Below are 72,089 nucleotides of genomic sequence, written 5' to 3' on the forward strand. Positions count from 1 at the left end.
TCTAATTTAATTAATTATCAAAATATTGAAATTATATATTATATATTATTCATTTATGTGTAAACATACTTATTACTGTATATAAAGTAAATTAGGTAAATATATTCTTCAAATATAAATTAAGTATCTATATATAATTTTTTGGTAAGCAAATGTAAAATTGTAACTCTAATTTTAATTGGTAATTGGTAATATAATAAAAACCATAAATGCTACCCTTAATCATATCTAAACACCTATATATACATCACATTCTCTTCAATACAAACAGTACCAAGTTACGAAGAACCTAAGGGAATATTCTCTGCAACTGCATAGCAATGGTGTAGAGAACAGGGACCTTCAAGAAGAGGAGGAACAAGACCCATATTCTCTGCGTATCCAGAAGAGCTGTTGCACTACACCTACACATTTGGTAAATCTCTGTATCCTTTTGCAACTCTTTTTTTTTTTTAATAAAGAATAAAAAATCATATATACCATTGGTGAAATTTAAAATCTATCTACATATATTATATAAACTATGATTATATTGATCATATATATCATCTTCTTCATCATTAATCTGGACGAGTTTGCTCAACCCATTAAAAGGTATTTCTCTAATACCTTATCTCAATCCATTAAAAGTTGTTTATTATTGGACTTTGGGCAAGATTAAATAATGCACTATTCATAGTGATAGAAAAAAAACTGACCATCTGATTATTAGTGGACTCTGAGCAACTAGATCTGCAGGTCATTTGCATGAGAGGGGACATCATTGAATGAGTTTGGACTATTAATATTTTTTTTCCTGATGTGACGGTCCTTCCAACACCAATAGGAGTAACACAAGGATTTGGAGCCATGGCAATGTGTTGAGTATCATGAGTAGTGCTCCTTGACAAAAGCCTAAAGCAACAGCATATGAATATGATAGAGATTTAATTATTTTAATTTTTATTGATAAAGATTATTCTCTAACCAAACAATTAGTAATATTTATGATTTATTGAACCAACCTTCATATTTTTGGTCAAATGAGTACACATGATGGAATATATGTTCATTGCACGGAATCTTAATATTCATTGAGTTTCCAAATCGTATATTGCATAAGAATTATTTTACCATAATATGAATTGTAACCAATTTAATAAATCTAAATATTAACAAGTATGTATGGTAATTTTATGTATGTTAATATTATTTCATATGGACGTAATACCATAATATGATTTATAACCAATTTAAAAAATCTATATTGATAACCAATTCAAGTATGTATGGTAATTGTATGCATGGTATTAAAAATAATAATTACATATGGTATTATGTATAGTAATATTAGGTATGATATTATGTAATAGGTAGTATTAATTAGGTTGTACATTTATTCTTTTCATATTCTCATATGGACGTAAATCTATAATATGGTATATAACAAATAACCAATATGGTATATATATATATATATATATATATATATATATAATTTTTCACTCCTTATTATAAAATAATAATTCAATAAAATTTTTATATAAGTAAATAATCTGTAATATTTATCTTAAGTATAATTTGTCAAATTAATCAATTTTAATTTGATAATGATTATTTTCTAACCAAACAATTGGTAATATTTACGATTTATTGAACCAATTCATATATGTTTTTTATCATCCAGACTTATTATTATGGTCAAATTAATAATAAATTTTATTAGTTATTAATTAGCATAATATTAATTTATTATGCATAATTACTGTATAAAAATAAATTACCGTTCAAATGAGTACACAAGATGATATACATGTTCATTGCACGAAATCTTAATATTAATTGAGTTGTCAAATCGTATATTGCATAAGAATTATTCTTACCTTACTATATAAAATTACAAATTTATTCCGAAATTCTGAAAATTAAATAAGTTAGAAATCTAATTTTAAGTATGTATTTCCTATGTTTTCATTTTTAATTTATACAACTAATTTATTAATTTATATACACAATTTTTTGCCGCTTTTAATAAAATAATTCACTACATCATTTTTTTCAGTAAGTAATTCCTCTTAAGCAAATAATCCGTAATATTCCCTGATATACTTTACACAATTTAATCATTTTTTTATTTTTATAATTTCTAATTTATTAAATAATATATATATATATATATATATATATATATATATATATATATATAATTTAATATAGATATAATTAGATAAAACTTATTTTGTGACCAAACAATTGGTAATATTTACGATTTATTGAACCAATTCGTAAATGAGTAAATCTATACTATAATTAAAAATAAAATCCTATTTACTTGATTTCCCACCCAAACAATAGTAAATAGTAAAGGTAAATTTAAAAAAAAAAAGAATGGAAAAAAGAACATAAATATTTCACAATAATATTCTACATCATCCGTTAAAAATGGAATGGAAATTAGGTAAACTGAAAAAATAACTGAATATTAATAATTGACTGAAAATTAAAAATGAAAAAAGGAACATAAATTAGGTTAATTGAAAAAGAAAATAAATATTTATAATTGACTAAAAATAAAAAATGATCCATAATTGACTAAAATGAAAAAGAGAAATGGTCAAATTATTACATTTTAATTTTTTACAATAATATTAAAATGAAAAAGAGAAATGGTCAACTAAAATGAAGGTGTTAGCTCTAGACGATGATGGACAAGATTGTGTTGCTACTACCAATGTAGTCTACAAAGAGGTTTCAACAATGTGTAAATAAAATCATTGATATTATATTTTTTAAATGACAAAATTGCTATATGTATAGACAAAAAAAAAATATCCTCCATACAAATGAATTAAGATAACAATTCATTCATATAACTGAGTTGCTAGAAAACGAATACATTTGTATAATTTATAAAAAAAAAAATACTAAACAATGATAAAAAAAATCTCCAAAGTTATAACACTACATGCATACATCTACACATTAGCTATTAATTTGAGCAATTATTTGCTTAAATTCATACAATGATAATATAAAAACACATAAATGATCCAACCCGTATATTCAATTGAACTATATAATATTTGATGTTCTAACTTAAATAATTATATATCGATCCAAATATTCTTAATATATTACAACAAATCTATTCCGTGCATCGCACGGGCGCAAATACTAGTACATAATAAACATAAACTTTTAACATAATACACATCAACTCTTAACATAATACACACAAATTTTCTGATTCGGATGTACATAATTGTATAAAAGGAATGTACATAATTGTATAAAAAATACACATAACTGTATGAACCAATACACATAACGTTGTGAACAAATACACATAACCTCAGCAACTTCCTACCGCGCCTCCCAACACTACCCCAAAACGACGTCGTTTTGAGAGGCGCGCGGCGCACAGTGCTATGTGCGCCGTGGTGTAGGATATAACGATTGTCGAGTCCCCCACTTTCTTGAGATTTCGTGAAGTCGATGTCTCAGGAAAGTATCTCAAACTATTTTATTGTCTAATAATAATAATAATAATAATAATAATAATAATAATAATAATGCTTTAGCTTTTTTTTTTTCTTCTTTTTTTTTTTTTTCTGCCGATCTTTCTTCTTCTTTTTCTTTCCTTTCTTCCTTTACTTTATTTCCTTCTCTGATCTCTTTCAGCTGCTTTCCGTTTTCCTTTTCTTCTCTCTCTCTCTCTCATTTTTTTTTCTTCTTTTTCATCACCCTTTTTTAGTTTGTTGCAGTGATCAGAAGGCAAAACCATGGACTGAAGATTGGAGGAGACGTTGTTGGCTTGTCGCTCTCGTCGTCAATGTTGCTCGCTGCCAATTTCTTGCTCGTAGTTGCAACCCGCCGCCGCTGCTTCTCGTAGCCCCTGCTCACCGCCGATGCTTCTTGTAGCCACAGCTCACCGCCGGTGTGTATATTATATATATATATATATATATATATATATATATATATATATATGGATGAATGACTGAAATGTGCAGTCAACAGCCCCTATTTCCATAAATGTGTGCTGTTTTTTTTTTGACATCAATGTGCAAAACTCACTTGGGACTTGCGTTTTTGCTTGTGTTTCAATTTTTTTTTTTCGTATTTACGTAAAACGCAAGTACCAGTTGCGTTTACGGAATCGTATACGTAGAACGCATTACAATAACGCGTTTTTGAAGGAGATAGGGTATCCTGCAAAACGCAAGTTAATTTTGTATTTTACGTATTATACGTAAAACACAAAAGTGAGTTGCATTTACTGGTTTTGTAGGTTTTGTACGCCGGAGACGGCGACTTGCGTTTACGTAAAATGCTTGCATTTTATATTTTTCTCTGTAGAAATGCAACTAACACTTGCCAGTAGTAACTATAAAGCCAAGTCTCAGCCAACTTTTCACTTCAACTCAAAAGTACTACAAGATGATGACTAAAATCTGCCTCCTTCTTGCTCTCTGCTCTCTTTCTATTTTCTCGTCACCCTCCCATGGCTCCCGCTCCGCCGCCTGGGATCCCCCTGCCGCCGACCTACAAGACCATAGCACCGCCGTAGTTTCCACTGAAAGTAACTCCAGCAACCCTCCTTGGGTTCCACCGGAATGGTTTTACAGCTCGTTTCCTCCTCAGACGGCCAAGAAGATCAGAGAACAAGTGCGTATCATCACAGATTGGATGAAGCACTTTCAGCCTCCCAACGGCGGCGGCGGCAATTATCAGAGAAAGAAAGAAAGATAAAAGAAAATAAAAGTTGCATAAATGGAAAGATTTTCAATACTAAACGAATTGGTACGTTACGAACTTTACATGGTGAATTCCGAGGGACATTAACAGAATTGGATGAAGCACTTTCAGTAATGGTACGTTACGAATTGGTACAGAATGCACATTTCACGTCACGAGGCTGGGTGAATGACTGAAATGGATGAATTCCGGAATGGTTTTACAGCTTGTTTCCTCCTCAGACGGCCAAGAAGATCAGAGGACAATGCAAGTGCGTATCATTACAGATTGGATGAAGCACTTTCAGCCTCCCAACGGCGGTAAATAAACCGCATTTGGGAGATGACGTATTTTAAAGTATTATACGTAAAATGCATCTCACAAATGGTTTTAACGTACTCGATACATATCATGAAAATGCATTTGCCAAATGCGTTTTACGTATGCAATACGAAAAACGCAACTCCTACTTGCGTTTTAAGTAAATAAGGAAAAAAAAATACATTCGGGCCACATGCAAAAACGCAACTCGAAAGTGTGTTTTACACATTTCTGTCAAAAAAAAAGTCAGCACACATTTACGGAAATTCACCTTAGTCCCTGCACATTTCAGTCTTTTATCCTATATATATATATATATATATATATATAAAATAGGTGTGCCCTCATGTGAGTTCAAGGAAAATCAAAAGAAGCAAAGGAGGGTCAAGCCTTGTATGAATCCATTTTCTCCGTAGTCAAGGCTTGCTTTGTCAATGTTGGAACTTACAAAATCAGAGTGGTGAGAGAAACAAATGCAAAGCAACAAAGTCAATAAAAGCTTGTCAGACCAAAAAGTCTCAAATACCATAAGTAAAAGTGTAAAACACAGCGCATGCAAAGTGTCCAGTATGTTAGACTAAAATATCACATGCATCATAGAATATGTGATCATAGGATTGATTAACCTCCAGCCATAGTTTCTGTTACGGTTGAGCGATCCGGACTGCTGCAGAGATAACGAGTATTTTGTCTCTCACTTTACTCAGCTCTCTCTAGATGGTGTATGAGGTATGTAATGTGAGCAGTGAGAGGACTAGTGACCTTATATAACCACTGGCCATCATTGTGGTTGATTGTCTTTAGGTCTCCTAAACCCTAACTAGACTCCTAATCATAATGGTAGTCTAGCTATTAGGTTATTAGTGTTGCACCACATATCAAATACTGAATATTATCATAACTTATCCTAATGTTATAATAATAGTAACGGATAAACGTTACATTCTCCCACTTGGTGCAAGCACTACCACTCAATAACAGAAAAACACCAACCATAATGATATGTTCTCATTAGCACGAGTAGTATCCATTATGATCAAATGCAAACTGCCATTGAGCACTTAATTAGGAAACAAAACCCAACGAAATAAACCTTATGTTTATTCCAAGTCCCTGAAGTACATTTTCTCATCAATATGAAGCAAATGAAGGTGTACACACTTAATTGAGAAAATGTCTGAATGCCAAAGAATTTTAAACTGAATGTATATACAAATTCCATAGTGGGAAAAAGTCCCATTTTCTGAACCAGATCCTTGAATTTAACTGAAGGCATGCATTTAGTCAAGGGATCTGCTGACACCAACTCAGTATGAATGTGTTCAAAGAATACAACTTTATTTTTGACACGATTCCTAATTGCTAAGAACTTGATGTCGATGTACTTAATTCGACTCCCACTTTTGTGGTATTAGCTAGGAAGACTGCAGCTGAGTTGTCACAGTAGACTTTCAATGGCTTAGATATAGAATCCATAATTCTAAGCCCAGAGATAAAATTCTTTAGCCAAACACCCTATGAAGTTGCCTCGAAACTGGAAACGAACTCGGCTTCCATGGTAGAAGTAGCTATTAAGGACTGTTTCACACTTCTCCATGAGATAGCCCCACTGGCCATAATAAAGACGCACCCTGATGTTGATTTCCGAGAATCAACACAGCCAGCAAAGTCCGCGTCTGAATGACCGACAACATCTAAATTGTCCGTCTGCCTAAACCCAAGCTTGTAACCTTTGGTTCATCTTAGATACCTTAGAACCCTCTTTACAGCTCTCCAAAAGTCTAACTCTTAGCTATGGGAGCAACATTAGATGAACAATTTTGCACATGAAATCTCTCTAAAACTTTGTTTATATAGGTTTCTTGAGATAAACCCAGTATACCCCGGGACCTATCTCTACGAATTTTAATGCCGATAACGTAAGAGGCATCACCCATATCCTTCATATCAAAGTTCTTAGAAAGAAATTGTTTCACGAAGTATCCCCTTATCATTGGTGGCAAGTAAGATGTCATCCACATATAAAACAAGGAAACAAATTTTACTCACACTCACCTTCTGGTATATACAGTCATCTGAGGGATTTTCAACAAAACCAAATGAAGAAATTACCCCATCGAACTTGATGTACCATTGACGGGAGGCTTGTTTTAAACCGCATATGGATTTCTTAAGCTTACATACTAAATGCTCACCACCCCTAGAAGAGAAACCTTCAGGTTGTTTCATAAAAACCTCCTCTTCTAGATCACCATTTAGGAAAGCGGTTTTCACATCCATTTGTTGCAACTCAAGATTAAAATGTGCAACTAATGCCAGAATGATCCGAAGTGAATCTTTCTTTGATACAGGAGAAAAGGTCTCCTTGTAATCGATTCCTTCTTTTTGAGTAAATCCCTTAGCAACAAGCTGGGCCTTGTATCTCTCAATGTTGCCTAATGAGTTTCTTTTAGCCTTAAAGACCCATTTACAACCAACGGCCTTGGCCCCATTAGGCAACTCAACAAGATCCCAAACTCCATTGTCCTTCATGGAATTTATTTCATCCTTCATGGCTTCTAACCATAAGTCAGACTGTGCACAATTTGTGGCTCGAGAGAATGTTTCAGGATCATTTTCTGCCCCTATGTCAGATTCTTGTAGATACGAAACATAATAACTAGGAACTGTTGATCGCCTTATCCGAGTAGACCGTCTTAAGGTTGGACCCTCATCACCTTGTACAGGTTGCGGGGCAACTACCTCTTCAGGAACTGGTGGCAGTTCTTGAATCGGTTCAGTCTGCATCAGCTCAGAATCTTGCTGTATATCCTGAGTTGGTTCAACCATTGGTTCGAAATCTAGTTCAGACGGTTGCTGTAAGTCCTGAACTGGTTCTTCCAAAGGTTGATCCTCAACAGTTTGTGGAACCTCAACGGTAGGCGCTATATCTACAGGCAGAACTAAAGGAGCACTACGGATAAGTACCACCAGATGACGTAGAAGGGTGAGAGTCAATATGATCAAAGGAAGGAACTAAGTCCTTAAACCGATCACTCCCACTAATCAAGTCACCTTCAAGAAATTCAGCATTCCTTGATTCCACTATCCTAGTAGTATGAGATGGACAATAGAACCTATAACCCTTAGAAGATTGTGCATATCCAATAAAGAAAGCACAAATCGTCCTTGGGTCAAGTTTCTTCTCGTGTGGGTTATATATCCTCACCTCAGACGGACATCCCTAAACACGCATATGTTGCAAACTCGGTTTCCAATCTTTGAATAACTCAAACGGTGTCTTAGGGACAACCTTGGTTAGAACACGGTTTAATATATACGTTGCCGTCTTAAGCGCTTCATCCCACAACGACTTAGGAAGCTTAGAGTTGCTAAGCATACTCCGCACCATATCCAGAAGGGTCCGATTTCTTCTTTCAGCTACACCATTTTGGTCCGGAGAACCAGACATGGTGTATTGGGCAACAATCCCATGCTCTTGAAGAAACTTAGCAAATAGACCAGATGCTTGCCCATTCTCATTGTATCTACCATAGTATTCACCACCCCTATCAGACCTAACTATGTGTATTTTCATGTTACATTGGTTTTCAACTTCAGCTTTAAATGATTTAAAGGCATCCAATGCTTCATGTTTATGATGAAGTAAATACACATAGGAAAATCTTGAGAAGTCATCAATAAAGGTGATGAAATATTTCTGACCAGGTATTGTCATATCAGGACAACATATGTCAGTATGAATAATTTCCAACAACGTTGAACTCCATTGGCACCTTTCCTTTGACTTGTTTGTCTGCTTACCCTTAATGCAGTCAACGCAAGTCTCAAAGTCAGTATAGTCTAGAGTAGAAAGTACTCCATCATTTACCAACCTTTTAATACGCTCAAGGGAGATATGACCTAATCTCCGATGCCACAACATTGAGGAATTGTCGTTAATACTACACCGTTTGGTGTCGTTTTGAACATGTAAAGAATTGTAAACTGAATCATTCTTTAATTTAAGACGGAAAAGACCATTAGACAATGTACCAGTACCAACACAAGTAGAATAACGAAATAACTTGATATTATTGGTATTAAGTTCAAAAGAATAACCGAAGGGTACAAGTCTAGATACTGAAATTAAGTTCCTAGAAAACTAGGAACATAAAATGTCTTTTCTAACGTCATTATAAAACCATTGTCCAAAACTAAATTGCAAACTTCGACAGCTTCGACTGGTGATGCAATCTTGTTTCCAGAGAAGATGCTACACTCAGTTCCCGTTGGCTGTCTCAGTTTTGTCATATCCTGCAAAGAGTTTGCAATGTGGATTGTTGAACCAGAGTCAACCCACCAGGAATTAGTATTAACTTCTGACATGTTAGATTCGAAACAAACGAAAGAAGATGAAATGTTACCTTTTTGGGACATCCATTTTTGAAACTTGATACAATCTTTCTTCATGTGTCCCTTCTTTTTGCAAAAGAAACACTTTTGTATCTTCTTAATGTCTGCTTTCGGGGTTAGTTTCTCCTTAGCAGCTATGGTAAGTCCCTTAGGCTTTCCAGATTTTCTTTTAGGCCTTGTTGTGGCCATAAAAGCACTTTCCCCAAGCTCAGTTACAAGTCGCGTTTCCTCTTGAGTACACATGGTAATCAATTGATTGATAGACCATTCATCCTTATGTGTATTATAGGCAATTTTAAACGCGCTATATTCCTGAGATAGGGTATTTAGTGCAAAGTGCACCACAAAGGCATCTGGAAGAATAATTTTCAACTTCTTCAATTGTGCCGCAATGTCCCTGAGTTCCATGATGTGTTTTCGCGTTCCCTTGACAGTGGAAAGACGCATATTGATAAACTTCATTATCAGGGTACTTGCCAAAGATTTATTCGCGTCAACAAATTGATCATCGATGGCCTTGAGTAATAACTTAATTTCCTCAACTTCATCGACGGGACCACGAATTTCTCTGGCAATTTTGGACTTAATGAGGAATACGCCCAAACGATTAGCTGTTGCCCATCGCTCGTATAACGTTTTTTGTTCCTCAGTGCTTTGCGCAGTAAGCTCAGCAGGCTTCTCATTGCGAAGAGCATAATCAAACCCCAATATTCCTAAATTCAATAAAACAGCGTCTTTCCACTCTTTGTGATTGTCATAATTAAGGATAGGAATATCAATTGTTATTGATTGAGTGATTGGAAGAGTGACTGTAAAAGAAATGAAAGCTTGGTTAGAATATTTTCGAGGCACAAAATTAGAGAGAGATACTGAAGTACATAATATTACCAATGTAAAATTATGCAAAAGATAAATTCGGATGCCATAAAAATTGCCTGTGGGCTAAATTTTTATGCATAATGAATTTACCAAAACCGAATGGTGGAAACGGAATGGGTGCGATTTCAATTTTTCCACCCTTAATGACAAAACTACCAAAACTATATGCCGATACATAATCCCTGTGGGCAAATTATGATCATAGCATGGTATTTCATCCTAATTAACCCTACAAATATAACAAAATTGCCTGTGGGCTAAATTTTGCCATATCACGCAGAGTGAATTACAATATTCTTGCATTAACTTTATGTGAGTAAAACTTAATATGTAATTTTGGAAAAATTAAAGATGCTGTGGCTACTCTTTAATTAACCAAAGAACATAATCACATTAGCAAGAAAACCTAATAAACAAACAGATTAAACCAAAATATGATAGACAATCCTTAGGTATACTCCCAGGAAAGTTGGTCGAGACGAAGCTCGGTTAAATACCAACTCCTTAGACAGAGTAGCGTCGCAAGGGGACTAGTAGCAACAAGGCTTTTAAGCCAAGGCCATAGAACTAGTATTCCTTCCCAAGAAACTTCCCTAATTCATGTGTTCTCATTTTTGAAGTAAAATCGTTTGAGAGATCTAAAGAGTAGTTTCACCTATGGATAAGGCTTTAAATAGGGTAAAACTACGAATTGTTTATGTACTTTATGTGCTTTAGGAACTTTATAAAACACGAATGGAGTAATAACTGAATATTGAGTAATAATATGCATAATCTAACCTGAAAGTCGCTAATTCACCTAAAAGGCACTAAACCATGCATAGCATATAATTCAGACCTCAAAGGCTCTAAATTTTTCTTAATGAACATGCTTTTTTAGGCATATAATTATAACAGTCAAATAATTATTGCAATAAAGAGATACATAGCATGCTCAGATTATGCATATTACTCACAAAATACTCCATAATTAAATTGCAACACTTAATACAATTTAATCTGAAACATTATTAAATTAAAATTCAACTGAAAAATTAAAACTGAATAATTATTCAAAGTTGAATAATAATTTAATAATAGACTTAATAAAAAAATTTCAATTGGATAATTTAATTAGAAGAAGTCCAAATATGATGAAGATGTTAATCTGAATGAATTGATGTAATCCAAATATCAATTCAGGTTTGATCCAAAACCATAACAGGCCCAGATTAAAAAAAAAATTATAATTTTCTTTTTTTTTTTCTTAATGAGCCCAGGTCTAGCCCAAATTGGGCCAGACCTGGCCCATTAACATAACATCATCATCTTCTTCAATTTTCTACCGTAAGCAGCTCCAACAGAAAAAATGGATGTCGGCATGAGAAAAAATGGCGAAGCAGTAGGCCAAAATAATTATCCAATAATAATTTTTTTTAATTAATTCTTAATGCGGAAAATTATTTTCAGCAGTCCAGAAAATTTAATTGCATACTCAAGAATATTTACACATGTATCTCAATTATATAACAAAATATATAAATGTGCAAATATTTAAGCAATTAAACAAACTAGGCAGAGATTATACAGGCAACTGATACCAACTGTTAGACTAAAATATCACATGCATCATAGAATATGTGATCATAGGATCGACTAACCTCCAGCCATAGTTTCTGTTACGGTTGAGCGATCCGGACTGCTGCAGAGATAACGAGTATTTTGTCTCTCACTTTACTCAGCTCTCTCTAGATGGTGTATGAGGTATGTAATGTGAGCAGTGAGAGGACTAGTGACCTTATATAACCACTGGCCATCATTGTGGTTGATTGTCTTTAGGTCTCCTAAACCCTAACTAGACTCCTAATCATAATGGTAGTCTAGCTATTAGGTTATTAGTGTTGCACCACATATCAAATACTGAATATTATCATAACTTATCCTAATGTTATAATAATAGTAACGGATAAACGTTACACAGTAGACACTATATATACTTTGGTTCTTCTTGGTGCCTGACGGATGAGGTACCCAGAACTGCGAATGCCAAAACTTACATAAGACTGCAAGAAGCCTTAAGTGTGTACTTAGCACCTGCGAAATAACCAGTGGTCCACGCATGTGTACCTTGTATATATAGACACCCCTCCCTGCGAAGCAATTCGAATATATAGGCGTTGGGACGATTAAATACGTATGTATATGTATTACATATGTGCTCATGTCGGCAGCGGCGGAAGGGAAGTAGGCCAGCTATGATTATATGTATTTTTTTTTTGAGAAGGGAATAGATGCAGGCAAAAACGATAATGGGGCTCCTTAGTTTCCCAGCGTAGATAACTCACCACCGCACTCCTCTTCACGGCAAACTACCTAGTTTTAACGGACGCCATAAACGATGCTGAGGGTAAGCCATCATTTTGTTTGTTGTTTCTCTTTTCTTTCTCTTTTTTTTTCTTATTTTTTTTCTCTCTCTCCCGGGAAGCTGGCAGATTTTGTGATTTTGTCTACTGATTCACGAGATTCTTTTGTGAGTGATGGATCTATCCGGATCGGTTCAAACAACATATATTGGCGTAATCCAGAATCATCCCAAGAAGATCAAGGCTGAGTATGAGATGGGACTTGAGAGTTGAAATACATTGTAATGGGTATACTTTTTTTTTTTTTTAGGTAGTTCTAGTGTGGAGTCTGGTCCAGAGGCTGAGGCTCTTCATGCTTCGCCTACTCGTCGTCCAACTATAGTGATAGCTTCTCGCATGCAGCTTCTTTGTGAGCTATTTTGTCGCTAGGCTCGGTCACAGGCTGCTCAGCCCCCAGTTCCCTAGTGTTCTTCGGCAGCGATTCCACAGGATAAAGGTAAGAAACCCGTGGGGGTCCTTCGATTTACTTTCTCTTCCCTGGGCCAATGGTGTTATTTCCTCATCCCTGGGCCAATGGTGTTATTTTTTTCCCTTGATCAGCAGGCCCTGAAAGCGATCTTCATATGCAGATGACCGCTCAGCTTTATCGGGTGAGTTAACATCTGGCATAACTTTTCTCTGGTCGAAAAGTTTTCTTCAATTTTGTTATTCTTTGTGATTCGCTGGGTGTTTTTTCCGTGATTAGGCCGTTTCAGTTGGCGTGGAGACCTTTGGGCCTTATCGAGCGTGCTCTTCGGAGGCGGGTGATCTTCGCATCCGTGTGAATGAGGCTGAGCAAGGGGATGCTTCTAGCCATGATTCTTCTTTCTAGATGATATGTAGCAATTTTTCTTCTTCTTTTTCTTCTTCTTCGTCTTTTTTTTTTTTTTTTTTTTGAATTGGACCACTTGGGTGTTGTAATGATGATTTCTAATCTACTTATTCCATCAATCCAATACATCCATCTGCCAATGGATTTTGAGAACGTCGTCCGTTCTTTGCCAGTATACCCATCCGCCAATGGCTTTTGAGAACGTCGCCTATTCTCTGCCAGTATACCCATCCAACAATGGCTTTTGAGAATGTCACCCGTTTTTGGCCAGTATTCCCAACCACCGAATAATTTTTTGAGAACGTTGTCCGTTCTATGTCAATATGCTCATCCGCCAAATATTTCTGTGAACATCACCCATTCTCAGCCAGTAGGCCCATTCGCCAAATATTTTTAAGTACGTCTCCCGTTCTCAGCCAGTATGCACATCCGCCAAATATTTCTAAGAACATCTCCCGTTCTTAGCAGTATGCTCGTCCGCCAAATATTTCTGAGAACATCTCCCGTTCTCAGCCAGTATGTCCATCCGCCAAATATTTCTAAGAACGCCTCCCGTTCAAAGTCAATATGCTCGTCCGCCAAATATTTTTGAGAATGTCTCCCGTTCTCAGCCAGTATGCCCAACCGCTGAATACTTTTTGAGAACGTCGCCCGTTCTCTGTCTATATGTCACTCCGCCAATGGCTTTTGAGAACGTCGCCCGTTCTATGTCAATATACTCATCCGCCAAGTATTTCTGAGAACGTCTCCCGTTCTTAGCCAGTATGTCCACCCGCCAAATATTTCTGAGAACGTCTCCCGTTCTCAGCCAGAATGCCCATCCACCAAATATTCTTGAGAATGTTTGTAACACCCCGTGTTACGACCCCTAAAACCGATTAATCATTTAACCAATTGCCCAGAAGGAAGAATTAAATTACAATAATTAATTAAGAAAAGGCCCACCATAGTCCATGGGCCCTTATCCCTAAACTCAATCCTTAGTCCTAAAAGGAATAGAGTTAGCAAACCTATAGTAATTAGGCCCTAAGTAAGACTCTTAGATATATAAATAGGGAACATAAGGAGGCACCTAGAACTCCCACCACAATAATCCCTCCCCACACAAGAAGTTCCAAGAATTCCCCTAGGAGAAATCAAGAAAGAAGAAAGCTTCAAGAAAGACCCTTCATAGCCAAGGAATTAATTAAGGCTAAAAGGTAACCCATGTCTCAACAAAACCTATTTTCATAGCTATGATTCCCCTCTTAGGATTTCCCCATATTATTGTGCATTGATGATTTGTGATATTATTATTGATGATGGGTGGGATGATTCCATGGGTGATCTTGATAATGAAAGGTTCTTGATAATTATGGTGTTCTTGGTGATTATATGACGTTCTTGATGATCATATGGTGTTCTTGATGTTCTTAATGATTATGTGAGGTTCTTGATATTTATATGATATTCCTACCGAATCTTGATTTTGGAAGATGAATTGTGTTCTTGTTGATTTAAAAATAATTAGAACCCTAAGTTATATCGTGGAATTCGTATGGTATTATTCTTGGTATATTGGGTGGGAATTCGCATGGTGTTGATTATGTTTAGAAAAGAATGATAGGTTATGTGCCGTATGTTTCTTGATTTTGATCCGTTAATTGTCTACGTGCGTTATCAATTGCGTTTGAAAGTGTCTAAGCATGGTTTCGGGTTCCACAAAGGTTCCCGGGGCGTTTTTTGTGAAAAAGAGTCAGTGGGGGGTAGGTGGAGGTAGGGGACCCGCCACCTACCCGCGGCCTATTTGGGAAACGCCGGCAGCGGGCAGCTGCCCGTCGGCCACCCGCTGACCGGAACAGTGCCGCCAGCGGGTGACCCCTCACCCACCGGCTACCCGCTGGTTTGTACCCCACCTTGGGATTTTGGCTTCCCCGTTTGATGTTCCCCCGACCCCCGTGGTGTCCCAACGGACTCCGTCTATCGTGCCTATGTCTAGTTTGATATTTCGGGTACCGTTCGTAGGTTGTATGAGTCTTATATATTGCATGCTAGTTGAATTGGTATCCCGTTGACCTAGGTGAAAGAAGTATGAACCCCTTAGGATTATTCTTAGTATGTGAAGGATCACGCATAGGTTTTGTTATACGTTTTCTCCCCCTTTCCCAATGTGTTAATGTGGGTTGCATGTGCTTGCTATGTGTTATGTGTGCATGATACCCCAATTCGGTTGCGATCGGATTGGTTATTCCTGAGCTGCGGTTCAGAAGCTGGTTGCGGTCAGATTTACACTCTTGGGTTGCGGTCCACTGTTTGGTTGCGATCAAACGTTTCTACATGAGCTGCGGTTCATATTTCCTGGCTGCGGTCAGATGACATACTCTTGGGCTGCGGTCCACTGTTTGGTTGCGATCAAACTATGATGAGCTGCGGTTCATCGGTCGGTTGCGATCGACCCCTCCGTGTTGCGATACGGGGCAGGGTGCTGCGGGGCCGTGTCAGAGCTATATGCGCTGACCCTCATGTATGTGCATGCGATTGGTCCTGTGGCGCCAACAAAGTGTGCTTGTGTGATGAGATATGGGCGAGTTATTGTTATGAGTGTCTTGGGGATGTGACTATGGGATTTATACTAGGAATTGTATATGTTGGGTTATGATTGTTAATTGTGCTTATCTCTACCTGTCTTGCCTGTTGTAAACTGTATATGCTTGGTATGACTGTTATCTGTGCTTAGCTCTACCTGTCGAGTCTATCCCTGTTTTAAAAGCTAGAGTCTCGTAGCATATATCTTCATGCTTCAAAATGGTTTTCGTATATCTATATATATATGTCTATATGTATTGTATTTCAACGCGTTGGAGTGGGTTACCAGCATCTCTCGCTGAACAGATATATTTGGCTTTCAGGCACAGACGAGTAGATCACTGGAGCGCGCTAGAAGCTTGGGGCGTAGCTTAGATAGTTTTCCCTTTCGGCATGCGTGCCATGATTTAGTATTGATACTGATTAAGGTCTTAGAATTTAGCCTGTGCACCCGAGTTCTCTAGCTCGGGTGTGGCATAGCACCCCGTACTCATTGTATCGTATTTTGGGATTTAATGAGATTCTATCTTTATTATATAAGTTTTAAAAGTCTTGAAAATCTGGGGTGTTACAGTTGGTATCAGAGCCTAAGTTTGACCCTAGGATAAGACTATTAAGACAGACCTTAGGACATAGACTTGAACTTTAGGGACATAGGATTCGGGAATCCTAGGACGCGCAGTGAGATTGTGAAACCTACACATAACCTCCCCTCACTTTATCCCTCCCCTATCTAAAGAGAACTTTTTCCCCCGCTTATCGCATCGAAAGAAGAGCACCAAGCTCTAACTTTACATTCCTATAAACATTGACCCAGAAATACGACAGCATGGCGCCAAACAGAAGACAATCAAGGACTCCAGAACCCGCCACTCACGACCCTTAGGATTATTCTTAGTATGTGAAGGATCACGCATAAGTTTTGTTATACGTTTTCTCCCCCTTTCCCAATGTGTTAATGTGGGTTGCATGTGCTTGCTATGTGTTATGTGTGCATGATACCCCAATTCGGTTGCGATCGGATTGGTTATTCCTGAGCTGCGGTTCAGAAGCTGGCTGCGGTCAGATTTACACTCTTGGGCTGCGGTCCACCGTTTGGTTGCGATCAAAAGTTTCTACATGAGCTGTGGTTCATATTTCCTGGCTGCGGTCAGATGACATACTCTTGGGCTGCGGTCCACTGTTTGGTTGCGATCAAACTATGATGAGCTGCGGTTCATCGGTCGGTCGCGATCGACTCCTCCGTGTTGCGATACGGGGCAGGGTGCTGCGGGGCCGTGTCAGAGCTATATGCGCTGACCCTCATGTATGGGCATGCGATTGGTCCTGTGGCGCCAACAAAGTGTGCTTGTGTGATGAGATATGGGCGAGTTATTGTTATGAGTGTCTTGGGGATGTGACTATGGGATTTATACTAGGAATTGTATATGTTGGGTTATGATTGTTAATTGTGCTTATCTCTACCTGTCTTGCCTGTTGTAAACTGTATATGCTTGGTATGACTGTTGTCTGTGCTTAGCTCTACCTGTCGAGTCTATCCCTGTTTTAAAAGCTAGAGTCTCGTAGGATATATCTTCATGCTTCAAAATGGTTTTCGTATATCTATATATATGTCTATATGTATTGTATTTCAACGCGTTGGAGTGGGTTACCAGCATCTCTCGCTGAACAGATATATTTGACTTTCAGGCACAGACGAGTAGATCACTGGAGCGCGCTAGAAGCTTGGGGCGTAGCTTAGATAGTTTTCCCTTTCGGCCTGCGTGCCATGATTTAGTATTGATACTGATTAAGGTCTTAGAATTTAGCCTGTGCACCCGAGTTCTCTAGCTCGGGTGTGGCATAGCACCCCGTACTCATTGTATCGTATTTTGGGATTTAATGAGATTCTATCTTTATTATATAAGTTTTAAAAGTCTTGAAAATCTGGGGTGTTACAGTTGGTATCAGAGCCTAAGTTTGACCCTAGGATAAGACTATTAAGACAGACCTTAGGACATAGACTTGAACTTTAGGGACATAGGATTCGGGAATCCTAGGACGCGCGGTGAGATTGTGAAACCTACACATAACCTCCCCTCACTTTATCCCTCCCCTATCTAAAGAGAACTTTTTCCCCCGCTTATCGCATCGAAAGAAGAGCACCAAGCTCTAACTTTACATTCCTATAAACATTGACCCAGAAATACGACAGCATGGCGCCAAACAGAAGATAATCAAGGACTCCAGAACCCGCCACTCACGACCCCCTGACCCAAACGCTACAACAACTAAAGCAAGTCGCCCAGGCACTAAGCGACGTAGCTCTTCGCAACAACAGGCCCCCGCCTCCTCCATCAAACACGAACTCAGACGTCGCCCGACAAGTTTCAAATCATCGACCGCCCACGTTCTCAGGAGAAGAGGACCCCGTGATCCTGGAGGAATGGATCCGGACCCTCGACAAAATTCTCGGGTTAGTAGAATGCCCAGAAGAACGTCGCGTGGAGATAGCCTCGTTCTACCTCGGACACGAGGCCGATCTTTGGTGGATCCACGAGGGTCCCGCTTACCAACAAGAACCAGGGTTCAATTGGGAAAACCTCAAAACACGACAACGAGAACGATTCTACCCAACACACGTAAAAGCATCCATGTACGAAGAGTTCCTCCATCTAAAACAAGGGACAGCCACCGTCATGGAATACCACAAGCGATTTCTTGAACTAGCGCGCTTCGCACCAGAGCTAGTCCCCACCGAAGTAACCAAAATAGAAAGATTCGTCTCGGGCCTCAACTTCGAAGCCTGAAAAGCACTAGTGGTAAGCAGACCTCGGACACTCAACGAGGCTTACTCTAGTGCCGCCGATCTCTATCGAATCCAACTACTCCAGCGCGGGGTTCAGGAACAGATACGAAAAAGGAACACCGGAGGGGGAGCACCATTGGTAAAAAGAACAAGGAACGACACCAACACCAGACCAAGCAACCTGACCAACCAAAGACCGTCCCTAGGGAACAATGAAGCAAACCCAAGAAGTTTCCCTTGCCCAAAATGCAACAAAAGCCATAGAGGAAAAGATTGCATGGGCAATCCCTGGCGATGCTTCAACTGCGGAGAAGAAGGGCACAAGGCCTTCCAGTGCACTCAACCCCAAAGGCCATGCCCCACCACCACGGGTCAACACGGAGGCACCACCCACCAAGGCAACTACGGCGCTCCCGGGAAAATAATCGTCATGAGCCGCACTCAAGCCGACCTCGGGAACGAGAGCAACCACCAGGAAGGGAACCTAACCCCAGAAGACGAGGACCATACAAACCCCGCGGAAGGAAATCAAGAGGACGAGTTCTGTCTAGGATAGCTCAGTGATTTCCTTGTAATCACCTCCGTAGTAGAATTACTTACTTAGCTTCATTACTTCGGAAATATTATAAATAAAAGATTAGTTCGAAATTCGGTCCTACTTACGGGGTTAGAACTAAAACTATACAAACTAGCCAAGCCCTCACCACTAGAAGACAAAAGAAGGAAAAAGACAAGGGCCCCATTATCAACGAGCCTAGTGTTACCAATAGGAATTAAACCCTTGACCTCCCAGTTACAAAGCCAAGGTCTTGACCACTAGGCTAAGAGTGTTTCTTGAAACCTCAAGGGAACATTCCCTTGTTAAAGCCCCTACAAATCCCTAAAACCCACAAAATCCCCAAATCAAAAACCCTCCTTCTTCCCATTCTTCTTCTTCTTCTCCCTCACTTACTCCCCTTCCCTCTCCAACACACCTCCCCGCCACCCCAAACACCGAACCAGCAGCCCCATTCGATCGCCGCCCACGGCCGGAGCCGCCATCGACCGCCCAGACGGCGCCCCACCGCCGTCGCCGCCCGGAAGCAACCCGCAATGCCTCCGCCTCCTGCCACTCGCCTGAAGCGCCCCCGCTGCCACGCTTGCCACCACCGCCAGCCTGGTTCAAAAGCCACCGCCCCCCCCCCCCCCCCCTCGCCAAGCCGTTGCCGGAGTCGAGCCTCGCCGACGCCCCGTCGCTGGAGACTCACCGGAGACTCGCCGGAAAGCACCACCTAGATGAAAACCCAAAATGCCAAAAAAGCCCCTCGGAACCCGTACCCCGGAATGGAGCAACGCCGATTATACCGTAATCGGAGGTAAAGCCCTTGAACCCGACCAATTTTCTCCAGAATTGGTTGATATGCTTAATCACCAAGGACTTTTGGATACGTATCTCGCCATCAAGGGGGATACGTACCCCGAATTGGTGAAAGAATTCTATCAACATCTAGTAGCCACCAAACGGGGTGATAAGCTAGAAATCACCACCAAGGTCCGAGGCAAGGAAATCATACTCTCCGAAGGCCGCCTGGCCAAGCTCTTGAAATTGACCACCATGGGTGTGTCAAGCTACGACCGAAAGGGGTGGATTGATACCCAAAGCACGGGGTACAAAGACTATCTCGGGTACCTACTCGGGAAAGAGGAAGGATTCACCTCGGCCACACGACCGAATAGGAAATGGCTAACGGCGGAACAAAAGATATTGGTTATGATTGTAACCGATAGTCTCTTGCCCACAAACAATAAGAGCAAGGACGTGGGCAGTTTAGAGTGCACCTTTGCCTACCTCTTGAAACACAAAATCAAGTTCAACCTGCCGGCCCTCATGCTAAAACACATTGAGTTTTGCAAAACAAGCAACCGACTTAGCCTACCCTACGGGATGATCCTAAGTTGGATCATGGAGAAAAAGGGGGTAGACCTAAGCCACACTGAGGTCAAGACCGCAAACGACATGATCTTTAACGCCCAGAACCTCCGCCGCAATGATATCTACTACACTGAAGGGGGACATTACCTCACCCTCAAAGAAATTTGCCTAAAACTCGAGGAGGAGCGAAGATAATTGGTCGACCGACTGGACATTTCGAACAAAAAGCTCAAACGAGCAATGCAAGATTGTGGGGGTACGGAGGGAAATGAGGACCAAGAGGGGGAGGACGAGCCTAACCCATCATTGCACCCACAATCGGGAGGGAACCCAAGGGAGCAAAGCGAGGACTCGATCAATGAGCGCATACTCGCACAACTCAACCGGCAAAACCAAATCATGGAGGAAGGGTTCTCATCCTTGATCCGTACGACACGCGCACTAGATCAGAGGGTGGCAGCAATCGAGGCCACCTTGGGCACTCGCGGGGCATCCAGCTCAGGAGCAGGAGACCGAGGTAGACCCAAAACCTTTTTAGCACAACACCACCAGAAATCCAGTCTACCCCAGCTAAGGCAAAACGTGGGGCCACATTCCTAACCGGGAGGCCAAGATGCGGGATGCCTGGGAGTGAAAGAATGGATTAACACACCGGGCTTCGGGGACGAAGCCCCTCGTAAGGGGGGAACAGTGTAACACCCCGTGTTACGACCCCTAAAACCGATTAATCATTTAACCAATTACCCATAAGGAAGAATTAAATTAAAATAATTAATTAAGAAAAGACCCAACATAGTCCATGGGCCCTTATCCCTAAACCCAATCCTTAGTCCTAAAAGGAATAGAGTTAGCAAACCTATAGTAATTAGGCCCTAAGTAAGACTCTTAGATATATAAATAGGGAACATAAGGAGGCACCTAGAACTCCCACCACAATAATCCCTCCCCACACAAGAAGTTCCAAGAATTCCCCTAGGAGAAATCAAGAAAGAAGAAAGCTTCAAGAAAGACCCTTCATAGCCAAGGAATTAATTAAGGCTAAAAGGTAACCCATGTCTCAACAAAACCTATTTTCATAGCTATGATTCCCCTCTTAGGATTTCCCCATATTATTGTGCATTGATGATTTGTGATATTATTATTGATGATGGGTGGGATGATTCCATGGGTGATCTTGATAATGAAAGGTTCTTGATAATTATGGTGTTCTTGGTGATTATATGACGTTCTTGATGATCATATGGTGTTCTTGATGTTCTTAATGATTATGTGAGGTTCTTGATATTTATATGATATTCCTACCGAATCTTGATTTTGGAAGATGAATTGTGTTCTTGTTGATTTAAAAATAATTAGAACCCTAAGTTATATCGTGGAATTCGTATGGTATTATTCTTGGTATATTGGGTGGGAATTCGCATGGTGTTGATTATGTTTAGAAAAGAATGATAGGTTATGTGCCGTATGTTTCTTGATTTTGATCCGTTAATTGTCTACGTGCGTTATCAATTGCGTTTGAAAGTGTCTAAGCATGGTTTCGGGTTCCACAAAGGTTCCCGGGGCGTTTTTGGTGAAAAAGAGTCAGTGGGGGGTAGGTGGGGGTAGGGGACCCGCCACCTACCCGCGGCCTATTTGGGAAACGCCGGCAGCGGGCAGCTGCCCGTCGGCCACCCGCTGACCGGAACAGTGCCGCCAGCGGGTGACCCCTCACCCACCGGCTACCCGCTGGTTTGTACCCCACCTTGGGATTTTGGCTTCCCCGTTTGATGTTCCCCCGACCCCCGTGGTGTTCCAACGGACTCCGTCTATCGGGCCTATGTCTAGTTTGATATTTCGAGTACCGTTCGTAGGTTGTATGAGTCTTATATATTGAATGCTAGTTGAATTGGTATCCCGTTGACCTAGGTGAAAGAAGTATGAACCCCTTAGGATTATTCTTAGTATGTGAAGGATCACGCATAGGTTTTGTTATACGTTTTCTCCCCCCTTCCCAATGTGTTAATATGGGTTGCATGTGCTAGCTATGTGTTATGTGTGCATGATACCCCAATTCAGTTGCGATCAGATTGGTTATTCCTGAGCTGCGGTTCAGAAGCTGGCTGCGGTCAGATTTACACTCTTGGGCTGTGGTCCACCGTTTGGTTGCGATCAAACGTTTCTACATGAGCTGCGGTTCATATTTCCTGGCTGCGGTCAGATGACATACTCTTGGGCTGCGGTCCACTGTTTGGTTGCGATCAAACTATGATGAACTGCGGTTCATCGGTCGGTTGCGATCGACCCCTCCGTGTTGCGATACGGGGCAGGGTGCTGTGGGGCCGTGTCAGAGCTATATGCGCTGACCCTCATGTATAGGCATGCGATTGGTCCTGTGGCGCCAACAAAGTGTGCTTGTGTGATGAGATATGGGCGAGTTATTGTTATGAGTGTCTTGGGGATGTGATTATGGGATTTATACTGGGAATCGTATATGTTGGGTTATGATTATTAATTGTGCTTATCTCTACCTGTCTTGCCTGTTGTAAACTGTATATGCTTGGTATGACTGTTGTATGTGCTTAGCTCTACCTGTCGAGTCTATCCCTGTTTTAAAAGCTAGAGTCTCGTAGGATATATCTTCATGCTTCAAAATGGTTTTCGTATATCTATATATATGTCTATATGTATTGTATTTCAACGCGTTGGAGTGGGTTACCAGCATCTCTCGCTGAGCAGATATATTTGGCTTTCAGGCACAGACGAGTAGATCACTGGAGCGCGCTAGAAGCTTGGGGCGTAGCTTAGATAGTTTTCCCTTTCGGCCTGCGTGCCATGATTTAGTATTGATACTGAGTAAGGTCTTAGAATTTAGCCTGTGCACCCGAGTTCTCTAGCTCGGGTGTGGCATAGCACCCCGTACTCATTGTATCGTATTTTGGGATTTAATGAGATTCTATCTTTATTATATAAGTTTTAAAAGTCTTGAAAATCTGGGGTGTTACAACGTCTCCCGTTCTCAGCTAGTATGCTCGTCCGCCAAATATTTCTGAGAACGTCTCCCGTTCTCAGCCAGTATGCTCATCCTCCAAATATTATCTGAGAACGTCTCCCGTTCTCAGCTAGTATGCCCTTACGTCAAGATTTTTGAGAACGTCTCCCGTTCTCAATCAATAAATTCATCCGCTCATGGTTTTTGAGAACATCACCCGTTCTTAGCCATAACACCCAACCGCCAAAGATTTTTGAGAGCGTCGCCCGTTCTTAGTCAATATTTTCATCCGCCCATGGCTTTTAAGAACGTCACCCGTTCTTAGCCAGTAAGCCCAACCGCCAAAGATTTTTGAGAACGTCACCCTTTCTTTGCCAGTATGCCATTCCGCCAATGGCTTTCCTGAGAACGTCTCCCGTTCTCAGCCAGTATACCCATCCGCCAAATATTATCTGAGAAGGTCTCCTGTTCTTAGTCAATATTTTCATCCGCCCATGGCTTTTGAGAACGTCACCCGTTCTTAGCCAGTACGCCCAACCGCCAAAGATTTTTGAGAACGTCGTCCGTTCTCTGCCAGTATGCCATTCCGCCAATGGCTTTCCTGAGAACGTCTCCCGTTCTCAGCCAGTATGCCCATCCGCTAAATATTATCTGAGAAGGTCTCCTGTTCTTAGTCAATATTTTCATCCGCCCACGGCTTTTGAGAACGTCACCCGTTCTTAGCCAGTACGCCCAACCACCAAAGATTTTTGAGAACGTCGTCCGTTCTCTGCCAGTATGCCATTACGCCAATGGCTTTCCTGAGAACGTCTCCCGTTCTCAGCCAGTATGCCTATCCGCCAAATATTATCTGAGAACGTCTGCCGTTCTCAGATTTATGATATCCCATACTCCTTTTGACCACTTCTTGTCGATTATGCTTTATACCCTGGTGACTCATAGACTCTACACTAGACTTTATATTGACTATACTTCTCTCCTATAACCCCTAGGCCCTATACTAGACCCCTACCCCTGACACCCTGTCATTTGTTAGACTTTCCTTCACCTGATATTGTCAAGTTCATCCTTCTAACAGTCATCTTTGCTTGTTTTACTATAATTTGATTACTACTCCGTACGTGATCTAGTTCGAACTATCCACCGAGGGGTGGGAAGGTCTGTCGACTACTAAGAGGTGAAGAGGTCCTTCAACCACTGAGTGGTGGAAAAAAGAGTCGAGCATTGAGAGTTTGGAATGTCTATAGACCATTGAGTGGTGGGAAGGTCCGTCATCCATTGAGAGGTGTGAAGGTCTGTCGACCACCAAGTGGTGGGAAAACGAGTCGACCACTGAGATGTTGGAATGTCTGTTGACCACCGGGTGGTGGGATGACCAGTTGACCACTGAGAGGTGGGAAGGTCTGTCGACCATTTAGAAGTGGGAAGGTATGTTGACCACTGGGTGGTGGGATGACTGGTTCGCCTAGATGACCAATCGGGGTGACCAGCTAAGATGACTAGTCTGGATGACGAGGTGGCAAAGCACGTGATTAGTCTGGATGATTTTATGTATATTGGAGGTCATCGTCGTGTAACGCTCCCTATTGTCTTTATGTGGTGCCTGTCCTAGAGAGTGGCAGGACTACCAGGGTGCGAGTGACAAGCAATCTTTCCTCCTTGTCGTGGATTTTGAATGCATTTACTTCATGTAAAGGGTGGGCGCGGGAATCCTTTCAGATCGAACTGATGACTTTATTAAAATTCTATAATATGATAGTCTATGGTACATAGTAACTAACCATGCGAGATTATTTTCCCAACCATTGATAGTGTTTCTTGAGCCGCCTTGAATTCCGAATGTGTCTTCTTGGTTTGAATTTGTAGGTCTTGCTTTCCTAGTGAATTTTGGGCTTGTGTTTCCAATTTCGATCTTCCTGTTCCTCACAGTCGTCGTCTTGCCAACTGAGACTTTCCGGTGAGGGTTCTACTTTTTGTTCTGTAGGGATAATGTCCCCTGCTAGTTGCGTGGGTAGTAGTGGCCATTGGTTGGGGCGAGTGACCGGTCTCCCTCTATGGATGGGATCCTCAGCTGGTTGTGCGGGTTGCCGTGACCACTGGTTAGGGCGAGTGGCCTGTCTTTCTCTATGGACGGGATCCTCGGCTGGTTCCGTCGGTTGTCATGACCACTGGTTGTGGCAAGTGGCCTGTCTTCCTCTATGGACGGGATCCTCGGCTGGTTCCGTCGGTTGTCGTGACCACTGATTGGGGCGAGTGACCTGTCTTCCTCTATGGATGAGGTTTCCGATCTCCTTTTGTAGAGTGGTGCATTCTTCGGTGGTGTGACCTGCCTTCCGGTGGTAGCGACAATATTTAGGTCTTCTAGCGGCAGGTTTCATATACAGCTACCAGTTGATTGGTTGTGAGAGGGGTGGTAGTGGTCGGCTCGTGGCCGATGTATGGCGAGGTAATTTTGCATTGTACGCTGGTCGGGACCCTAGTTCGGGGATCGCTCTGTAACAATGGTTGATGGGTTCCTTGTGGACACTTGATTTATTTTTCTTTTCTGACGGTCGATCATCCAAATGTGCTCTTATATCTTCGCAAGGTCGTTCTTCTTTCCTCTTCCTTTTCTGTCGCAAGGCTTCCTCTGAATCTGCGTATTTATGGGCCCACTGGATGGCTTGGGCATAGGTCTCGGGGTTTTTTCTTCGCAGGCTAGTGAGTAGATCCCCGGACCTTAATGCTTCCATTAACAATGTTAGCGCTGTTCGATCGTCCAAGTCCTCTGCTGTCTGCATTTGTTCTTGCCATCGCTTTAGAAATTTTTCCAATGTCTCTAACTCCTCTTGTTGTACTGAAGTTAAGGCCATAGAGTATTTTTTGTCTCTTATGTTTCCAGCGAAGTGCGTTAAAAATTGCTTTGCCAGGGTCTCGAAACAATTGATAGATTGGGGTGGTAGTGACGTGAACCATTGCTGCGCTATCCCACTTAGTGTTGAGAAGAAGGCATCGCAGTACATAGGACCATCCGTTCCTATCATCCTCATCCCTGTTCGAAAGTCGATCAAGTGGTCATCGGGGTTGCCCGTCCTATCGAACGTGAGCATCACAGGGAATTCAAAGTCTCTTGGTGCGCGATATTCTTGATTTTCTATAGTGAATAGGTTAGTGGACAGCGGAGACCGAGTGGCCGGCCGGTCCTTTCTACCCTTAGTCTCCATCTGGAGGTCGGGGGTCTCACCACAACTTTCTAGCAGACTATCTAGATAACCTTCTCTATTACGCTCCTCCCCTTGTGATTCTTGCGCGCAAAGGAATGCCATTTGAGCAGCTTTCGCTCGTCGTTGAGGGTTGAGCCTTGTTTTCCGTCGCGATCGTTTAACTGTTGGGTTGTTCTATCCCAGTCGTGGGGTGGGGGGTCGTTGGCTTGAAATTCCTAGGCGGTCAAGGGTTGAAACCATGAGGCGATGTTCTCTGGATGGGTTAGATCCCTACGTTCTCTCGAGTGATCTGTCCTTTTTGTTGGTTATGTCCGAATGATATTGACGAGGGGGGTCCAATGGGGAATCGCCTCTCAGTATGCAGTCACGTTGCAAGACACCCAGGAGGTGCTCAGCGGCCTCCACTACAGTGGGAGGAAGTTCGACCGGTCGGGTCTGTGAGACGCCAACGACCGGTGTGCGTGTGCTCGGATGAATTGTCCCCTTTTCTCGAGGACTTTCCAGGTTGGCACCTCCCTTCGGGGGCACTGACCGACCGGACAACATGCGAGAGGTAGGCCGATTGAGGGTTTCTCGCAGATCCCGAACGAACCAGCCAGTGCGAGTGTTATGGCGAGTGCTCCCCATGATTAGGGTTTCGATCGTGTGCTTTAGGTTTGAGGGACGAACGTAAACTTTTCGTATCGATCCCCACAGACGGCGCCAATCTTGGTTTTATGACTTTTGGACAGTCAACGGCAGGCCAACACTACCGTTTGAATAGCGAGAATATGGGAGAAATATAAGGAAAATATATGGAGAAAATATAGGAACTTTGTATTGAAGAGTATTGATCGTGAATAGAGAAAGTTGTTCCCCCTTCTCATTTATGTGAGAGGTCTATTTATACATATTTTGGGCCTAGAGACCTACAAGGAATAAGAATTCTAAATTGCCTCATATTGTGAGTCTTAGTTACATAATGAGTCCTAATTCTATTATACTATAAATAATGACTCCAGTTCTAATTATATTGGGAATAACATGCCCAATCTTTGACAAACTCTTGGGTTGCTCCATATCATATATCTTTCTTGGGATTCCTCCATCCAGTTTCTTTCATGGGCCGGTCCGTGTGGCTCAGGCCTAGTATATTATCCATCATGATCTAATGAGTTCTAAGAAGGTTGTCCAAGACAATGGAGATGAGATGAAATGAGAAGAGAGGAGAGGTAGTACGTACATGCCATAGATGATGAGTTTTGAAGCAGTTTTGTGACTTCAATCAAAGTTCTGCTACCGTTAAGTTTGTGCGATTGATGTTATGTACGCCAAATTTTATGTTTTCGGGGAGTGATTCTAGGTTTTTGCTATATAATTGACAAAAATGTTTGCAACAGATTTCTTAACTTTGAGCATATTGAGTGCATACCTTTTTGTTACCAAAAGTGATGTATTATGTTAGGTATTGGCTTGAAGGGCAAAATTCAACATCTATCATATCATGAGCTGTTAGAGAAATATGAAAAATTGCGTCTTTACTACTAGCTAATGTTCTTTTGGCATAGCAGTAAGTCTTTGATCCTAATATACTATAACTCTAATAGTTACAAATACATAGCATTCTAATGTAGGGATCCTTTAATATAGTTGCGGCTTCACAATCCCCATGTTCAACTTCCTCGATTTCTATGCTAAGTAATCCAAACATGTTTAACATTATAATTGGCACACCTTTACTCACTTGACACATTTAAGTTTCAACCAACCTTAGTTGAGTGCCAATGAAAGGCAAACTATGAAATTATTCTAGCTCAATTGGCTTATATATCAAGCGCAACTCAAAAATATTTTGAGTAAATATCATCAACAACTTCATTAGCAAACTTATTTACTTAGTATTAAACAGAGCACCATTAAACCATTTATGTATAGAAATTATATTGTAAGTATCGAGAAACACAATTAAACATTTTAAAATAAAATACTTTGAAATGTGGATCAAAATTGAATTGTATGAACTAACAAAAAAAAATGAAATTGGACAATCTGATCTATTCACTTGTATATTTAATTTGAACATAAAAGCTCTTGAGTTGTACAAGAACTCCAATCTACTTTTCCAATATATTGCTTGGCAAGAATCCTCTCCAATTCAATTGGCCTGCAAGAAAGAATGAGTGCGCCTTCATGTTCGAACCCATATTCCTCTGCAGCTTTTTCCAACAGCCTTAAGAATGAAGGGTGCATTAAACAACTTAGAGGAAGAATCAATCTCTTGCGCTTCTCATTGTCCACCTCCATCACCGCGAAATGCCCTTCTTTAACGTCATTAGACACATCCTTGGAGTTCTCGAACTCGTCAAAATCATTCAGGGATGACCTCTGATGATCTGCTAAAAAACTCTTTTGAAACATTTGTACCATTGTCTTGAGGTTCATGCCATTCTTTTTCTTCCCGTTTGATCTGGACAACTTTGCCATGATCTTTTCGTTTCTTTTGTAGTGAATGAAGAAAGAATTGAATTGAGCTGAGGTGCGGGCCTATAACTATGCTAGAGTGGGCTATATATACAGAAGAGTATTAGTAACATTGAAGAGTGTAGAGGGATGTGGGCCATCTATAAGATAAGATATATAAGAGGAGACCATTGCATGTGAATGAGGTTTGATTTTATCCTGAATATACATTGCAAGTTGAAACGTCCCTTTTGATTAACGAATGAACACGCGTATAGTATATACATGGTAAAGTGGGGTTATTGTGGTGTGTTTAGTAGAAGGTTGTTCACTAAAAGCTTTATTGAGATGATGTTCATGCCGCACTTGTAATATATGTTACTCCATATTGGAAAAGTGGAGGTTTTTGAGGTGTGTTCAGTAGTGAGTTACTGTTTACTGAGATTGGATTATATGTATTATATCTACAAATCTAATAAGAGTCAATAAAGTTATGTGCCTAATGTGAACTAAAAATTATAGGTGTAATCGGTTGATGAAATAATGAATGGTACATATTATTTTGATATTAGTATTTTTTTTATTATTTTTGTTACTTTACCCTTTCTTATATCACTAGTTCTTTTACGCGCTTTGTGAGAATGAAATAATGCCCAATGATTATTTTTAAATAATTATTTCAAAGTATATCAATGCAATATTATATCGAAGATGTTCATGCATAAGTAAATAAATATTGAATTAGTTTATTTAAATCGGTAATTTAAAGTATATAAATACAAGATAATATATGAGAGATTGATTTTATTGTCACTAAAATAAATGTTTGTATCTTTGTAATAACGTTAGTCTAAATACTTAGTCTAAAATGATAGTCTAAATAAATACTACTTTTGGTTTAAATTTCTCTAATTTTTCTTAATTACTTTTGGGTAGCATTGTCATCGTCTTCATTTTCAGTACATGTCTTTTTTTTCTTTTTCTTTTTTGTTATTGGTAGTGTGCCATGTGCAATTGGGTTATTGGTGGTACTATAGATGGATTTATCGTGCAATGAGATTATGGTGTAGAAATCTTTAGATTTGCCTTGTTGTGTATGTGATAGGATCTTAGTTATACTATTAACTCTTTATCTTACAAGCACCTATTGATATTTGGTAGTGGTAGTTTTTCCCCTACATGTTTCATGCGTTGTGAGATGTGTGTCGTAGGTTTTCATGTGAAAGTATTGAACAAAATATTAATATTTATTATATTTGTGTAAAATAGTTGGTAAATGAATATATATAACATATTTTGTATTATAACTTTAATATTTAATTACAAGACAGTGTATTATAACATATTTTGTATTAATAAATTTAAAGGTAATGAATCTTTCAATTGTAGAAAATAAAGGAGTTTTTTTCCAAAATGGTCCTTCGACTATCACTCATTCTCAATTTTGCATTTCGACTTTCAATTACACCCAATGTGGTCCATTGACTTTTAAAAATTACCCCAAATTGGTCCTCCGTTACATTTTGCGTCAAACAACCGTTAAGTTGGGGGTATTTTGGTCCATTCCACCCCATTTGACCATTTTCTTCTTCTTGTAACCCTTCCAGTTCACCCTGATGCTCCAGCTGTTTCTTCACTGCACGAAACCTCCATCTTTACTGTCCAACTATTCGCCGCAGGTGGTCCTGGAGGTGGCGGAGTAGTTGATCGAGGAAGAAGATGATTTCAAGTCGGACAGTAACTCCACTTTGATCGGGCTGGTGTGAGCGATGAGGATGTTCCGAAACTCATCCTCCAACCCAGCCATGGCGATCTGGATCGCGCTGTTGGCTTTGCTCTGGTCATGAACAGTGTGGTGGACTCTACAGACCGTTGGATTTCATCGACGGCTTGCAAGTACTGATTGATTTCCTCCTGTTCATCTTCTCCCTGGCCTCCTCCGACGTGGTCGAGTCCCATCGGAGCACTATCTTCTCCGCTGACTCGAATTCTACGGCGGCGTTCGCCCGCGGCTCCATGATAGAAACTTCCCTCTCTGATCATGGGTGCGGGTGCGGGTGCTATGGGTTTATGTTATTACTTATTTTTTTTTTAAGTTTAATGAAGTCTGGTACGGTAGCCGTCCGTGGGGGTCGGCGACGCACAGAGGTGGTGGACGGCATGCATGGGATGGCGTGACGATAGATTTCAAGTGGAAAACCACTATGCAGGTAGCAAAGTTTACAAACATTCTGATTAACAATGAGAACAGCTTCAAAGTGGTAAGACAAGATTGATAACATTGGTTTGAAACTTAGCTGCTCCAGTACGTTTCAGATTGGACTGCGGGTGGAACTGCTCTGAATTCTTTGATGGGTGCGAATTCAATAAACACCTTGCCGGGAGTTGCATGCGTGGCGACGATGGGGGCATGGTGGAGCTCTTCTCCGGTGGTGGCCGCAGTGGTGATGGAGGCGGCGTCGATCTTGATTTGCATGTATGCAATGCATCTTCTGTTACTCTGTTAGATAATAAATTGACTAACATAAACTGAAGTAAACGAGTAACGTGACCCGTAATAGCGGAAGCTTTAGAATTCCCAAATGTCTCTAGCCATAGTTGTTGGTGTTGCCACGGGAAGGTAAACCTGCTGAATAAAGGTTAGCATTTTGTCTACCACTTCTCTCCCGAATACCTGATGGTGCGTGTATTCTGAACATGTGAGCTGTGGGAAGACTGTTTTGCTTAGAAGCCTACATGCTATCAACGTAGGCATATATTCAGTTAAAGCTTAACTGAATATGCTGAGTTGCATAACAGATTAAGTCACTAATTGACTCAATCTCCTACTTGCACCACAGCCACCCAATAATACAATATATTATAATATATTGTATTTAGGAAAAATACTTACATTCTCCCACTTGGTGCAAGTACTGGCACAACCTTTATTAAAGAACAAAACACATGAATCATAGTAATACGTCCTCTACTAATCAAGTGAGTAATATCCTCTATGATCACATGCATTTAAATTTCCTAACTTAGGTTCTTAATGAACAAACCCTACTTTTATTCTTAGTCCCTTAATGGATGTTTCCCAAAATATATTATGTGCACAACTGAAGGAAGAAACCATCCAAATTCACTGTATGATCTCCAAAATCTTAGAAGCATGCCTTAAGTAGAGATCTCTTAATGTTAACATAATGCTAACTTTATTCTATGACTTCATTATAAGTTAACATAAGCACTATCTCTAACGGCTAAGAGCTTGGAGTTGACACGTCTGTCACTCCCACTCATTAAGATAACCAAAAGATAGTCAAGTCACAGAAAAATTCCAATAACTTAGACAACAAACCAAAAGGTCTAAGTCCATAATTTGGAATGTTAAACATACACCAACTTCCCAAATAACCTTAAGGTCCACCTCGAAATTAATTGAACATAATGAGTCTTACTTATATGTCTTGCAAAATTGTTTTGAGCCTTACAAACTAAAATGGCCCAGGATGATTGGATGTAAATTCTGTATGTATTCAATGATAAAACTCACAGCAATTTATACAAGGGAAACAACAAGAATTAAGCTAACTATCTGAGAGATAATCTAACTACTCCTACATATACTCTAACTGCTCAATACCCAGGATCAATTTTGAAGAACCTAAAAACTCTATTAATTGCTAAAGAATTTATTAATTGGCAATGCACCACAAGTTAAATGCTTTCGTTCTAATAAATTCATTAATATTGTTACAAAATTTTCATAAATATGTTGTACAACCAAACGTTCAGTGAAATGAACTTATGAATTATAAGAACAAAAAACTAAATTAATACTTGTGGAAACTTTTGGGCTTATTGCTAGACGCACATCCAATTTGGAATGTATCAATTAAATCCATCAGGTTTAGTGGAGTATTTTAATGATCTTTTTCTAAATGATCGCTCCCACTGATTAAGATATTCTTTAGCCAAATTAATGATATAACACTCATAATTGATTTGACCAACTAAATAATGAAGATATAATTCCCCACCATTAGTTGGGCATACTAAATAATCAATATTTGGTTCCAATTATAGTCCAACTAAATGAATAATGAATGAGGACATGATTCTCCATCATAGTTGGACATACTAAAATAATAAAATACGTCTTCCAAAACCAAGTTGGAATCTGGCTCAAAAGATATATTTTATTATTGAAATCCAAAAGAGGTATATCATACCACGCAACTTACTATAGTTAGTCCAAATAACCAAGTAAGTTTCGTGAAAAATAATTAATAAAAGGTGTATCTAAAATTTGGAAAGTGACTAAATACATGTTTTGTCAATGCAAACCATGAAACTTAGAATTATAATTGAACTAAATTTTTAAATTCTAAGAAAGTGAGATAAAATTACTATCTAATGGGTTGATGAATTTATTGACATAAAACTTGTCTGTGGACTAAAGTTTTAATTCTATTAAATTCAATTAAACATTTATGATAGTATTTTATCTCAATTACTAATATAAATAGTCAGAAGAATCTAGTGACATAAAACTTGTCTGTGGGCTAAAGTTATACTCGATTAGATCCAACTGAAATTTTATGATGAAACAATTATCAAATGAGTTGAAGAATCTAGTGACATAAAACTTGCCTGTGGGCTAAAGTTTTAATTCAAGTAGATAAATTACAACCATTATGACAAAAAACTTAAGAGATCATGTTCCTTATCTTAATCATTGTGGGCAAATTAAGATATATGACCTAAAGTTTACATCATAAAATTAAGCTTCATGATAGAGATGAGAATTATTCATAAAGTAAATAAAATTCTTTATTCCTATCATCATTGATAAAACTACTAAACTACATTCCGATACATAATTGCATGTGGGCTAAATTATGATCATAGTTCAGTATTTCATCCTAATTAATCATACAAATATAAAGAAATTTTCTGTGGGCTAAATTCCACCATATTACATACAATTAATCACAATTGATGTGTCTAAAACTTTATGCGACCGTAACAACTCAATATATAATTTTAACTGATTAAGGATGCTGTGGCTACTCCCTAACTAATTAAAATTATAAGATGACTATACATTTATCAAATTTTATGTGACCCAACAACTCAATATATAATTTTAATTGATTAAGGATGTTGTGGTTACTCCCCAACTAATTAAAATTATAGGATCACTAGACATTTATCATTGCCATCTTTATGTGATTTGAACTTTAGACAATTTTTAGTAAATTAAAGATGTTGTGGCTACCCTTTAACTAATCTAAAATTGTTATCACTTCGCAAAGGGAAATTTAAAGCCTAACAAACAAATTAAACCAACACATGATAGACAATTATTAGGTATACTCCCAGGAAAGTTGGTCGAGACGAAGCTCGGTTAAATACCAACTCCTTAGACAGAGTAGCGTCGCAAGGGGACTAGAAGCAACACGGCTTTTAAGTCAGGGCCATAGAACTAGTATTCCTCCCCAAGAAACTTCCCTAAGTCATGTGTTTTCATATTTGAAGTAAAATCGTTTGGGAGATCTATAAGATTGTAGATTCACCTATGGATAAGGCTTTAAATCGATGAACTAAATTAACGGACTAAACGTGCTTAAATTCAGGCACTACCGCAATTAATTTTATGCATAAAGTTCAACTTAATAAGGAACTAAATCCATTCTCAAACTATGCTTTCTAAAGGCATAATCTAAAAAAAAAAAAAATATTATGCTTAGAACAGATATGCATAAAATTAAATAATAAACTCATATGTTCCAAATAAATTGCATAACTGAAAACAATTTTAATATGAGCAATAACCTCAAGTATACAATTAATATTCAAAACTAGTATGACTTCTAACCAAAAGAAATCCAAAAATTGAATAATAATGTAATAGATATATACTTTGAAAGGTTAAAAACTATACGCCCACGTGAAAATGTTTTAATTGCATAAAATCAAATTTGTGAGAAACAGGCTGAATTCACAAATATCAAGCCATAATATATGTTTTATTCGTAAATAAAAAAATCACAAATCCTAATTCCTAATTGCATAATTAAACTTTATATTATGCACTTAATGTGATTAAAAGCATAAAACAATCTAAATAGTATGAAAAACACCAAATGTGTATTCAATTATTCATACTTAACTAAATGTGGGCAATAACATCTAAAATCATAATACAAATAAATTATGTGATAGATTGCCAAGAAAACATGTTGTTTCAAAATTCTGAATTGATTAAAAAATCACTCTCCAAAACTCATTTAATAGTATTATTAATGGCATACAATTGCAAATAAACCAAAAAAAGCAATAAATAGCCATAATAATATTATTATGTTAATTTGGAGACTAAATGTGAAAAAACAATAGTTAAAACGGTTAACCTTTAAAACATTTTTGGATATAAATTCAAAATTTAATAAAACTTTCCAAAAATAAATGCCACATAAATCAATTTGGAAATAATTCAATTCTTAATACCATAAAAATAATGTTATCATTAATTAAAATATTAATAGTAATAAGGAGCATTATAATCACTATGAACATTTTAATAATGACAAACATGGTAATACATATCTTAATGTTTCCATATGCTTAAGGATAAAATGTGACTAGTTCAAAGTAATAATTGAAACTTAATAAACATGTTATAATCAAAATAAAAAGTGCTACAATTATTATTAAAATATCAATCAAAGAAGGTGACATACTTTAGTGACCCAGATAGGTCCTAAATAGCTTGTTCAAAATAGGTTTGAAAGTATGCTCAAAATTGAGTGAGAAACCAACAAGCTGACTTAATAGGTTATATTATCCAAAATTAGCCTAAGGATCCAAAATTGAATGATATTAAATATGAAGGCTATGAGTCAATAATATGCTATATCCAATCTTAATATATGCTTTTCTAAATGTACAATTATAATGAAATAATTTATGAATATACAAAGCATGTTTGGATTTTGCACATTAATATATTATTAACTCATAAATCCTAAATAAATTGCAATAGTTCAGGCAATTTAATATGCACCTTAATTATGAATTTAATGCCAAAATTAAGAAAAAACAAAAGGGCATTAATATCACTCTTAATATTAAATTAAAATTTAAATAGCAAATTAAAACTTAATATTTGCTCAAAATGAATAATAATTTAATTGTGACAAGAATTACTGTAATGGTGCTAATAATGACAATAATTCAATCACAAATAATGCCATAATTAATCTCAATTTGAAATTTTAATGCCAAAATTTAAAGAAAAACTAAAGGGCATTATTATTTCAAAACAAGCAATTACTAATATTTACCATTTGCCTAAGCAATTTAGAATATTAATTAGTCCGCATGGGTAGCTCAACTGGTCATAGAGGTAAAACTTTGGAAGAATGACCAGGGATTGAGTCTCACCAGCGGCAGTGTGGGAGCAACCTCTCAAAGTGAGGGGGGCTCCTTATGCGCAGTGAGCGCAGTGAGCACCGGTCTAGCCTCTATGGTTCATGTTCAGTTGAGTCACCATGATTTAAATCCTCCCAAATGCTTTGTCAGGCCGGGGTTGGTTTAGAATATTAATTAAGGTAATATTAATATGGTAATATTAGTCTAAATAATCACCATTTACCATAATTAATATATATAAATTAATATAAGGCAAATAAAATATATTAGTATTCACCTTAATATTAAATTAAAATTCAGGTAGCAAATTCAATACTTAATATTTGCTCAAAATTGAATGATAATTTAATTGTGAATATAATGTCAAAATTAAGAGAAAATTAAATGGCATTAATATTCCAAAAACAAGCAATTACTAATATTTACCATTTGCCAAAATAATTTACTATATTAATTAAGGTAATATTAATATGGTAATATTATACCAAATAATCACCATTTACCAAAATTAATAAATATAAACATAAATTATTAAATATAAGGAAAATATTAATATATATCGTAAATATAATAGATAATTGCATTGTAAAGAAGGAGACGTACCAGTCTTGCGTCTTCTTCCAACGAATCGCCGAATAACCAGCGGCCATCATCCAGCCGTCCTCCTTCTTCAGATGAGGAGCAACAGCAGCCGTCTTCATCGCGAAGCCACCATCGCCGACGGCCTTACAGAGAGGAGAACGCGAAGGATGAGAGGGAGCAGCGACGGTTCACCGGAAAACCCAGCGCTCCTCCGACGTATCTACTCTGCGCAGCGCTAACAACAGTCGCCATGGCCTGATGCAGCGCCTGCCGGAAATCTAGCCCTCCTCCGCCGTGCCACCTCGCTGCGCGTCGCCGCCCGTAGCTGGAATTGGAAGACGAAGTGGGGCGTCACCAGGAGCTCAGCCTGCCGTCCATTGCCGCGATGCCAATACCCATGCCGCGCCGACAGCCTTACGGGGAGTAGGAAGACAACCGGCGACAGCCTGCAGCACCAAACACCATCTTCTTCGTGGAACAGTACGCAGAAACATCCGGTGCCCGTTCATCCATGGATGATGAAGCGCCGGTCACAGCCCAAAATGCCCCACGGCGCCGTCGCTACGTCATGGCCGGTGGACACTAACTCCGTTCGTAATCCAGCGATGGTAGGCACCTCGTAACCGGCAACAGAAGAGCATCGCTGATTCCAGTACTCGGAAAAACACAAAAATTAATTCCAAAAACAAAAAAGAATTAAATTGTACTTAATGCCAAAAATCAAGAATTAGATATATGCATACTGCAAAGAATTAATATACAAATATATAACAAGAACTCAATGTATATAAATCAAATTAATTCGTTGATTTTAGGCATAATAATCGACTAGGCAAAGATTATTAGGGCTCTGATACCAAATATTAGATAATAAATTGACTAACATAAACTGAAGTAAACGAGTAACGTGACCCGTAATAGCGGAAGCTTTAGGATTCCCAAATGTCTCTAGCCATAGTTGTTGGTGTTGCCACGGGAAGGTAAACCTGCTAAATAAAGGTTAGTGTTTTGTCTACCACTTTTCTCCCGAATACCTGATGGTGCGTGTATTATGAACACGGGAGCTGTGGGAGGACTGTTTTGCTTAGAAGCTTACATGCCATCAACGTAGGCATATATTCAGTTAAAGCTTAACTGAATATCCTGAGTTGCATAACAGATTAAGTCACTAATTGACTCAATCTCCTACTTGCACCACAATATGCAGAGCCGGATTTTGGGTTGTGCAAGCAGCCCAACAGCACAGGGCCCCAAGCTTTAGAGGGCCCCAAAATTTTAGAAGGCTCCAAATTTAATTTTTACTTAACTAGATACCATTAAAAAACAAAAAAAAAAATCTATTTATTGAAGAAGGATTCTGCTTGTAGAGATGGTAGAAACATGTTTGTAAAGTGTTTCATAGCTGTGAGATCCATGGTTGAATCTCGCTTGGTTTAGCTGTGTGCACATTTCTTTTTTTTTAAACCTTCCATTTTACCTTCTTATATTATTATTATTATTATTATTATTATTATTATTATTATTATTATTATTATTATTATTATTGTTGTTGTTGTTGTTGTTGTTGTTGTTGTTGTTGTTTATTATTATTATTATTATTATTATTATTATTATTATTATTATTATTATTATTGTTGTTGTTGTTGTTGTTATTGTTATTGTTGTTGTTGTTATAATTGTAATTTATTCCATAATATGTCCGTTGTCTTTCTCTTTTCGCACAACAATATTTTACCACTTTATTATTTTTATTATTATTATTATTATTATTATTATTATTATTATTATTATTATTATTATTATTATTATTATTATTACAGTATTGGTTTTAAAAATTAGCCTTTTGATAGGGCCTCATTCATTTACAAGAACGGGACCACCAAAATCTAAAACCGGCCCTGACAGCCACCCAATAATACAATATATTATATTATTACCCGCATGGGCAGCTCAACTGGTCATAGAGGTGAAACTTTGGAAGAATGATCAGGGATCGAGTCTCACCAGCGACAGTTGTTCTCAAAGTGAGGGGGGTTCTTTGTGCGCAGTGAGCACCGGTCTAGCCTCTATGGTTCATGTTCAGTTGAGTTACCATGATTTACATCCTCTCAAATACTCTGAAAACCAACACTTTGTATAGAGAATAGCCTTACAAGTATGTACAAAAGACACCTACAAAATGCATGGTGGAATTAGCCTCTATAGATACACCGTACCTCGGCAATGAAATTTTTTGATAAAAAATGCACACTTGTTACCTCTGCGTTTCATTAAATTAACAGCGTTTGGCATTTCTGGGGAGCCTATGGAAGAGTGTGGGCGTGTGGCTGCCAAATACTGGCTCTCCTGGCCCTGCCATGACACGTGCTTTTGGAGATTTTTGCCTCAAGGATTATGGTCTCATCTCTGTACAAGAAGTTTCATGCAAGCATTTAACAGAGGGAGATGAATTTATTATCTTGGCAACAGATGGGGTATTGAATCTGATTTTGATTCTTATATGTTTTCATATTCTTGAATTCTTTTTGTCGATCTCTATTTTACACATTTATTCATAAAATATATTGATGGTTTTTGGGTTTTCGGGCCCAAGGAGGTTCAACAAAACCTTTAGCTGGAGGATACACCTTTCAATAAAGTTTGCTAAAATAATATGGGCTCGATGATTTTGACGTGGAAACCGAAAGGAAAACCACGGGCCTTTTTGGGCGGTGCCAAGCCTAATACCACTATGCATTTTGTAGGTGTCTTTTGTACATACTTGTAGGGCTATTCTCTATACAAAGTGTTGGTTTTCTAATAATATAGTGAGAATAATAGAAATGAGAGTGGTAGAATGGTGTGGAGGAGTCCTTCCATGTGTGTAGAGTGAGTGGCCCCCTTTCTTCTTGTCTTCTCCTCCTTTTATAGCTAGCCCATCCCAAAAGTGTCCGTTGGACCATTTAGTGGGGTAGTTAATAGGTATTAACTTGGTTATTAGTGGGGTAATAAGTGGGAGACTTAATAGGTAGCCTTTATTTGGGGGGTTATGGATGAGGTAGATAAATAGGTAGTAAATAGGACTTCAAGGGTAGACAATTAGGAGTTTAATAGGGTCTAACGGCTAGTTTAACGCCGACCTTCTACCCGTGCTGATCCCACACTCACGCCGACTCCCGGGTCGAGCCGACTCCTCGGCTTGGCTCGTATCTTTTTGGGCTTGCTCCATTTTCTTCTTGGGTTTCCCTTCTTTGTCTGGGCTTTATCTCTTTTCTTTTTGGGCCCCGAGCCCACGGGGTTCACACCCCATCTACTAGTCCCTCACTTTTCTATGTTTCGCGCTTAGCAGGGCATGGAAAAGTATATTGTCTTGCCTCAAAATTCCCTTTATTAACCCCCTCGATTTTTGCCGACTCTTTGTTCAAGATTCCAAACGAATCCATCCTCATGACTTCTCTTTGTTTGCCATATGACCGACTGCTTCAGTGGATGTGACCCTCTGACTTCGAGCCCCTTTTATCTTTAGCCGTCGAGGTGAATCTCGGCTGTAACTTTTCCTTTCCTTGATAAACTCCTAAGGGTTTTGACCCTTGATTCCTTCTTTATTCGCCGAGTCCCTCAGTCGAGGCAACTCTTCGGTGGTAGCTTCCTCTGAGAAATGTCTAAGGGTCGGAACTCTGGTTTCTTTTCTTTTCTCTTGCCGAGTCCCTGCTCGGGGTGACTCTTTTGGCTTTTTCTCTTAAGAAACGTCTAGGGGTCCTAGCCCTTGTTTCTTTCCTCTTTTCTCTAGAAACGTCTAAGGGTCGGAACCCTTGTTTCTTTTCTCTTTTCTCGCCGAGCCCCTCAGTCGAGGCGATTAGACTTTTTCTATCTTAGAAACAGTTTAGGGTCAGTGCCCCGTTGTTTCTTTCTATACTCGCCGAGTCCCTCAGTCGAGGCAACTCCTGTAGGCTTTTTCTCGGAAACGTCTAAGGGTCAGTGCCCTTGTTTCCTATCTTTTCTCGACGAGTCCCTCAGTCGAGGCGACCCTTTAGTCTTTTTCTATCTTAGAAACAGTTTAGGGTCAGTGCCCCATTGTTTCTTTCTATACTCGTCGAGTCCCTCAGTCGAGGCGACTCCTGTAGGCTTTTTCTCGGAAACGTCTAAGGGTCAGTGCCCTTGTTTCCTATCTTTTCTCGCCGAGTCCCTCAGTCGAGGCGACCCTTTAGGCTTTTTCAATCTTAGAAACAGTTTAGGGTCAGTGCCCCATTGTTTCTTTCTATACTCGCCGAGTCCCTCAGTCGAGGCGACTCCTGTAGGCTTTTTCTCGGAAACGTCTAAGGGTCAGTGCCCTTGTTTCCTATATTTTCTCGCCGAGTCCCTCAGTCGAGGAGACCCTTTAGGCTATTTCTATCTTATAAATAGTTTAGGGTCAGTGCCCCGTCGTTTCTTTCTATACTCGCCGAGTCCGTCAGTCGAGGCGACTCCTGTAGGCTTTTTCTCGGAAACGTCTAAGGGTCAGTGCCCTTGTTTCCTATCTTTTCTCGCCGAGTCCCTCAGTCGAGGCGACCCTTTAGGCTTTTTCTATCTTAGAAACAGTTTAGGGTCAGTGCCCCGTCGTTTCTTTCTATACTCGCCGAGTCCCTCAGTCGAGGCGACTCCTGTAGGCTTTTTCTCAGAAACGTCTAAGGGTCAGTGCCCTTGTTTCCTATCTTTTCTCACCGAGTCCCTCAGTCGAGGTGACTCTTTTGGCTTTTTCTAAGGGTCCTAGCCCTTGTTTCTTTTCTTTTTCTCTCGCCGAGTCCCTGCTCGAGGCGAGTCCTGGCCATGATTCTTCTTTTCTAAGTACACTTCTCGGACTCTTGGCTCTTTTACTAACTCGAGTGACTCTCGGTTGCAGCTTTACTCTTTCTTCCCTTTATATAGCCCCTTGTAGATGAGAAATTCCAGGAGCAACCTTTTAGAATGCATTTTCTTGCCCCACGCCCTGAATATATCCAAGCCTGTTGTGCAGCACATGTGCCGGGAAATTAAGCTCGCCATATGTAGAAAAATCCATCCTCCAAATTCGCATAAGAGATAATACTTTCCCCGCCACGCCGAACTCCTATAGATAATACTCGGTTAGACTTTGAAAAAATATTGATGCTAAGAGGATTCGAGCCCTACCCTCCTTATTTCCTTCCATGGCCTTTACCAATCCTGCAAAATTAACTTTTTGGATCCTCACAATATTGATCTTAACAAATGCCAAGATTGCACATTAAGACAGCCATGCGCATTAAGCAAGCATCTCCACCCTTCACCACGCGTTGCCTTCGACTGTGGGAGCAAAACTCGACCACAGGATCAGCCACCGCACCGGCCTCTTCGAGACGTTTCATCCCTCACGAGTACTCTCCAGCGTTGACACTCGCGAGAGATAGTCGGAGAACTCAGTCGCAGCCGACTGCATGCCTCGTGACGAGACACGTGCCTTCCATTGCGAAGCAAGCTGTATGTCTAAGGGCGTCAATAATCACGGTCAACTTTTCTGTTGGCTTTGAATGTTTTCGGATGTAAAAGCTACTCATCAGCTCCTTTATCCAAACTTGGCACGTTATAGTGTGCTCACTGCTTCAATATCGACACCTTCTCCGAATTCTCGAATGAAGGGTTCAACAATATGTGCCTTATCAAATATATTTCCAGACTTGAGTCTGGCCACGTACGCGAACGGAACCCAATGCTAGTAAAAAAATTTCATGTGCAAGCAGCCAAGCAGGCCTAGGCGTGATGACTGGAAACTTCCCTATTTTCTTTGTTGTCCATCTTACAGTACTCAATCGAGAATCTTCCGGCTCAAGTCCTCGGATATCTCGAAGATCTTGCCCATAATATTGCCCCGGGAAAGAACTTGAGGGGCAAGCAGTGATCCTTAGCGTGGCGGAACCAAACTTGCCAGTCCAAATGAAGAGCTCCCGTACTCGACGGCGGTTAAGAAGCAGATGTCTGATCAGACCTGTTCCTGATTCGATCAACCTCATCAACGTTGTCGTGGGTATTGAGGAAAGGACGGTGGGGTCAGAGCCGCTTTCAGAGCCTGTTTCCGGTCCTCCGCTAACGAAGTGTTTGCCCAAAAGAGGAGCCGAGTCGTCATCCGAGTCGGAGTTGCTTTCATCTTACCTTCATCTTCATCGTTACGGTTGTGCCTCTATACAAATGGTAACTTCTTTTATGTTTGAACATCCAGAAGCCCACGTCGCTCGTTCACTCTGCTTAGTGTTTTATGGGAAAGTTTCTTCGCCGACTTGCTAACCGTGCGAGAGGCCACATATGACGCAAGCATGCCTGATTCCATTTTAAGTGTGCTCGACTCCAATTCCGCGACTGATTGCATGGTGGCCTAGATGCTGATATCCTGGCAATTAAAGCCTCCATATCACTTTCAATTAACTCCGACTGGACTCGACGACTGACTCGACGGTTATATTGATATAATCCCCATGCTTATAGAATTTTCCTTTTCGTTATGCAGATGCTATATGTACGTTCCCCAGCATGTCTGATCAATACCATCTTTCAAAGGAAACGGCATGCCTGCGGTCATCTCCTCCGTAGTCCGAGTGCTACGCAACCGACTCCCAAGCCTTAGCCGAGTGCTTTCCTTACTGACTCTAAATGTAATCAAGGCTAACTCCACGGATTCCGACTCCGCAACATGCCGTAGGATGGCCGAGTCCCTGACTACGGAGTCCGTCAGTCTATCTAGACTCGGCTTTCTCACTCGACAAGTCAGGTCGGGCCTACCCGGAGTGAGAAATTTTAACGGCGTTGGCAATTTTGACTAGCTGTGCGTAAGTTTCTAGTTGTGACTGGGTTGCCTTGGTGAGGTTGACGCTGGTTTCGGCTGGGATGACTGCCTCATTGTTCTGAGATTCAGTCCAAAAAACGTCGAAAGCTCCTCTCATCTACCATGAGCGACTCTGCCGAGTGATCGCCGGGGACTCTGCTAGAGGCAAAGCATTTTAACCGTTAAAATAATCTCATCCGAGTTCGAGTCGACTCCGTCGACACCGTTAGAGACTTCGGCGCAGGCATCCATGGTGACCGACTTCGACTCCTTCGTTTACAACGGCCGACTGCTCCTTTCGCTCTGGCTTATTGCGCACAAGTCGATCTTCGAAGGAGACGGGCGGATGATCGTCGAGAGGAATCCGCTATATCACTCAGAGATCTTCCTGATTATCTGAGTCATCATCGCCACCGCGTGATGGAGTTGGTCATTACCTCCAATGACATACATGTTCCAGTGTGCGTGATCGTTGTACACCACATGGAAGTATCCAAATTGGCATCTCGGCACTCTTTGCACTAATCTCCTCTCAGATGGCCGAAAGCAATGGTGATTTAATGATATTATCTTTTTTGTGAGCAATCATCTGTGTTGATATGTACGTCCAAATATCGAATGTACTGGGGATGGAAATGTCGTCACCGTTGCTCCCGTATTTTCGCTCAATCCTGCTTCCGATACCTTTCCCTTCTTTCAATTCTCCATCACGCTTCTGCTACCCATCCTCATGCAAGACTTTGGAAAAATTAATTTGCGAGCGATGGATGCCTCGTACAGAATGGATTTGTGTCATCGGGGACCGGTTGCCGACTGCCAGGCTTAACCCGCTGACTTCCCAGCCTACCGACTGCCGACTCCTCCTTTACATCCAGGTTTGTATGTCATCTATATAGAAGTGATAGGTCCTCCACAGCCGTCTTCTCTGTCACCTCTTGTGGTCGCATTGAATTCTATGAAAAATGACTTTTCTCTTCGGTACCGTCTTGCTCCTTTGGCTACAGTTTTATTAATTTCTAAGTATATGGGAGTTGCCTTCGCTCTCCACATCCGAGTTTGCGTCATCGGAATCGATGACGCTTTCAAATCTCCTTCATCCGCACCATCCGAGTTCGACTTCCACAGCCGACTGGGAGCCTTGTGATTTGACACGCGAGGGGATGCAATCGGGGTGCTCAGTAGGAATTCCACCACCAGGGCTCGACTTGGATCCTTCGATCGTATTAATAGTCCGCGAAACGAATGTATCCTCAGTGAGTCAGTGATGCTTATCATAACTACTGTCTTTCTATACTTCTGGAAAACTCATAGATGTGAATCGTCGACTTCTGGAAAGTTCATAAGCGGGAGGAGTTCATAGCCATGCCCCATCACTAGGTCGTCGACCCCTTTCTCCGCAACCGTGCCGAGTGTCACGAGTCGGTTGATTACTGTTTCTCTTCTTGCTTCCGCCAGATAACTGTCGCGCCACTTGTAGGGAGGAACGGAGTCGGCGATAGAGTGAAGCTGGGAGGAACTTATGCAGTCTCCATTCGTTCGTGTCTCGTAGCAGCCAGTCGGTTGGGAGAAGCAAGAAGGGCCGTCAACATGCTATACTGGTAAGCTTTCCACGCCGAGTCCACCATTGCCGTCTCTTCTCCAACCTTCTCTGAGCCGGTCATTTTGCAGAGAGAAAGAGAGTCATGAAAGGGGCCGGAGCTAGTGTTGAGAGGTTTGCTTTGCTTTCTTGTTCTTTTGGTGATTGGAGCGGGGTCGAACATTCTTGCCACGTACAGAGAACCTCGAGAGCGTTGGCCAGAAATTCCATTACCTTTAGGCCTTGATTTTGAAACTTTGCACTTGGCGAATCAGATCATCTTGTTGGCGTAGTCAAACCCCCAATTCCAGCTGCATTTCGAGGAATTTATCAGGGCGGGAACCGAGCAGAGTCAAGCTTCCGTCATCAAAGGGGATTAGGTTGCAGGAAAGAACTCGTGAAACTGAGTCGGCGGCGACTTGAAATAGATTTTTGTCGTATGTTTTTTGAACCTTAAGTTTTATACATTCCATTGTCCTGGTCCCATACTGATATGGATTTGGGAATTTCCGCTCCTCAGGCACTAGAAATACTTGACTGGAACTTATACTGCACAGCTTTTCTACAAGCCTCGTTGGAATCATACTGCTTATATGTTTTAACAAAGGCTTTCACATTGCTTTGTTAAAATATGAAATTTTGGAGGCGACTGTTTTTTTTTTTTTAGTTAGTACGTAAGAAATACATACATGTACTCGGCCACAATGATAGGTGGCGAAATGCCTGCTTTGCATAGCATTTCAAGGTGCCTCTTGCTCTGGATGAATCCTGGATGTTGATTTGGGAATTGAATTTTCATTCCCCTAGAAGACTGAAACTGGGAGTGCCTTCTGAAATATATATATTGTAGAGCCTCTCTGCGAGTCTCATTTAACAACATACTGCTTGTCTTTTCTCAATATAAACAAAATTCTTCCCATAATTCAGAGAAAAACAGAGAAAACAATTATGACCACGGTGTCTATCGTTAAAGTCCTGGTGGGGGAATCATTTATTCGGCGTCCCGATTTCTTGATTCCCCCGGCCGAGTCCCTCAGTGTGATAGACCGACCACTCTTTGCTAACAACTACCGAGTACTTTAATTACGTCTAATTTAAGGGTTACCTCTTGTAGACCTCAACGCATAGCTTCTTTACTTGAGTCTCCTCTAATTCTCTTCTTGGTCCACGGTTCTTCATGAACATTCTCAATCTTCCGTCCGTAGTGCCCGGACGCTCTCCGAAATTGCTCAGATAAAGAGGCAAACGCAACCTTTTGTCACGATCCCCACGGACGGCGCCAGTGATGGTTTTTGGATTTTCGGGCCCAAGGAGGTCCAACACAACCTTTAGCTAGAGGATACACCTTTCAATAAAGTTTGCTAAAATAATATGGGCTCGATGATTTTGACATGGAAACCGAAAGGAAAACCACGGGCCTTTTTGGGCGGTGCCAAGCCTAATTCCACTATGCATTTTGTAGGTGTCTTTTGTACATACTTGTAGGGCTATTCTCTATACAAAGTGTTGGCTTTCTAATAATATAGTGAGAATAATAGAAATGAGAGTGGTAGAATGGTGTGGAAGAGTCCTTCCATGTGTGTAGAGTGAGTGGCCCCCTTTCTTCTTGTCTTCTCCTCCTTTTATAGCTAGCCCATCCCAAAAGTGTCCGTTTGACCATTTAGTAGGGTAGTTAATAGGTATTAACTTGGTTATTAGTGGGGTAATAAGTGGGAGACTTAATAGGTAGCCTTTAATTGGGGGGTTATGGATGAGGTAGATAAATAGGGTAGTAAATAGGACTTCAAGGGTAGATAATTAGGAGTTTAATAGGGGCTAACGGCTAGTTTTAGGCCGACTTTCTACCCGTGCCGATCCCACACTCGCGCCGACTCCCGGGTCGAGCCGACTCCTCGGTTTGGCTTGTATCTTTTTGGACTTGCTCCATTTTCTTCTTGGGCTTCCCTTCTTTGTCTGGGCTTTATCTCTTTTCTTTTTGGGCCCCGAGCCCACGGGGTTCACACACCATCATCACAAATTTAGGACGTGCTTTCAAATGAAGAGGTGGTAGAGATTGTGGCTTCAGCGAAGAAATGTTTGTATATATTACAAAATAATCTACTTTTCTTTTATTTTCAAAAAAAAAAAAATCTTTTTTTCTTTTAAATGTTTTGTTTATTTCTACATTTACTCACAGTATACTACACCAAAATCGTCATTTAGCGGCGGTTATTTTGTTGTTTAGCGGCGGTTGGCAACCGCCACTAAATTATTCGCGTCTAAATAGTGTGTCGCGAAGGATTTAGCGCGGTTTTCAACAACCGCGGGAATTAATGGGAGACTTAATTAGCGGCGGTTTTGGTTGCATTTAGCGACGGTTTTGTAACCGCCGCGAATAATTGGTTATTTTCGTCTAGTGTTTAGCGACACTTGCATAACCGCCTCTAAATATTTAAATTTTATTTTAAATATTAGCGGCAGTTTTAAAACCGCCGCTAAAATATATTTTTATTTTAAAATTATTTTCTCATCTAATAGTAATGTCATTTTTGAGCTGCCTTTTAAAATTTTCATTATATTTTATTTTTTTATTTTTATGATCCTCATTAAATTATATTTTTTCTCGTAAATCTCTACATTTAAATTCCCATTGCACCCACAAAGAAATTCTGTATTCGCATTCAATTGAAAAGAAAATCAATTGTAACAAATTTTTGTAAATTAATAATATTAAACAATATTCATGTACAACCGTGTAGATATTAATTGAACCGCATACATAATTGAAAAGTATTTTTACATGAAAAATATAAAACATAGTAGTTCATTCAATATGACAATTTCATGCACTCTTGATGAAAATTGATAATCACTTCATTCATCTGGTACCTACATCAAAAAATGTAATTTACAAACGCATTAATAATAATAATAATAATAATAATAATAATAATAATAATAATAATATTACAAATAATAATAATAATAATAATAATAATAATAATAATAAAACACAATCCAAAGCAATAATCTTGTCAACTTGCTACATACTTACACTAGTAGTCTAGTACACAATCAACCCTTCTACATATTCACATGTATGTATTTTGCATGAACATGGCTTGGTACACAATATCTGCAAAGCAAAAGAAAGAATAATGTGAATAAAGCAGCAAATTACAAACCATAAAGAATTAAAAATTTCTGAAATGTGCATCTCTAATAGATATCAACTATTAATTAAACTATAAAATCACAATTGAATTTTATTTTATCTTTTATAAATTACAAATTATAGAGTATTATATTAGTGTCATTGAATATACTTTCTATGAAAATGTGCAATCATCAACCTGTTTTCTCAAACCATGTTTCTTGTTTTGCAGTCCCTGTTGAGGTTGGTTTGAGGCAATCTTCTCCAAAAAGTTCCAAAACCAAGGTTGTTTTACACTGGTACATGGAATAATAAGACAATATTCTAGGAAGTTGTTGATATTGGATCTGAAGTAGAGCAGGCAGAAAAATGGTGTGGTTAGAGAGAATTACCTTGGAAAAGAAAGATCCACATAACTCATGAGCCCTATACCATCTTGTAGCAACATAATCCTCCACAATGCAATAGAAAGAGATCAGAGAAGAACAACACTTCAGTTCAGTGCAGTTCAATAGAAGACAACCTGAGATGCTAATTCAAGAGGTAAAGCAATAAACACACTATCCCAAAGGAAATAAATATGGAGTAAAAAAACAAATAAAAATAAATAAAACCACAAAACAATGAGCATACCGTATAAAATACAGTTGTAGGTGTGACACTGAATGCAACCCTTGCGAATCCAAAATTGCATATTTTTAGTTTGCAATTTGCATTTGCCAATATATTTTTTTGGCTTAAGATCTCTATGATAAACATTGGTTGTTCGAAGTGAAATAATTGTAGGTCAGAATATATCAGAGAGCAAAGATCTATTGTGTCCAACCATTATATTAACATATAAATTATGCACTGGACTATCACCTGTGTGCATATATTTCAAAGCACGTAGCATTTGGTAGAGGAAAAATCGCTGGTGCTCGTGTGTCAAGTCAACAGATTAATAAATTTTAACCTGAAAACCTTAAAAAAAAAAGTAGATACTTACAACTACTGGTTATAAATTGGATTTAAATTATCCTCCAACAACCAAATACCCAAAAGCTAAGCCATTATCATCTCCAGCAGACTCATACTTACAGCTAAAATCGAGATGATAGGTTAACGACAAACACCTATTGTTATACCTTGGTAGTAGGAGGATCAACAAGAGCCCTTAGTGCCTTGTTGGATGATTCCATTGCTAGACCCTGCAAATAAATTCAGTGAATCATCATCTAGCCTAAAGGTGTCAAAGAGTACAAAATAGAAATCCAGGAACATTCAGTATTAGACTTTAAACTAATGCAGCCAGCATGGTATTTTATAGTAACACAAATAACTCTCACACAAGGCAAGATATGCTGATACACATTCATGAACAAACTAAATTCTGCTTTTCCAGAATTTTAATGACAAGCTAAGGCACATGCAATTTGATACCTTACATCACACATTTGCACGCCAATTTTATAGAATGAAAGGATACAGGGGATCGTCTTCAATTTTTCTTGTAAAATCAATGCTGTTGTTTGAAGAGATATCATCCATTACGACAGACATCATCCATTACGACTTCAGTTTACACTTCTTCATCGTCATAATCAACATCGACTAATACATCTCATATGATAGAAAATTTGAAAAAACTAAAGGTAATATTAAGAACAAAGAAAATTGCAATGATATAACAATAACAATAGTATAAAGTATAAACTACTTACTGGAGGAGATGTAACCCAAAGAGCGGAATAGCGGATATGATCCTGGAGAGACATGAGGTCATTTTGGTTCTTCTTGTAGACTTCATTGAAGTGGCCCAGGAGCTCCTCAAACGACACGGTTCCGAAGGACATAGATTCCAACAAGTTGAGATCACTGCTTGCCGACGACATTCAATTTGTATATATATATATATATATATATATATATATATATATATATATATATATATATTATGAAAAATTCTGAAAACTAGCGGGAAGAATTTAGGTTCCAAGAGAGAGAACCAATCAAATTGCAATAAACATTCAGAAAGAAATTCAAAATAATCCTCAAAAAATAAAAATAATTGATATAAATTCACAAAAATTAGAATTTATGTTTCGAAGGACCGGACAGATGGACTTGTTGAAGCAGTTCACCAGTAGTACTATTGCGAGGCTAATCGCAAAGCACACAACCACCACCAGCACCATGGAGCAAGCAGCCGTGGAGATGGATAGCTTCTGTGAACGGTCGCAAGTGGTGTCGCCGATGTTGACGGCGCTGCAGTCACCGTCTTCCTCTCGGCGGCTCCGGTATCGCCTATCTAATTCCAGAGAGGGCATATCCATGTTGAAAGTGAAAGCTTTTGAAATTCCTTCTTGCTTGTCGATTGCTTTGGACCTGACTTGTCGAATACTCATTTAGAGGCGGTTGTATATAATCGCCGCTAAGTATATGTTGCTAAAAATCTAATTTGTTGTAGTGATATGGTAAATTATTGCGGCCTGAAAATTAGGCATTTACTCCGATTTCTGCTCCAAACAGTAGTTGTAATAGGCTAAGGAGGTGAATGGATGAAAATAGCCCCAATATTAATGCCCATTTGACGGAAAAGGTAACAAAGGAACTAATTTGGAATAGTTTTTAAAACTCAAAAAGCCACATGGATGTAATTGAAAGTCGAAATGCAAAATTGAGAATGAGTAATAGTCGAGGGACCATTTTAGAAAAAATCTATTAACTCTAATAAGTATTTGTTAGTATATTTGCATATTTGACATTTGATAAATTTGACAAATTTAACACTAAAATATATTTAATAATTAAAAAATAAATAACAGAAGCATGTAAAACGGTACCATGAGTAAAATAACATAATAATATATATTAAAAATAATAATCTTATCTTAATCTTAAATTCTTAAAGATATAATAATAAAAATTAACATTAACAATTAATAATAATAATAATAATAATAATAATAATAATAATAATAAAAGGAATTAGATGAAGGATCTAGAATGCTAAGGCATTATCTATTCTTCCACCTAATTCCTCACCATTTCCACCCTCGCTATTCTCTCTATCTATCTGTCGCTATGTCTCTCTCTATTACCATGTCTCAGGCAAGACTTTCTCTCTGCCTCACAACTTCTCTTCTTCTGCGTCTCCCGCTGTCCGCCGCCCTTAGGTATCCTTCGGCGTCTCCGGCTCTCCGCCCACCATCGCCCCTCGCAGGCTTGAGCATCACTCGGCGTCTCCGGCCACCCATCCGTCTTCTTCGACCTTATCTGCAATTTCTCCCTCCCTCTACAAAAATAGCTACAGAAATCTAGCCCTTCTAAAGATAATAACATTCATACCTCAAATCTATAGCAATCTGCCTCAATTGATTTCGTAATCTGTACATGCTAAAAAATTACCGGCTACATTTTATGTACTTGCTTCAAAAAATAATCTGTTTTTTTTTTCAAATTAAAAAAAGGAATCGCATATAATATTTAGAGTTAATACCCATTTTGGTCCCTCGACTATTACGTAATGCGCAATTTAGTCCCATACTATTAAAAGTACCCAATTTAGTTCTCTAACTTATAAATTATACCCAATTGGTCTTCCGTTACAATTGTCATCCATCCACCGTTATAGAGAGGGGCAAAAACATCCTTTTATCTAATAATCGAGGGACCAAAATGGGTATTAATTATTATTATTATTATTATTATTATTATTATTATTATTATTATTATATACGTAAATTACAATATACTTAGATTCAAATATTAAAAATTTGCCAATTACTGAGTGACTAAGCTACTTTAGTAAAAATAATGATGTAGGGGCATATATATTCAATTTATTATATATCTTGAGATGTGGTATTAATGTAATAGTGTGTTACCTAAATAAGCATGTGTTTTAATCATGCCCAAATGTAACAATTTCAAGTTAAGTAATACAAAGGGGTTAAAAATTTTAATGTGAGAGTATAATGTAGATTCTTTAATTACAAAAAAAAAAAAAAAAAAAAAAAAAATGTTGTATATAAACGAAGAAGGGTGACATGTATTTCGTTTATGGTTATGATGGAACAGACAAAACTTTGTTGTGGAAGGCACTTTCAGCGGCTTTAAGATCCAAAAGTGAAGTGGTATTAAATGTTGCATCAAGCGATATAGCTTCATTACTTTTACCTGGTGGAAGGACTGCACACTCCAGGTTTGCTATACCTATTTCTGTTAATGAAGATTCCACTTGCAACATTAGGCAAGGCAGTGCACTGGCTGAGTTGATAATCAAAGACAAACTTATAATTTGGGATGAAGCTCTTATGATGCACAAACATTGTTTTGAAGCATTGGATAGGACAATGAGTGATTTAATGTGTTTCTCAAATTTTAGGAGCTCAACAATGACCTTTGGAGTTGTTCTGGGTGGAGACTTTAAAACAAATTTTAGCGATTATTGCAAAACGGTACTCGATAGGACATAGTACAAGCCAGTATTAATTCTTCTTACATGTGGGATAATTGTGAAGTTCTTCGTTTAACGAAGAATTTAAGATTGTGAAGTATTACTAATGAAGAGGAGGTTGAGAAGTTAGATATTTTTGTCAAGTGGATTGCATATTTATGTGATGGAAAACTTGGTGAAGACAATGGTGGTGATTGCAATATAATTATACTGTCTTCCTTTGTATTGGAAAATGAGGGCGATCCCATTAGACAAATTGTTGACAGCACATTTCATGAATACCGTACTGGAAACATAGATACAAGACAACTCGATAGTAGAGCTATTTTGGCTCCAACATTAGATGTTGTCGATGAGGTCAATGAATACATGAACGGTATGAATCAAGCCTTATCCAGAAAATATTTGAGTTGTGATTTTGTTTTCAAGTCAGAGACAAATGTTGATATGCAATCTGAGGTCCACACAACAGAATTTTTAAATAGTTTGAGATGTTCAGAGGTCCCCAACCACTGTTTAACCTTGAAAGTTGGAACTCCAGTTATGCTGCTGAGAAATATAGATCACTCATTGGGACTGTGCAATGATACAAGGTTGATAGTAACACAGTTGGGAAATCATGTTATTGAAGCACAAATCCTATGTGGCAACAACGCATGTACAAATGTGTTGATACCAAGGCTATCTTTGACTCTTCAGACCCAAGACTACCATTTAAATTTCAAAGAAAGCAGTTTCCACTTATGATATCATATGCAATGACAATCAACAAAAGTCAATGTCAAATGCTTTCACATGTTGGTTTGTTACTGAAAAAACCAATTTTTAACCATGGCTAATTATATGTAGCAGTTTCTAGGGTGAGTAATCCTAATGATCTTAAAGTCTTAATTTGTGGGGAATCTAGAGGTCTTTTAAACAATACTCAAAATGTAGTTTACAAAGAAATCTGTAATAATGTGTAATTGTTTTGTTTATGGAACGCCAATAAATTATAATTTGTCTATTTATTACATCTAAAACCTTATTGGTCCTATATCTTCAATATAACAATCTTTTATGTATTGCATCATAATATCATGGTCGTGCAATGCACGGGTGCAACTACTAGTTAGAATATAAAAACACTACGACAATCTCCTAATGAAAATTGACTTGGTATTTATTAAGAAGTCAATTGATTATTTGTCCAAGTTTAAACTTATTTGTATACTTTATAATTTGTGTATGACTGTATGTAGTTTGTAGTTTGTATTATGTAGAAATGTAGAATTGTAGTATTGAGTTATTGACTATTGAGTATTGAGAATTGTATTAACTATTAAGTATTTAAGTTATTGTACTATTGTAGACTTGTAGTATTTAAGTTATTAACTTATTAAGTATTATTATTTATTAATGAGGAAATGGAATTGGAAAGTGATGATATTTCTCAACCACCAATTCAAACTCAAAGTGTTGGATCTTCTCAACCATCTACAACGTCAACTACAATGAAAAGAAAGTTCAATGATATAGGTTGGGACTATGGGGTACTTAATGATCCTACTAAGTCAATGGACAAGATTAAATGTTTATTGTGCAAGAAAGTAATGTCTGGTGGAGTGTAACACCCCGTGTTACGATCCCTAAAACCAATTAAATCATTTAATTAATCACCTAAGAGAAAGAATTAAATCACAACAATTAATTAGGGAAGCCCACCATAGTCCATGGGCCCTTATCCCTAAACCCAATCCTTAGTCCTAAAAGGAATAGAGTTAGCAGACCTATAGTAATTAGATCCTAAGTAAGACTTTTAGATATATAAATAGGGAACATAATGAGGCACCTAGAACTCCCACCACAATAATCTCTCACCACACCAAGAATTCCAAGAATTCCCTAGGAGAAATCAAGAAACGAGAAAGCTTAAAGAAAGACCCTTCATAGCCAAGGAATCAATTAAGGCTAAGAGGTAACCCATGTCTCAACAAAACCTATTTTCATAGCTATGATTCCCCTCTTAGGATTTCCCCATATTATTGTGTATTGATGATTTGTGATATTATTATTGATGATTGGTGGGATGATTCCATGGGTGATCTTGATGATGAGAGGTTCTTGATAATTATGGTGTTCTTGACGATTATATAACGTTATTGATAATTATATGGTGTTCTTGATGTTCTTAATGATTATATGAGGTTCTTGATAGTTATATGATATTCCTACCGAATCTTGATTTTGGAAGATGAATTGTGTTCTTGTTGATTTAAAAATAATTAGAACCCTAGGTATATCGTGGAATTCGTATGGTATTATTCTTGGTATATTGGGTGGGAATTCGCATGATTGGGTGTTGATTATGTTTAGAAAAGCATGATAGGTTATGTGCCATATGTTTCTTGATTTTGATCCGTTAATTGTCTACGTGTGTTATCAATTGCGTTTGAAAGTGTCTAAGCATGGTTTTGGGTTCCACAAAGGTTCCCGGGGCGTTTTTGGTGAAAAAGAGTCAGTGGGGGGTAGGGGACCCGCCACCTACCCGCGGCCTATTTGGGCAACGCCGGCAGCGGGCAGCTGCCCGCCGGGCACCCGCTGCTCGGAACAGTGCCGCCGGCGGGTGATCCCTCACCCACCGGCTACCCGCTGGTTTGTACCCAATTTGGGATTTTGGCTTCCCCGTTTGATGTTCTCCCGATCCCCGTGGTGTCCCAACGGACTCCGTCTATCGTGCCTATGTCTAGTTTGATATTTCGGGTACCGTTCTTAGGTTGTATGAGTCTTATATATTGCATGCTAGTTGAATTGGTATCCCGTTGACCTAGGTGAAAGAAGTATGAACCCCTTAGGATTATTCTTAGTATGTGAAGGATCACGCATAGGTTTTGTTAGACGTTTTCTCCCCCTTCCCAATGTGTTAATGTAGGTTGCATGTGCTTGCTATGTGTTATGTGTGCATGATACCCCAATTTGGTTGCGATCGGATTGGTCATTCCTGAGCTGCGGTTCAGAAGCTGGCTGCGGTCAGATTTACACTCTTGGGCTGCGATCCACCGTTTGGTTGCGATCAAACGTTTCTACATGAGCTGCGGTTCATATTTCCTGGCTGCGGTCAGATTACATATTCTTTGGCTGCGGTCCACTGTTTGGTTGCGATCAAACTATGATGAGCTGCGGTTCATCGGTCGGTTGCGATCGACCCCTCCGTGTTGCGATACGGGGCAGGGTGCTGCGGGGCCGTGTCAGAGCTATATGCGCTGACCCTCATGTATGGGCATGCGATTGGTCCTGTGGCGCCAACAAATTGTGCTATGTGATGAGATATGGATGAGTTGTTGTTATGAGTGTCTCGGGAGGTGACTTTGGGATTTATGCCGGGAATCGTATATGTTGGGTTATGGATATTAACTGTGCTTATCTTTATCTGCCTTGCCTGTTTCCCTATGCTTGTGAATTGTTTATGCTTGATTATGTCCGTTGTCTGTGCTAAGCCCTATCTGCTGAGTCTATTCCCTGTTTTGAAAGCTAGAGTCTCTTAGGATATATCTTCATGCTTCGAAATGGTTTTCATATATCTATGTATATATCTATATGTATTGTATTTCAACGCGTTGGAGTGGGTTACCAGCATCTCTCGCTGAACAGATATATTTGGCTTTCAGGCACAGAGGAGTAGACACTGGAGCGCGCTAGAGATTTGGAGCGTAGAGTAGATAGTTTCCCTTTGGGCCTGCGTGCCATACTTATATATTTACATTATTGAGGATAGTAGTTAGTTAGCCTGTGCACCCGAGTTCTCTAGCTCAGGTGCGGCATAGCACCCCGTACTCTACTATATTATGTTTTGGGATTTAATGAGAATTTACCTTTATTATATACGTTTCAAAAGTTTAAAATTTCGGGGTACTACAGTTGGTATCAGAGCCTAAGTTTGACCCTAGGATAAGACTATTAAGACAGAACCTAGGACATAGACTTGAACTTTAGGTACTTAGGGACATAGAATTCGAAAATCCTAGGACGCGCAGTGAGATTGTGAGACCTACACATAACCTCCCCTCACTTTATCCCTCCCCTATCTAAAGAGAACTTTTTCCCCCGCTTATCACATCGAAAGAAGAGCACCGAGCTCTAACCTAAAGTTCTTATAAACATTGGCCCAGAAAGACGACATCATGGCGCCAAACAGAAGACAATCAAGAACTCCAGAACCCGCCACACACGACCCCCTGACCCAAACACTCCAACAACTAACGCAAGTCGCCCAGACACTAAGCGACGTAGCTCTTCGCAACAACAGGCCCCCGCCTCCTCTATCAAACACGAACTCAGACGTCGCCCGATAAGTTTCAAATCATCGACCACCCACGTTCTCAGGAGAAGAGGACCCCGTAATCCTGGAGGAATGGATCCAGACCCTCGACAAAATTATCGGGTTAGTGGAATGCCCAGAGGAACGTCGCGTGGAGATAGCCTCGTTCTACTTCGGACATGAGGTCGATCTTTGGTGGATCCACGAGGGTCCCGCTTACCAACAAGAACCAGGGTTCAACTGGGAAAACCTCAAAACACGACTACGAGAACGATTCTACCCAACACACGTAAAAGCATCCATGTACGAAGAGTTCCTCCACCTAAAACAAGGGACAGCCACCGTCATGGAATACCACAAGCGATTCCTCGAACTCGCACGCTTCGCACCAAAGCTAGTCCCCACCAAAGTAACCAAAATAGAGAGATTCGTCTCGGGCCTCAACTTCGAAGCCCGAAAAGCACTAGTGGTAAGCAGACCTCGGACACTCAACGAGGCCTACTCCAGTGCCGCCAATCTCTATCGAATCCAACTACTCCAGCGTGGGGTTCAGGAACAGATACGAAAGAGGAACACCGGAGGGGGGGCACCACCGGTAAAAAGAACAAGGAACGACACCAACACAAGACCAAGCAACCTGATCAACCAAAGACCGTCCCTAGGGAACAATGAAGCAAACCCAAGAAGCTTCCCTTGCCCAAAATGCAACAAAAGCCATAGAGGGAAAGATTGCATGGGCAATCCTTGGCGATGCTTCAACTGCGGAGAAGAAGGGCACAAAGCCTTCCAGTGCACTCAACCCCAAAGGCCACACCCCACCACCACAGGTCAACACGGAGGCACCACCCACCAAGGGAACTACGGCGCTCCCAGGAAAATATTCGTCATGAGCCGCACTCAAGCCGACCTCGGGAACGAGAGCAACCCCGAGGAGGGGAACCTAACCCCAGAAAACGAGGACCACATAGACCCCGCGGGAGAAAATCAAGAAGACGAATTCTGTCTAGGATAAACCAACAATTCCTTGTAATCGCTTTCATAATAAAGCTACTTACTTCGGAATTATTATAAATAAAAGATTAGATCAAAATTCGAACCTACTTACATGAAACCAAAAATTATACAACAAACCAAGCCTCACATCACTAGAAGACGAAAGAGGGAAAAAGACAAAGGCCACACCACCAAGAAAAGCCTAGTGTTGCCAATAAGAATGGAACCTTGGACCTCTCACTTACAAGACTAAGGCCTTAACCATTAAGCTATGAGTGTTTCTTAAAACCCCAAGGGAACACTCCCCTCTTAAACCGCCACAAGTCCCTAAAACCCAAAAAAATCCCCAAATCAAAAACCCTCTTCTTCTTCCTTCCCCCCCCCCCACTTTCTCTCCTTCACCCATTCCACAAACACACCGCCGCCCTCCCTTGACGTCGGAAACCCGAGACCGCCGCCACCAGCGACCAAGCCACGACCGGCCGCCCAGGTCGTAACCGCCGCACGCTGCCGCTGCCGCCGGAGGAAACCGCGACGCCAACCACCGCCTGTCGCCCACCTGGGCGCTACCCGCTGCCGCACACCACCCAATGCCACCATAACGCCGTCACCCCCCCCACCGAGCCGTCACCTGGACTCAGCTCGCCGTCACCGCCCTCGCCAACGGGGAAAACCGCTCGTCGGAAAAAGTGTCAACTATCAAAATGCCGAAGAAACCCCTCGGAACCCGTACCCCGGAATGGAGTAACGCAGGCTACACCGTGATAGGAGGTAAAGCCCTGGAACCCGACCAATTCTCTCCGGGATTGGTTGATATGCTTAACCACCAAGGGCTTTTGGATACGTATCTCACCATCAAGGGGGATACGTACCCCGAATTGGTGAAGGAATTCTATCAACATCTAGTGGCCACAAAACAGGGTGATAAGCTAGAAATCGCCACCAAGGTCCGTGGCAAGGAAATTATACTCTCCGATGGCCGCTTGGCCAAGCTCTTGAAATTGACCACCACGGGTGTGTCAAACTACGACCGAAAGGGGTGGATTGATACCCAAAATACGGGGTACAAGGACTACCTCGGGTACCTACTCGGGAAGGAGGAAGGATTCACCTCGGCCACAAGACCTAATAGGAAGTGGCTATCGGCGGAGCAAAAGATATTGGTTATGATTGTGACCGATAGCCTCTTGCCCACGAACAATAAGAGCAAGGACGTGGGTAGTTTAGAGTGCACCTTTGCCTACTTCTTGAAACACAAAATCAAGTTCAACCTGCCGGCCCTCATGCTAAAACACATGGAGTTTTGCAAATCAAGCAACCGACTTAGCCTACCCTACGGGATGATCCTAAGTTGGATCATGGAGAAAAAGGGGGTGGACCTAAGCCACACCGAGGTCAAGACCGCAAATAGCATGGCCTTTAATGCCCAGAACCTACACCGCAATGATATCTACTACACTGAGGGAGGACATTACCTCACCCTCGAAGAAATTTGCCAAAAACCCGAGGATGAACGAAGAGAATTGGTCGACCAATTAGACATCTCCAACAAGAAGCTCAAACGGGCAATGCAAGATTGCGGAATCCTGGAGGGAAATGAGGACCAGGAGGAGGATGACGAACCCAACCCGTCGGTGCAACCACGATCAGGAGAGAACCCAAGGGAGCAAAACGAGGGCTCAATCAATGAACGCATACTCGCACAGCTCAACCGGCAAAACCAAATCATGGAGGAAGGGCTCTCATCCTTGATCCGTACGACACGCGCACTAGATCAGAGGGTGGCAGCAATCGAGGCCACCTTGGGCACTTGCGGGGCGTCCAGCTCAGGAGCAGGAGACCGAGGTAGACCCAAAACCCTTCTATCACAACACCACCAGAAATCAAGTCTACCCCAGCTAAGGCGAAACGTGGGGCCACATTCCTAACCAGGAGGCCAAAACACGGGATGCCTAGGGGTGAAAGAATGGATTAACACACCGGGCTTCGGGGACGAAGCCCCCTTATAAGGGGGGGAGAGTGTAACACCCCGTGTTACGATCCCTAAAACCAATTAAATCATTTAATTAATCACCTAAGAGAAAGAATTAAATCACAACAATTAATTAGGGAGGCCCACCATAGTCCATGGGCCCTTATCCCTAAACCCAATCCTTAGTCCTAAAAGGAATAGAGTTAGCAGACCTATAGTAATTAGACCCTAAGTAAGACTCTTAGATATATAAATAGGGAACATAATGAGGCACCTAGAACTCCCACCACAATAATCTCTCACCACACCAAGAATTCCAAGAATTCCCTAGGAGAAATCAAGAAACGAGAAAGCTTAAAGAAAGACCCTTCATAGCCAAGGAATCAATTAAGGCTAAGAGGTAACCCATGTCTCAACAAAACCTATTTTCATAGCTATGATTCCCCTCTTAGGATTTCCCCATATTATTGTGTATTGATGATTTGTGATATTATTATTGATGATTGGTGGGATGATTCCATGGGTGATCTTGATGATGAAAGGTTCTTGATAATTATGGTGTTCTTGACGATTATATAACGTTCTTGATAATTATATGGTGTTCTTGATGTTCTTAATGATTATATGAGGTTCTTGATAGTTATATGATATTCCTACCGAATCTTGATTTTGGAAGATGAATTGTGTTCTTGTTGATTTAAAAATAATTAGAACCCTAGGTATATCGTGGAATTCGTATGGTATTATTCTTGGTATATTGGGTGGGAATTCGCATGATTGGGTGTTGATTATGTTTAGAAAAGCATGATAGGTTATGTGCCATATGTTTCTTGATTTTGATCCGTTAATTGTCTACGTGTGTTATCAATTGCGTTTGAAAGTGTCTAAGCATGGTTTCGGGTTCCACAAAGGTTCCCGGGGCGTTTTTGGTGAAAAAGAGTCAGTGGGGGGTAGGTGGGCGTAGGGGACCCGCCACATACCCGCGGCCTATTTGGGCAACGCCGGCAGCGGGCAACCTGCGGGCGGGCAGCTGCCCGCCGGGCACCCGCTGCCCGGAAGAGTGCTGCCGGCGGGCAGCCGGCGGGTGATCCCTCACCCACCGGGTACCCGCTGGTTTGTACCCAATTTGGGATTTTGGCTTCCCCGTTTGATGTTCCCCCGATCCCCGTGGTGTCCCAACGGACTCCGTCTATCGTGCCTATGTCTAGTTTGATATTTCGGGTACCGTTCGTAGGTTGTATGAGTCTTATATATTGCATGCTAGTTGAATTGGTATCCCGTTGACCTAGGTGAAAGAAGTATGAACCCCTTAGGATTATTCTTAGTATGTGAAGGATCACGCATAGGTTTTGTTATACGTTTTCTCCCCCTTCCCAATGTGTTAATGTGGGTTGCATGTGCTTGCTATGTGTTATGTGTGCATGATACCCCAATTCGGTTGCGATCGGATTGGTCATTCCTGAGCTGCGGTTCAGAAGCTGGCTGCAGTCAGATTTACACTCTTGGGCTGCGGTCCACCATTTGGTTGCGATCAAACGTTTCTACATGAGCTACGGTTCATATTTCCTGGCTGCGGTCAGATGACATACTCTTGGGCTGCGGTCCACTGTTTGGTTGCGATCAAACTATGATGAGCTGCGGTTCATCGGTCGGTTGCGATCGACCCCTCCGTGTTGCGATACGGGGCAGGGTGCTGCGGGGCCGTGTCAGAACTATATGCGCTGACCCTCATGTATGGGCATGCGATTGGTCCTGTGGCGCCAACAAAGTGTGCTATGTGATGAGATATGGATGAGTTGTTGTTATGAGTGTCTCGGGAGGTGACTTTGGGATTTATGCCGGGAATCGTATATGTTGGGTTATGGATATTAACTGTGCTTATCTTTATCTGCCTTGCCTGTTTCCCTATGCTTGTGAATTGTTTATGCTTGATTATGTCCGTTGTCTGTGCTAAGCCCTATCTGCTGAGTCTATTCCCTGTTTTGAAAGCTAGAGTCTCTTAAGATATATCTTCATGCTTCGAAATGGTTTTCATATATCTATGTATATATCTATATGTATTGTATTTCAACGCGTTGGAGTGGGTTACCAGCATCTCTCGCTGAACAGATATATTTGGCTTTCAGGCACAGAGGAGTAGACACTGGAGCGCGCTAGAGATTTGGAGCGTAGAGTAGATAGTTTACCTTTCGGCCTGCGTGCCATGCTTATATATTTACATTATTGAGGATAGTAGTTAGTTAGCCTGTGCACCCGAGTTCTCTAGCTCAGGTGTGGCATAGCACCTCGTACTCTACTATATTATGTTTTGGGATTTAATGAGAATTTACCTTTATTATATACGTTTCAAAAGTTTAAAATTTCGGGGTGCTACATGGAGTTTATCGGATCAAAGAGCATATTGCTGGTATTTCAGGGAATGATAGCAAATGCCCAATAGCTTCAAAAGAAGATCAAATAAAATGTAGAGATGCTCTCATTTTGGCGAAGAACAAAAAGAAGAACAAGAGAGCTGAAGAACTTAATATAAGAGCGGAGGTAAACATCGGTTCGCATGAGAGTTTGAGTAATACACCTACAAATAGTATTGATGTTGATGAGTTACAACAGTCTGAACATATGAGGCCACCTCGTCCAATTGGCCCTATGGATAAGTTTGCAAACCAAATCAATCCTGAAATTTCTTTGAGTTCAAGAAGGGGCACGACGCAACAACGGATAATTGAGGCATTTGACAAGGAAAGGGTAAACCGAGTGAAAGAGTACATATGTTGATGGGCTTATGAAGCAGCTGTTCCATTTCATGTTATTGAAAAAGATAGCTTCAAGTTGATGATTGAAGCTGCTGGTCAATTCGATCCGGGAGCGCAGACACCAAATAGATATGAATTGAGTGAAACATATTTGAAAAAAGAGGTTGATCGAGTCCGAGACAGTTTGAAGGAACATGAGGCGTTGTGGAAAGAAAATGGCTGCTCAATTATGACTGACGCATGGACAGATAGGAAGAGAAGAAGCGTAATGAACTTGTGTGTAAATTCAAGATTAGGCACTATTTTTTTTATCTTCTAAAGAATGTTCAAGTGAGGCACACACAAGTTAGTTTATATTCGAATATGTGGAGCTTGGGATTGAACAAGTTGGAGAGGAGAATGTTGTTCAAATTGTCACAGATAATACCGCGAACAACATGGGAGCTGCTAAATTGTTGAAGGAGAAGAGGCCACGGCTATTTTGGACATGTTGTGCAACTCATTCCGTTAATTTAATGCTTGAAAGCATTGCAGGTACCTTTCAATCTTTAAAACTTTATTCTTTAATCTTTATTCTTTAACTTTAAATCTTTAAATTGTTCATACTTGAATGCTTTGCAGGTTTACCCCGGTTTAAAAAAGTTCTTGATCAAGCAAAGAGCTTAACTATCTTTATCTATGCACACCATAAAACATTGGCAATGATGAGAACCTATACAAAGAAACGTGACATAGTTAGGCCAGGTGTGACTAGGTTTGCTTCTGCATTTCTTACTTTGCAGAGTTTACTTGCTAAGAAAACTGAATTAAGGGCTATGTTTACAAGCAATGAATGGGAAGAATGTAGGTTTGCCAAAACAATTAAAGGGAAAGCTTCCTTTTCTAATGTCTTGAATACTTCATTTTGGCAAGGGGTTACATTATGCTTGAATGTTTTTGCACCGTTGGTGAAGGTGCTTCGTATTGTTGATCAAGATAAGAAACCTTCAATGGGATTTGTTTATGGTGAGCTTATGCAAGCCAAAGAGGACATTAAGAAGGCATTCAATGAAGTGGTAAGAAACTATGAGCCTATTATTAAGGTAGTCGAAGAAAAGATGAGCAATAGGCTAGATTCTCCTCTTCATTTGATGGCTTTCATGTTGAATCCTTATTATCATTTTAAGGATCCTCGACTTCATTTGGATGTTAATGTTTCTCTTGGATGCATTGAGTTTCTTGAAACATATTATCATGGCGATATAGAAATGCAAAACAGGGTATTGAATGATGAATTTCCCAATTATAAGAGGAAAGATGGTGTATTTGGGAAGACACTTGCGGTCAAAAGATGTGAGACAAATAATGAGCGATATGATCCGGGTAAATGAGTTGCATACTAGTTTTAAATTTTAATATTTAAAATTGTATATCTTTTGATTTTTTATACAATTTTGATGTAGAAATGTGGTGGTCAACTTATGGTGGGACAACTCCAAACTTGCAAACAATTGCGATAAAGATTCTATCTCTTACTTCAAGTTCATCGGGTTGTGAAAGGAATTGGAGTAAATTTGAAGGGGTTAGTTAAAGACTTAAATCTTTACTCAGTTATTTACTTACTTTTTTCATTTTTGTTTGCACACTTGGTGGAATGATATATAATATATTTGAGTATTTGACATCTGTTTTGCATATTTGTAGATACACAAGATTGGATTGTTGAGGATGAAGTTGAGGTTGTTGTTGAAGATGAAGTGGCTACTAATGAGGAGGGTGATGACGCACTAAGACCACGACGCAGTTCTAGATTGAGGGAGCTTGAAGAAGATAACTTTGAATCCAAAAGTGGTTGAGTTTGAAGATGATGAAAATCAAGTGATAGATGGACAAGTGGAAGAACGGACAAGTGGAAGAACAAAACCTTGAAAGTTGAATACTTGAATTTGATATGTTGACATGTTGTTGAACTTAATCGCCATGTACTTTGTGTCTTTGTTTGAAATTTGATGACTTGAAGTATGAATGTATGAACTATGAACTATTTGAAATTTGATGACTTGAAGTATGAATGTATGAACTATGAACTATGAAGTGTGAAGTATGATTGTATCAATGTATGAATGTAATCAATTAATCATTTATCATTGTATGAACTATGATTCTATGAAGTATGAAGTATGGACTATGGAGTTATGGACTATGGATTAATGAATTATGAGTAGTGTTTAATAATGGTATTAGACTATTGGTAAAAAATATTTACTTGCAATTCACTAATTCTTTAAAGATTAAATTGTATACTTGTATAAAAATAATTAACTATACTATATAATTTACACTTTTAAGTAGTTTTAACCATTTTAGATAATCAGGTATTAAAATTTTACAAATTTTAGTTTTTTTTTTAATAAAAAAAAAAATCGACGCCTAACGTGTTTTGCAACCTTGACTCCTGTAGTAGTACATGACCAAATTATAATAAGTATTTTGAATGTCATTGATTTTTAAAAGACATCAAATTTTAGTTTTTGTAGGAATGTACTTTATGAGTTCTAAGCCTTTTCTACTTGGTAATATGCCTGGTTATGGGACCGTTTTTATAAAAGTCTGGAAGACCTCTAATGGGATTGATTTTTGGATGACTAATGACTCGTGAAAAAGTCTTGAGTTTCTATCCTTAGTGCTATGCTATTATGTGTTTGAAAGCTAGAAGTAAATTACGTCATAATAATTTGCCTGAAGCAAATTAGTTGTATATATTTGATGACGATGACTTCTCATATGTTTATAAAATGAATTTTTGAGATCTTGAATGGTCTCACCATCTATACATTTATTTGGCGTTTAACCTACTTAAGATGGTTGTGTACTCGTATAATTTCATTTAATTAATATGTATGCTTTCTCTATTTGGACATATATGATTGAATATACTTTTGAGTACTTATATGTTGCGATTCTTTTAAAATTTTAAGGACTCAATTTTTTTTTTTTTAAATTGTGGCATGAACAATTGGGTCACTTAGGGCAAACATAATGAGTCAGATATTTGTATTTCTTACCTATATATGAGTAAATTATAAAGCATGTGTGAAAGAGAAATTACCAAATTATCTTTTTTTTTTGGGATATTTGTATTAATTCAAATCTGATTCACTGCATATCGTAATTATTCCCTCATACACATAGTACATGGTAGAATTGAACATTTCCCAATCTGCGTTTCTATTCTTAGTATGCAGATCATTTTATTGTATCACCACCTCAGTGTATCTTTGTGGGCTATAAACCTTCGTCTGTTGTTTAAATACCTAGTGTGACACCCCGTAAATCCAAACGCTAATCAAGGATTAATTAGCGAATTAATCTAAGTCTCTTTGCTAATCTATTCCTAAAAATCCTGAAATTTAATAGTCGAATGACTAAATTTTGACTAGTCACTTAAGTCAAAGGGGTTGCACCTTGTGCTTTTTGAGTTGTGCCCTTGTTCCCTTGTCTTTCCAATATTAGTAAGGGTAAGAATGTCTTTCTACCTAAGGTTTGTGATTCAAGCTAACCTAGCAACACTCTTTCATTTCATTCATCCTACAATCTAAACACAAAAACCTCTAGCCTCTCTCTAAAAAGGTTTAGCTTCTTCTCCAAGCTAGGATTTGAGCATCCCAAATCTTGCATGTTATCTCCCAAGATTCCTACTTTCTTCATCTTGAGCATAGGGGAGGGTAAGATCCTTGGTCCTTTGATGTTTTTAACCTTCTTTTAGGTGTCTTTTTCTAAAGATAGGATCTTTATTGCCCTTTGGTTTGTGTATGAAGTTGGTGTGGAAGAGGAGCTTTAGGAAAGGCTTTCTAGGGGTGAAAAGAGGAAGTTATTAGGCTACAAAGGTAACCCATGCTTTACAAAACCTATTTTCTTACTTATATGATGATTTCTTGGCTTCTACTTGTGATTCTTGTGTTGATTTGTGAGATTTGATGCATTGTCTTGTGGTGATGCATTGTCTTGTGGTGATGCATGTTTAGAGCTCGTTCTTAGGGTTCTTGAATGTCATAGCTTGGCTATTTCTTGGGTTCAAGTCATATTATTGTTGTGTGTGAGATTTTGGGTGTTTTGGACTTGAACTTGGCATTTTTGTTGAAAATCCCTGAAGGGATAATTTTGGTGTACAGGGTGTACCCGTGAGCGGAACGGCAGGCAGAGGCCTACCCGCCACCCCACCCGCGGGGAACAATGGTCTCGTGGGCATGTACCCGCGGGCGGAACCGCAGGTGGTTGTCCACCCGTGGCCCCACCCGCGGGGAACACTTGTGGTTGTTGGCGGGGATTTGTTCCCCGTGATTCTTTTGACTCGGTATTTATGTTTTGACCTCCCGATGTTGTTTTATTGGGCTATTTGTGAGTCTTCTTGATGTTTCGTACTTCTAGAACAGTATGATAGGAATCCATGTATGATTTGGTGTCTTAAATCGTGCTAAGGGTCCAACTTTGTGATTCGTTGGGCTAATGTGAATCTTGAATGTTCTTTGGAACTACTTTTGGTTTACCCGTTTGTTAAGCATGCTAGGTTGATGTTGAAATGCTAGTATGTGTGGTTTGTTCCTTCCTATTAGGATTGGCAACTTGTGTTGACAATCATTTGGTGTTTGTTGGGTTGTGATCCTTTGTTGTTGAGTATGGTCTCATGTCTTTGTTGTGATCTTTGATTGATTACTTTGATGTGAATGCATGTAATCGTTGTACCCTTTGATTGATGCTTGGTTAAGGTTATTGTTGAACCTTAGTCCTCTTGGTAATGATGATGATCTTGTGTGACTATGATTGAAATTGGTGGTGTATTATCTGAGCTTGGCTCATATGTTGGAGGCTATGTGAATGAAATTAATGGTACCCTCGTGTACTGAGAGTTCGGCGGTATGTTGGAGGCTATGTTGGAGGGGGGACGACGGTCCCTGGCGGTACAAGGTTGGACTCAGAAGTATGAGGTGGCACTAGGAGGTAAAGGTTGGAACCGAAATAAGGCCAGGGGTAGCCATAAGGTTGGAACTATGATACTTGTGACATGTAGTTGTCACTGTGGCATTTAGTTGCCAATGTGTGAATGTGAACTCTTTGCTTATGAGCATGTCTTATGTATTCTACTTTGTGATCAGTAGAATGCATCCTGAGTTGTTTGTCTTTTATATTTAATGTCTTAACGTGTTGTGAGGACGGTAATTCCTCTTTCTTTTAAGAGTGTTTGATGAGTCTTTGAAGTTGACTTCTCTCTTGGGTTTTGCACTGATTGATGGGGTGTGAACCCCGTGGGCTCGGGGCACAAAAAGAAAAGAGATAAAGCCCAGACAAAGAAGGGAGGCCCAAGAAGAAAATGGAGCAAACCTAAAAAGATACGAGCCAAACCAAGGAGTCGGCTCGACCCGGGAGTCGGCGCGAGTGTGGGATCGGCACGGGTAGAAGGTCGGCCTAAAACTAGCCGTTAGCCCCTATTAAACTCCTAATTATCTACCCTTGAAGTCCTATTTACTACCCTATTTATCTACCTCATCCATAATCCCCCAAATAAAGGCTACCTATTAAGTCTCCGACTTATTACCCCACTAATAACCAAGTTAATACCTATTAACTACCCTACTAAATGGTCCAACGGACACTTTTGGGATGGGCTAGCTATAAAAGGAGGAGAAGACAAGAAGAAAGGGGGCCACTCACTCTACACACATGGAAGGACTCTTCCACACCATTCTACCACTCTCATTTCTATTATTCTCACTATATTATTAGAAAACCAACACTTTGTATAGAGAATAGCCCTACAAGTATGTACAAAAGACACCTACAAAATGCATAGTGGAATTAGGCTTGGCACCGCCCAAAAAGGCCCGTGATTTTCCTTTCGGTTTCCACGTCAAAATCATCGAGCCCATATTATTTTAGCAAACTTTATTGGAAGGTGTATCCTCCAGCTAAAGGTTGTGTTGGACCTCCTTGGGCCCGAAAACCCAAAAATCATCACTGGCGCCGTCCGTGGGGATTGTGACTAAAGGTTGCGTTTGCCTCTTTATCTGAGCAATTTCGGAGAGCGTCCGGGCACTACGGACGGAAGATTGAGAAGGTTCACGAAGAACCGTGGACCAAGAAGAGAATTAGAGGAGACTCAAGTAAAGAAGCTATGCGTTGAGGTCTACAAGAGGTAACCCTTAAATTAGACGTAATTAAAGTACTCGGTAGTTGTTAGCAAAGAGTGGTCGGTCCATCACACTGAGGGACTCGGCCGGGGGAATCAAGAAATCGAGACGCCGAATAAATGATTCCCCCACCAGGACTTTAACGGTAGACACCGTGGTCATAATTGTTTTCTCTGTTTTTCTCTGAATTATGGGAAGAATTTTGTTTATATTGAGAAAAGACAAGCAGTATGTTGTTAAATGAGACTCGCAGAGAAGCTATACAATATATATATTTCAGAAGGCACTCCCAGTTTCAGTCTTCCAGGGGAATGAAAATTCAATTCCCAAATCAACATCCAGGATTCATCAGAGCAAGAGGCACCTTGAAATGCTATGCAAAGCAAGCATTCCGCCACCTATCATTGTGGCCGAGTACATGTACGTATTTCTTACGTACTAACTAAATAAATAAATAAAAAAAAAAACAGTCGCCTCCAAAATTTCATATTTTAACAAAGCAATGTGAAAGCCTTTGTTAAAACATATAAGCAGTATGATTCCAACGAGGCTTGTAGAAAAGCTTTGCAGTATAAGTTCCAGTCAAGTATTTCTAGTGCCTGAGGAGCGGAAATTCCCAAATCCATATCAGTATTGGACCGGGACAATGGAATGTATAAAACTTAAGGTTCAAAAAAGATACGACAAAAATCTATTCCAAGTTGCCGCCGACTCAGTTTCACGAGTTCTTTCTTGCAACCTAATCCCCTTTGATGACGGAAGCTTGACTCTGCTCAGTTCCCGCCCTGATAAATTCCTCGAAATGCAGCTGGAACTGGGGGTTTGACTACGCCAACAAGATGATCCGATTCGCCAAGTGCAAAGTTTCAAAAGCAAGGCCTAAAGGTAATGGAATTTCTGGCCAACGCTCTCGAGGTTCTCTGTACGTGGCAAGAATGTTCGACCCCGCTCCAATCACCAAAAGAACAAGAAAGCAAAGCAAACCTCTCAACACTAGCTCCGACCCCTCTCACGACTCTCTTTCTCTCTGCAAAATGACCGGCTCAGAGAAGGTGGGAGAAGAGACGGCGATGGTGGACTCGGCGTGGAAAGCTTACCAGTATAGCATGTTGACGGCCCTTCTTGTTTCTCCCAACCGACTGGCTGCTACGAGACACGAACTGATGGAGACTGCATAAGTTCCTCCCAGCTTCACTCTATCGCCGACTCCGTTCCTCCCTACAAGTGGCGCGACAGTTTTCCGGCGGAAGCAAGAAGAGAAACAGTAATCAACCGACTCGTGACACTCGGCATGGTTGCGGAGAAAGGGGTCGACGACCTAGTGATGGGGCATGGCTATGAACTCCTCCCGCTTATGAACTTTCCAGAAGTCGACGATTCACATCTATGAGTTTTCCAGAAGTCTAGAAAGGCAGTAGTTATGATAAGCATCACTGACTCACTGAGGATACATTCGTTTCGCGGACTATTAATACGATCGAAGGATCTAAGTCGAGCTGGTGGTGGAATTCCTACTGAGCACCCCGATTGCATCCCCTCGCGTGTCAAATCACAAGGCTCACAGTCGGCTGTGGAAGTCGAACTCGGACGGTGCGGATGAAGGAGATTTGAAAGCGACATCGACTCCGATGACGCGGACTCGGATGTGGAGAGCGAAGGCAACTCCCATATACTTAGAAATTAATAAACCTGTAGCCAAAGGAGCAAGACGGAACCGAAGAGAAAAGTAATTTTTCATAGAATTCAATGCGACCACAAGAGGTGACAGAGAAGACGGCTGTGGAGGACCTATCACTTCTATATTGATGACATACAGACCTGGATGTAAAGGAGGAGTCGGCAGTCGATAGGCTGGGAAGTCAGCGGGTTAAGCCTGGCAGTCAGCAACCGGTCCCCGATGACACACATCCATTCTGTACGAGGCATCCATCGCTCGCAAATTAATTTTTCCAAAGTCTTGCATGAGGATGGGTAGAAGAAGCGTGATGGAGAATTGAAAGAAGGGAAAGGTATCGGAAGCAGGATTGAGCGAAAATACGGGAGCAACGGTGACGGCATTTCCATCCCCAGTACATTCGATATTTGGACGTACATATCAGCACAGATGATTGCTCACCAAAAAGATAATATCATTAAATCACCATTGCTTTCGGCCATCTGAGAGGAGATTAGTGCAAAGAGTGCCGAGATGCCAATTTGGATACTTCCATGTGGTGTACAACGATCACGCACACTGGAACATGTATGTCATTGGAGGTAATGACCAACTCCATCACGCGGTGGCGATGATGACTCAGATAATCAGGAAGATCTCTGAGTGATATAACCGACTCCTCTCGACGATCATCCGCCCGTCTCCTTCGAAGATCGACTCGTGCGCAATAAGCCAGAGCGAAAGGAACAGTCGGTCGTTGTAAACGAAGGAGTCGAAGTCGGTCACCATGGATGCCTGCGCCGAAGTCTCTAACAGTGTCGACGGAGTCGAACTCGGACTCGGATGAGATTATTTTAACGGTTAAAATGCTTTGCCTCTAGCTGAGTCCCCGACGATCACTCGGCAGAGTCGC

The 72,089-nt window shown here is 40.0% G+C and overlaps 3 protein-coding genes and 1 long non-coding RNA gene across 7 annotated transcripts; 1 reads left to right on the forward strand and 3 right to left on the reverse strand.

The window, feature by feature from the left end:
- Window positions 1–9,298: 9,298 nt before the first annotated feature.
- LOC109153575 lies at window positions 9,299–11,961 on the reverse strand. The gene is made up of 3 exons (XM_019301431.1): window positions 11,952–11,961; window positions 9,444–10,241; window positions 9,299–9,333 (listed from the first exon to the last, which is right to left on the reverse strand). Exons 1-3 carry the CDS (start codon window positions 11,959–11,961, stop codon window positions 9,299–9,301), a joined length of 843 nt encoding a protein of 280 aa, XP_019156976.1.
- Window positions 11,962–28,936: 16,975 nt separating this feature from the next.
- LOC109153594 (auxin-responsive protein SAUR50-like) lies at window positions 28,937–29,471 on the reverse strand. The gene has a single exon (XM_019301445.1). The coding sequence runs from the start codon at window positions 29,421–29,423 to the stop codon at window positions 29,010–29,012; it is 414 nt and encodes a 137-aa protein (XP_019156990.1). The 5' UTR covers window positions 29,424–29,471; the 3' UTR covers window positions 28,937–29,009.
- A 12,643-nt stretch (window positions 29,472–42,114) lies between these two features.
- Window positions 42,115–51,397, forward strand: LOC109153568. Its single transcript, XR_002049539.1, has 4 exons — window positions 42,115–42,125; window positions 45,892–45,894; window positions 47,972–47,976; window positions 50,993–51,397. It is a non-coding gene; the product is annotated as an uncharacterized LOC109153568 (long non-coding RNA).
- LOC109153566 lies at window positions 48,472–50,766 on the reverse strand. 4 transcript variants are annotated; one of them, XM_019301421.1, is made up of 7 exons: window positions 50,606–50,766; window positions 50,030–50,092; window positions 49,536–49,575; window positions 49,295–49,425; window positions 49,102–49,198; window positions 48,804–48,884; window positions 48,472–48,630 (listed from the first exon to the last, which is right to left on the reverse strand). In XM_019301421.1, the coding sequence occupies exons 1-6, from the start codon at window positions 50,735–50,737 to the stop codon at window positions 48,841–48,843; spliced, it is 507 nt and encodes a 168-aa protein (XP_019156966.1). In that variant the 5' UTR covers window positions 50,738–50,766; the 3' UTR covers window positions 48,472–48,630; window positions 48,804–48,840. The 4 variants fall into 4 exon arrangements, with proteins under 4 accessions (XP_019156966.1, XP_019156964.1, XP_019156965.1 ...); XM_019301419.1 differs by having other exon boundaries at window positions 48,472–48,637; XM_019301420.1 differs by having other exon boundaries at window positions 48,472–48,637; window positions 48,800–48,884.
- Window positions 51,398–72,089: the final 20,692 nt, after the last annotated feature.

This window comes from Ipomoea nil, unplaced genomic scaffold (assembly GCF_001879475.1).
Source record: "Ipomoea nil cultivar Tokyo-kokei standard unplaced genomic scaffold, Asagao_1.1 scaffold2510, whole genome shotgun sequence".
Taxonomy (NCBI): Eukaryota; Viridiplantae; Streptophyta; class Magnoliopsida; order Solanales; family Convolvulaceae; genus Ipomoea; species Ipomoea nil.

Coding starts and splice junctions, on each gene's coding strand:
- LOC109153575 (XM_019301431.1), bottom strand. Junction 9,334..9,443: donor AAAATGGATGTCCCAAAAAG/GTAACATTTCAT, acceptor AACTCTTTGCAG/GATATGACAAAACTGAGACA.
- LOC109153594 (XM_019301445.1), bottom strand. CDS start 29,423: ATGGCAAAGTTGTCCAGATCAAACGGGAAGAAAAAGAATGGCATGAAC.
- LOC109153566 (XM_019301421.1), bottom strand. CDS start 50,737: ATGTCCTTCGGAACCGTGTCGTTTGAGGAGCTCCTGGGCCACTTCAAT. Junction 50,093..50,605: donor TTTGGGTTACATCTCCTCCA/GTAAGTAGTTTA, acceptor ATTTATTTGCAG/GGTCTAGCAATGGAATCATC. Junction 48,885..49,101: donor AACATGGTTTGAGAAAACAG/GTTGATGATTGC, acceptor TTTGCTTTGCAG/ATATTGTGTACCAAGCCATG.